The sequence below is a fragment of the Tachyglossus aculeatus genome, chromosome 22, assembly GCF_015852505.1.
Source record: "Tachyglossus aculeatus isolate mTacAcu1 chromosome 22, mTacAcu1.pri, whole genome shotgun sequence".
In the NCBI taxonomy this organism is placed as follows: Eukaryota; Metazoa; Chordata; class Mammalia; order Monotremata; family Tachyglossidae; genus Tachyglossus; species Tachyglossus aculeatus.
The window spans coordinates 29,545,727-29,606,733 of NC_052087.1; the positions used below are offsets into that span (position 1 = coordinate 29,545,727).

The 61,007-nt window shown below is 48.9% G+C and overlaps 2 protein-coding genes across 2 annotated transcripts; one reads left to right on the forward strand and one right to left on the reverse strand.

The window, feature by feature from the left end:
• The first annotated feature begins 27,657 nt into the window (after positions 1-27,657).
• On the forward strand, positions 27,658-41,623 carry DDB2 (damage specific DNA binding protein 2). Its single transcript, XM_038764083.1, has 11 exons — positions 27,658-27,822; positions 31,646-31,873; positions 33,707-33,819; positions 35,816-36,007; positions 37,927-38,072; positions 39,333-39,432; positions 39,508-39,685; positions 39,995-40,137; positions 40,237-40,401; positions 40,823-40,868; positions 41,199-41,623. The coding sequence occupies exons 1-11, from the start codon at positions 27,672-27,674 to the stop codon at positions 41,402-41,404; spliced, it is 1,668 nt and encodes a 555-aa protein (XP_038620011.1). The 5' UTR covers positions 27,658-27,671; the 3' UTR covers positions 41,405-41,623.
• Positions 41,624-41,709: 86 nt separating this feature from the next.
• On the reverse strand, positions 41,710-59,495 carry ACP2 (acid phosphatase 2, lysosomal). Its single transcript, XM_038765221.1, has 11 exons — positions 59,397-59,495; positions 56,303-56,398; positions 53,004-53,090; positions 50,961-51,113; positions 50,759-50,857; positions 50,559-50,648; positions 49,983-50,115; positions 43,244-43,332; positions 42,949-43,055; positions 42,618-42,793; positions 41,710-42,530 (listed from the first exon to the last, which is right to left on the reverse strand). Exons 1-11 carry the CDS (start codon positions 59,493-59,495, stop codon positions 42,397-42,399), a joined length of 1,263 nt encoding a protein of 420 aa, XP_038621149.1. The 3' UTR covers positions 41,710-42,396.
• Between the last annotated feature and the right edge of the window lie 1,512 nt (positions 59,496-61,007).

Genomic DNA, 61,007 nt, shown 5'->3' on the forward strand with positions numbered 1-61,007 from the left:
GTGGGACCCTCCCCCGGGGAAAGCCCGGCCCCCCGGACACGCCCCGCCCCCAGTCCCCGCCCCACCGGACCCTCATCGCCCGGGGCTCCCTTAATGAGAACAATAACAATCATAATAATGGCATTTATTAAGCGCTTACTATGTGCCAAGCACTGTTCTAAGCGCTGGGGAGGTTACAAGGTGATCAGGTTGTCCCACGGGGGGCTCACAGTCTTCATTCCCATTTGACAGATGAGGGAACTGAGCCCTAGAGAATAATCATAATAATTGTGGTATTTGTTAAGCGCTTACTATGGGACAAGCACTGTTCTAAGCGCTGGGGGAGATACAAGATAAAATGGTATACTAGAAAATAATAATAATAATTGTGGTATGTGCTAAATGCTTACTGTGTGACAAGCACTGTTCTAAGCGCTGGGGGAGATACAAGGTGATCAGGTTGTCCCACAGGGGGTTCACAGTCTTCATCCCCATTTTACAGATGAGGGAACTGAGACCTAAAGAATAATTATAATAATTGTGGTATTTGTTAAGCGCTTACTATGTGACAAGGTGATCAGGTTGTCCCACATGGGGTTCACAGTCTTCATTCCCATTTTACAGATGAGGGAACTGATGCAAGGTGATCAGGGTGTCCCACATGGGGTTCACAGTCTTCATCCCCATTTTACAGATGAGGGAACTGAGACCTAGAGAATAATCATAATAATTGCGGTATTTGTTAAGCGCTTACTATGGGACAAGCACTGTTCTAAGCACTGGGGGAGATACAAGATAAAAAGGTATACTAGAAAATAATAATAATAATTGTGGTATGTGTTAGGTGCTTACTGTGTGACAAGCACTGTCCTAAGCGCTGGGGGAGATACAAGGTGATCAGGTTGTCCCACATGGGGTTCACAGTCTTCATCCCCATTTTACAGATGAGGGAACTGAGAGAAGTGAAGTGACTGGCCCAAGGTCACACAGCATAATAATAACAGTATTTGGTAGTAATAATAATAATGACGATATCTGTTAAGCGCTGACTAGGCGCCGAGCACTGCTCTAAGCGCTGGGGGAGATACAAGATAAAATGGTATACTAGAAAATAATAATAATAATTGTGGCATGTGTTAAGTGCTTACTATGTGACAAGCACTGTTCTAAGCGCTGGGGGAGATACAAGGTGATCAGGTTGTCCCACAGGGGGTTCACAGTCTTCATCCCCATTTTACAGATGAGGGAACTGAGACCTAGAGAATAATCAGAATAATTGTGGTATTTGTTAAGCGCTTACTATGTGACAAGCACTGTTCTAAGCGCTGGGGGAGATACAAGATAAAAAGGTATACTAGAAAATAATAATAATAATTGTGGTATTTGTTAAGTGCTTGTTATGTGACAAGCACTGTTCTAAGCGCTGGGGGAGATACAAGGTGATCAGGTTGTCCCACAGGGGGTTCACAGTCTTCATCCCCATTTTACAGATGAGGGAACTGAGACCTAGAGAATAATCAGAATAATTGTGGTATTTGTTAAGCGCTTACTATGGGACAAGCACTGTTCTAAGCGCTGGGGGAGATACAAGATAAAATGGTATACTAGAAAATAATAATAATAATTGTGGTATTTGTTAAGCGCTTACCATGTGACAAGCACTGTTCTAAGCTCTGGGGGAGATACAAGATAAAAAGGTATACTAGAAAATAATAATAATAATTGTGGTATTTGTTAAGTGCTTGCTATGTGACAAGCACTGTTCTAAGCGCTGGGGGAGATACAAGGTGATCAGGTTGTCCCACATGGGGTTTACAGTCTTCATCCCCATTTTACAGATGAGGGAACTGAGGCCTAGAGAATAATCATAATAATAATTGTGGTATTTGTTAAGTGCTTACAACGTGCCAAGCATTGTTCTAAGTGCTCGGATCGATACAATATAATCAGGCTGTCCCTCGTGGGGCTCACAGTCTTCATCCCCGTTTTTCAGATAATAATAATAACAATAACGATGGTATTTTTTAAGCGCTTACTATGTGCAAAGCACTGTTCTAAGCGGTGGGGGGAAACAGGGTGATCAGGTTGGCCCACGGCGGGCTCACAGTCTTCATCCCCATTTTCCAGATGAGGGAACTGAGGCCCAGAGAAGCGAAGTGACTTGCCCAGGGTCACACAGAGACAAGTGACAGAGGCGGGATTAGAACCCACGACCTACTGACCCACGACCTACTGACTCCCGAGCCCGTGCCCTCTTTTTTCTTTCTCTCTCTGCCACCCCCCGACCTTGACAAATTGAGAATATGGGCCCTGAGGGCCACCCTACTTTATCTCTGCTGTGGGGAATCCAGCACCAAGTAAATAATAATTAACAATAATTACACTTGTAAAATTTGCTAAATATTAGCAAGTAAAATGGGTGGCTTGGTGGAAAAGAGCCCGGGCTTTGGAGTCAGAGGTCATGGGTTCAAATCCCGGCTCCGCCAATTGTCAGCTGGGTGACTTTGGGCAAGTCACTTAATAATAATAATAATGATGGTAATAATAATAATGGTATTTTATTACTCTATTTATTTCTTTATTTTATTTGTACATATCTATTCTATTTATTTTATTTTGTTAGTATGTTTGGTTTTGTTCTCTGTCTCCCCCTTTTAGACTGTGAGCCCACTGTTGGGTAGGGACTGTCTCTATATGTTGCCAATTTGTACTTCCCAAGCGCTTAGTACAGTGCTCTGCACATAGTAAGCGCTCAATAAATACGATTGATGATGATGATGATGATTTATTAAGCGCTTACTATGTGCCAAGCACTGTTCTAAGCGCGGGGGAGGTTACAAGGTGATCAGGTTGTCCCACAGGGGGCTCACAGTCTTAATCCCCATTTTACAGATAATAATAATGATGGCATTTATTAAGCGCTTACTATGTGCAAAGCAGTGTTCTAAGCGCTGGGGAGGTTACAAGGTGATCAGGTTGTCCCACGGGGGGCTCACAGTCTTAATCCCCATTTTACAGATATAATACTGATGGCATTTATTAAGCACTTACTATGTGCAAAGCACCGTTCTAAGCGCTGGGGAGGTTACAAGGTATTTGTTAAGCGTTTACTATGTGTAAAGCACTGTTGTAAGCACTGGGGGGATACAAGGTGATCAGGTTGTCCCACGTGGGGCTCACAATCTTAAACCCCTTTTTTAGATGAGGTAACTGAGGCACAGAGAAGTGAAGTGACTTGCCCCAAGTCACACAGCTGACAATTGACGGAGCCGGGATTTGAACCCATGACCTCTGACTCCAAAGCCCGGGCTCTTTCTGCTGAGCCATGCTGCTTCTCTACTTCTCTGGGCCTCGGTTCCCTCATCTGTAAAATGGGGATTAAGATGTGAGCCCCCAGTGGGACAACCTGATCACTTGTAACCTCCCCAGCGCTTTGAACAGTGCTTTGCACACAGTAAGCACTTAATAAATGCCATCATTATTATCTGTAAAATGGGGATTAAGACTGTGAGCCCGCCGTGGGACAACCGGATCACCTTGTAACCTCCCCAGCGCTTACAACAGTGCTTTGCACATAGTAAGTGCTTAATAAATGCCATCAAAAAAAAAGCATTGTGCTGAGCCCCAGACTGAGCCCCCTTCTTCCTCTCCCCCTCCTCCCCCTCTCCATCCCCCCCGCCTTCCCTCCTTCCCTTCTCCACAGCACCTGTATATATGGATATGTTTGGACATATTTATTACTCTATTTATTTTACTTGCACATATCTATTCTATTTTATTTTGTTAATATGTTTTGTTTTATTGTCTGTCTCTCCCTTCTAGACTGTGAGCCCGCTGTTGGGTAGGGACCGTCTCTCTATGTTGCCAACTTGGACTTCCCAAGCGCTTGGTCCAGTGCTCTGCACACAGTAAGCGCTCAATAAATACGATTGATTGATTGATTTGATTTTGTTGATATGTTTTGTTCTGTTCTCTGTCTCCCCTTCCTAGACTGTGAGCCCGCTGTTGGGTAGGGACCGTCTCTCTATGTTGCCAACTTGGACTTCCCAAGCGCTTAGTCCAGTACTCTGCACACAGTAAGCGCTCAATAAATACGACTGATTGATTGATTTTATTTTGTTAATATGTTTTGTTCTGTTCTCTGTCTCCCCCTTCTAGACTGTGAGCCCGCTGTTGGGTAGGGACCGTCTCTCTATGTTGCCAACTTGGACTTCCCAAGCGCTTGGTCCAGTGCTCTGCACACAGTAAGCGCTCAATAAATACGACTGATTGATTGATTTGATTTTGTTAATATGTTTTGTTCTGTTCTCTGTCTCCCCCTTCTAGACTGTGAGCCCGCTGTTGGGTAGGGACCGTCTCTCTATGTTGCCAACTTGGACTTCCCAAGCGCTTAGTCCAGTGCTCTGCACACAGTAAGCGCTCAATAAATACGATTGATTGGTTGATTTTATTTTGTTAATATGTTTTGTTTTGTTGTCCGTCTCCCCCTTCTAGACTGTGAGCCCGCTGTTGGGTAGGGACCGTCTCTCTATGTTGCCAACTTGGACTTCCCAAGCGCTTGGTCCAGTGCTCTGCACACAGTAAGCGCTCAATAAATACGACTGATTGATTGATTTGATTTTGTTAATATGTTTTGTTCTGTTCTCTGTCTCCCCCTTCTAGACTGTGAGCCCGCTGTTGGGTAGGGACCGTCTCTCTATGTTGCCAACTTGGACTTCCCAAGCGCTTAGTCCAGTGCTCTGCACACAGTAAGCGCTCAATAAATACGATTGATTGGTTGATTTTATTTTGTTAATATGTTTTGTTTTGTTGTCCGTCTCCCCCTTCTAGACTGTGAGCCCGCTGTTGGGTAGGGACCGTCTCTCTATGTTGCCAACTTGGACTTCCCAAGCGCTTAGTCCAGTGCTCTGCACACAGTGGGCTCAATCATTTTGTTTAGCTTACATGGTCCACATCTTCCACCCCCACCCTGGCACCTCTCATCCTCCGGGATGGGTTTCGCAGAGCCGCTCCTCCTCCTATTTATAGTCACTGAGGCTGTCCGGGAATATTTTGAGGCTGAGATAATCTCCACCTGCTTTCGGTCTCCCTCCCCGAGGGTGGCCCTGGCTGGATCACCCCCGTCCTGAGCCCGTGTGCCTGCCCTGGACATGCTCCGGTCCCAGGGGGGACGTGCTGTTCTCCTCTAGGCTTAAACTCCCACTAGACTGCTCTGCACACAGTAAGCGCTCAATAAATACGACTGATTGATTGATTGATTGATTGACTGAAAGCTCACTGTGGGCAGGGAGCCTGTCTACCAACTCTGTTACTACCAACCCCTTCTTTCCTCTCCCCCTCGTCCCCCTCTCCATCCCCCCGTCTTACCTCCTTCCCTTCCCCACAGCACCTGTATATATGTATATATGGTTGTACATATTTATTACTCTATTTATTTATTTATTTAGTTATTTTACTTGTACATTTCTATCCTACTTATTTTATTTTGTTGGTATGTTTGGTTCTGTTCTCTGTCTCCCCCTTTTAGACTGTGAGCCCACTGTTGGGTAGGGACTGTCTCTATGTGATGCCAATTTGTACTTCCCAAGCGCTTAGTACAGTGCTCTGCACATAGTAAGCGCTCAATAAATACGATTGATGGATTGATTGATTGATTGTTAGACTGTGAGCCCACTGTTGGGTAGGGACCGTCTCTATAGGTTGCCAACTTGTACTTCCCAAGCGCTTAGTCCAGTGCTCTGCTCACAGTAAGCGCTCAATAAATACGATTGAATGAATGGTGATGATGATGATGATGGCATTTGTTAAGCGTTTACTATGTGCAAAGCGCTGTTCTAAGCGCTGGGGGGATACACGTGGGGCTCACAGGCTCGATTCCCATTTTACAGTTGAGAGAAGTGAAGTGATTTGCCCAAGGTCACACAGCAGACATGTGGCAGAGCCAGGATTCGAACCCATGACCCCTGACTCCAAAGCCCGGGCTCTTTCCACTGATGTACTCTCCCAAGCGCTTAGTACAGTGCTCTGCACACAGTAAGTGCTCAATAAATACGACTGATTGATTGATTGATTGACTGAAAGCTCACTGTGGGCAGGGAGCCTGTCTACCAACTCTGTTATGATGATGATGATGATGATGATGATGATGATGATGGCATTTGTTAAGCGCTTACTATGTGCAAAGCACTGTTCTAAGCGCTGGGGGGATACACGTGGGGCTCACAGTCTCAATTCCCATTTTACAGTTGAGAGAAGTGAAGTGATTTGCCCAAGGTCACACAGCAGACATGTGGCAGAGCCGGGATTCGAACCCATGACCTCTGACTCCAAAGCCCGGGATCTTTCCACTGATGTACTCTCCCAAGTGCTTAGAACAGTGCTCTGCACTCAATCAGCGTGGCTCAGTGGAAAGAGCCCGGGCTTGGGAGTCAGAGGTCATGGGTTCAGATCCCGGCTCTGCCGCTTGTCAGCTGTGTGACTTTGGGCAAGTCATTTAACTTCTCTGGGCCTCAGTTCCCTCATCTGTAAAATGGGGATTGACTGTGAGCCCCACATGGGACAACCTGATCACCTTGTATCCTCCCCAGCCCTTAGAACAGTGCTTTGCACATAGTAAGCGCTTAAATACCAAAATTATTATCATTATTATTATTATTAACTTCTCTGTGCCTCAGTTACCCCATCTGTAAAATGGGGACTAAGACTGTGAGCCCCAAGTGGGACAACCTGATCACCTTGTAACCTCCCCAGTGCTTAGAACAGTGCTTTGCACATAGTAAGCGCTTAACAAATACCAAAATTATTATTATTTTTTAACTTCTCTGTGCCTCAGTTACCTCATCTGTAAAGCGGGGATTAAGACTGTGAGCCCCCTGTGGGACAACCTGATCACCTGGTAACCTCCCCAGCGCTTAGAACAGTGCTTTGCACATAGTAAGCGCTTAACAAATACCAAAATTATTATCATTATTATTTTTAACTTCTCTGTGCCTCAGTTACCTCATCTGTAAAGCGGGGATTAAGATTGTGAGCCCCCCGTGGGACAACCTGATCACCTGGTACCCTCCCCAGTGCTTAGAACAGGGCTTTGCACATAGTAAGCGCTTAACAAATACCATTATCATTATTATATCAATAATATAATATATCAATAATATTATATCAATAATATCATTATTATTAACTTCTCTGTGCCTCAGTTACCTCATCTGTAAAACAGGGATTAAGACTGTGAGCCCCCCGTGGGACAACCTGATCACCTGGTAACCTCCCCAGTGCTTAGAACAGTGCTTTGAACGTAGTAAGCGCTTAATAAATGCCATTATTATTATAAGCGCTCAATAAATACGATTGATTGATTGATTGATTGATTGATTAATAAGTGCTCAATAAATACCACTGATTCCCCGTCCCATCCCCCCTCCATGGTTTCAAGAGGTTTTAGAGGGGTTGCAGCAACCCAGGCCCAGGTGCTATAGCACCCAACACCTTAAAAGACTGTGAGCCCCCCGTGGGACAACCTGATTACCTTGTATCTATCCCAGTGCTTAGAACAGTGCTTGGCACATAGTAAGCGCTTAACAAATACCAACATTATTATTATTATTAATAAATATCGGATACCAACATTATTATTATTAATAAATATCAAAGCACCCAACACCTTAAAAGACTGTGAGCCCCCCGTGGGACAACCTGATTACCTTGTATCTATCCCAGTGCTTAGAACAGTGCTTGGCACATAGTAAGCGCTTAACAAATACCAACATTATTATTATTAATAATAAATATCGGATACCAACATTATTATTATTAATAAATATCAAAGCACCCAACACCTTAAATATTAAAGCAGTGTGGCTCAGTGGAAAGAGCCCGGGCTCGAGAGCCAGAGGTCCCGGGTTCTAATCCCGACCACGCAGCTTTGGGCAAGTCGCTTCACTCCTCCGTGCCTCAGTGACCTCATCGGTCAAAATGGGGATTAAAACGGTGAGCCCCCCCGTGGGACAACCTGATCACCTTGCATCCTCCCCAGCGCTTAGAACAGTGCTTCGCACAGAGTAAGCGCTTAACAAATGCCATCATCATCATCATCAAAGCACCCAACACCGACAAGAGATTATCTTCAGGGAGTTTGGGCCCCCAAATTGGGGAAGGGGCAAAGAGTAACAGGGTTGGAAAAGAAAGGAAAAGAAAACAGACGGGTTCCGGCATTATATCTAAGAACCAAAACGGTTTATTTAGTTCCAACGGCGGGTAGGGTGACTTCTGACTGCCATCACTGTCATCTGTCATTACTGCCATCACAGTCTTCTAGACTGTGAGCCCACTGTTGGTTGGGACCGTCTCTATATGTTGCCAACTTGGACTTCCCAAGCGCTTAGTACAGTGCCCTGCACACAGTAAGCGCTCAATAAATACGATTGATTGATTACTGTCACTGGGGGAGGATGACTGTTCAAGGAACACCCAAAGGACGAGTGAATTAAGGACCCTCTTGCAACCTCCTAAAACCATAGTTTCCAGCTCTAATTCCGTTACAAGGGTTCTGAGGGCTGATTCCCCTGGATGGGGAGTTATTTTTTTTTTGTACATATTTTTGTACTTATTTTATTTGTACATATCTATTCTATTGATTTTATTTTGTTAGTATGTTTGGTTTTGTTCTCTGTCTCCCCCTTTTAGACTGTGAGCCCACTGTTGGGTAGGGACTGTCTCTATATGTTGCCAATTTGTACTTCCCAAGCGCTTAGTACAGTGCTCTGCACATAGTAAGCGCTCAATAAATACGATTGATGATGATGACGGGAATTCTCCACCTGGTAGGAATATCAGTCTTTTAGTGGGAGGGAATAGGGTCTCCCAACTCTGTTGCATTGTACTCCCCCAAATGCTTAGTACGGCGCTCCGCACCCAGCTAAGTGCTTAATAAATACCACTGATTGAGTGAACATTATTGAACAATGTATACGTGCTTAATAAATACCACTGATTGAACATTATTGAACAATATTTAACAGGTACAGAACAGAAAACTGCAGTTCGATAGAAGTCAGTCGGAGATGAGGAAAGAAGGGGACAAGAGAAACGTGCACCTTCTCTGTCAAGTATGTATGGATTTAAAAATGGCAGCCTTAAAAATAACTGGATGATGTGTGTCTAAATACTTGAGTAAAGACTAACGCACGCTTTAGGTAGTGCTGCTCAGATGTTTCTACCCATAACAACAACAACAACAAAAAGAGCAGGCGAGGGATGGAAGATATTTGCTAATGATAGAGCGCTACTAAGATTTTACTCAGTAAGTGTGGACTTTAAGCTTGTCGTGGGCAGGGAACATTCCTTCCAATTCACCAGCTCTTAGTACAGTGCCCTGCATACACTGTGTGCTCAAAAAATACCACTGTTTGACTGATCGAAGTGCTGAGTCCTAGGAACGGACTGAAAACTCTCGGTCTGGAAAGACTGAGGACCACCCCACGGCTAGGTTGCAGGAAGCAACCTTTTTCTACATTAGGACTCCTTCAAAATATGGCAAATTTTCCCTTTCCTAGGGGATTCCTTGGCTCTGTCCAAGCTGCAGTCTTCCTCCCTTCAAAGCCCTACTGAAAGTTCATCTCCAAGAGGCCTCCCCAGACTAAGCCTCTCTTTTCCTCTGCTCCTCCTCCCCATCAACCCCCTCCCCACTCCATTATATATATTATATTGTTATTATAATAATTATATTACATAGTATATTATTTTATTATTTTATTATTTATTAATAATAAATAAAACCTGTATTAGTTTATTATATTATTATTTATTAAAAATTAAAACCTGTATATATGGTTTTACAGCTTTCAGTAAGTGCTTAATAAATCCCACTGATTGGTTGAACATCATTGAACAATATTTAACAGGCACAGTACGGAAAACTGAAGTTCAACCAGAGTCAACTGGCGATTAGGAAAGAAGGGGACAAGAGAAACATGCATTCTCTCTTTCCTCTCTGTCAAGTATGTACGGATGAATCATTTGAGCAGCACTACCTAAAGCATGAGTTAGTCTTTACTCAAGTATTTAGATACATATAATCCAGTTATTTTTAAGGCTGCCATTTTAAGGCTGCCCATTATATATATATATATATATATATATATATATGTAATTCTATTTATTTATATTGATGCCCGTTTCCTTGTTTTGATATCTGTCTTCTCCCATCTAGACTGTAAACCTGGTGTGGTAAGGGATTGTCTTTCTTGATTGAGGAATTGTACTTTCCAAGCACTTAGGACAGTGCTCTGCACACAGTAAGCACTTAATAAATATGATTGAATGAGATGGCACTACCATCGTTCCCACTCACAAGCCCGCAACCTTGGTGTCATCCTCGACTCCGCCCTCTCATTCACCCCGCACATCCAATCCGTCACCAAAACCTGCCGGTCTCATCTCCACGACATCGCCAAGATCCGCCCTTTCCTCGCCATCCAAACCACTACCTTGCTGGTTCAATCTCTCATCCTATCCCGACTGGATTACTGCATCAGCCTCCTCTCTGATCTCGCATCCTCCTGTCTCTCCCCGCTTCAGTCTACACTTCACTCTGCTGCCCGGATTATCTCTGTACAGAAACGCTCTGGGCATGTCACTCCCCTCCTCAAAAATCTCCAGTGGTTGCCTGTCAACCTACGAATGAAGCAAAAACTCCTCACCCTGGGCTTCAAGGCTGTCCATCTCCTGCCCCCTCCTACCTCACCTCCCTTCTGTCCTTCTCCAGCCCAGCCCGCACCCTCCGCTCCTCTGCAGCTAACCTCCTCATTGGGCCTCGTTCTCGCCCGTCCCGCCATCGACCCCCGGCCCACATCCTTCCCCTGGCCTGGAATGCCCTCCCTCCACAAATCCGCCAAGCTGGCTCTCTTCCTCCCTTCAAAGCCCTACTGAGAGCTCACCTCCTCCAGGAGGCCTTCCCAGACTGAACCCCCTTTTTCCTTTCCTCCTCCCCACCCCCCGCCCTACCTCCTTCCCCTCCCCACAGCACTTGTATATATTTGTACAGATTTATCACTCTATTCTACTTGCACATATTTACTATTCTATTTATTTTGTTAATGATGTGCATATAATTCTCTTTGTTCTGTTTGTTCTGACGATTTTGACACCTGCCTACATGTTTTGTTTTGTTGTAGGTCTCCCCCTTTTAGACAGTGAGCCCACTGTTGGGTAGGGACTGTCTCTATATGTTGCCAATTTGTACTTCCCAAGCACTTAGTACAGTGCTCTGCACATAGTAAGCGCTCAATAAATATGATTGATGATGATGATGATGATGATTGAATGAATGAATAAATGAATACAGGCTAGGTAAGAAAACAGAATGGCGTTGGCCTAGAGGAGAGAGCACATGCTGGAAGTCAAAAGGACCTGGGTTCTGATCCTAGCTCTGCCAGTTGCTTGCTGTGAGACTTTGGGAAGTCACTTAACTTCTCTCTGACTCAATTTCCTCAGCTGTAAAATGGGGGTTCAATAGCTGGTCACCCTCCTACTTAGATTGTGAGCCCCATGCGGAGCAGGAACAGTGCCCGACCTAATTAACTTGTACTGCCCCAAAGCTTAGAACGGTGTTTGGCACATGGTAAGCACATAACAATCAATCAATCAATCAATCAATTGTATTTATTGAGCCCTTACTGTGTGCAGAGCACTGTACTAAGCGCTTGGGAAGTACAAGTTGGCAACATATAGAGACAGTCCCTACCCAACAGTGGGCTCACAGTCTAAAAGAAATACCATAAAAAAATTAAAATAAAAATGGTCCCAGTAGAAGTTTTTGGTTTTACAACTTTCAGTACTCCTTGGAGAACTTATAACAAACCTCTTTTCTTTGTGCCTCAGTTTCTCCACTGACCTCCCACAGGTCTTTGTGGTTTTGCTAATTAGTGATAGTAAAACTGCTAGAATGGAAAGCGGTGAAGTGTTACTATTAAAGGTTAAAGTTTGTTTTTTAAAAAAATTTTTACAATGCACCCAATTACCTCAGGGCCTTGGGGCACCTGAATAGAATATATATAAAAATACAAAAATGCAATTAGGAGAGCAGCCCAGCTCCCCATTAAAATATCCTTGAGCAAGCCAAGAGAGCTTGTCCTTCCTATCGAGGGACAACAGGTCCAACAGGGAGGTCCCTGAAATTCATCAGGGAATCAGGACTTTGGAAGACCAGAAAGAGGACCCTGTGTGGAAAATACATTCCCTCCTTGGGATTTAGATCTGGGGTTCAGGCACAGAGATGTTCCTGCTGATCTTAATTGCTCTGGAGATGTATGGGGAGAGAGGTAATGAGGGCCCAAAGCACCCAGAGCTGCTACAAGGGTGGAAGTCAACAAGTAGAAATGCACCCAGGAAGGAAAGTTACGCTCGGGCTAGTTCTGGCAACAGAGTCCAGGACTTCTGTGCTTTGTGGACAGGCAGCTGCTGTATTTAGCAATGAGCTAAAGCAGATAGGCTCAAAGAGACTGTGTGGCAACAGTCTAAGCCGGAGCCGCTCGGGTTGATTCATTGTGGTCAGGTCGCTGGGAAAGAAAGGAATCACAGAGGCACTGCTGCTCCACAGACTGAATTCTAATCCCAACTCTGCTACCACTCGCTTCAATTTTCCCCTCTGAGATGAGGTGGGGGAGTAACCTCCGGCCCTCGCCCTCCTTTTCCTAGGTTGCGCCAGCATAAAAATGAATACCTTCGTTTTCCCTCGGGGGCTAAACTTCGAAGACCACCAGTCACACCCGGTGGAAACAATCGCTGAAGCAGGTTAGCCTCGGTGGAACGAGTCTGGCTGTGGGTTAGAACGGATAGAAGAACATCAGATGGATGACATTAGAGAGGAAATTGGGAGCAGGTTTCTGAATGCTGCTTATGGGGACTATTTGTCTTGGGCTAGGAATGTGCCTGAAGGGAGTCATTTGGAAGGTCTGGCAGAGAGAGCTAGTTGAGACCTCATTGGCTTTGACTGCTCTCTCGCTCTCTCTCTATATGTACATATATATATTCACACACACATATATATATATATAATGGCATTTATTAAGCACTTGCTACGTGCCAACCACTATACCAAGCGCTAGGGTAGATACAAGCTAATCAGGTTGGACACAGTCCCTGTCCCACATGGGGCTTACAGTCTTAATCTTCATTTTACAGATGAGGAAACTGAGGCACAGAGAAGCTAAGTGACTTGCCCAGAGTCACACAGCAGACAAGTAACAGAGCTGGGACTAGAACCCAGGTCCTCTTGACTCCCAGCCCTGTGCTCTAGCCACTAGGCCACACCGCTTCTCTATTTTATGGGCACCGGGAGAGCTGGCTGTGGCTGCATTCAAAGCCCCCAAGGATTGGGTGCAAAGGCAGCTGGAACCCGGGATCTTCCCTGTTTTGCTGGTCCTTGTTTGAGAAATTCCCATAAAGCAAGCACTGATTCTCCAGGGACTATTTAGAGTGGAGAGGAAGCACAACTAACTCTTGATGGGTTGGCGTCTCCATTTGTTGTCACCAGACGTTATTCGTAGATTCCCAGACGCCTTCGGAGTCAGAACCACTCCGCCCTGCTGTCCTATGTGTCTCGATCCTAAAAAAGGGAGCTCAGGAGGCGGATGTGAAACTTGATGTGAGGAGAAATTAGCCCTAGTGATTCTGAGCCATCAAAAGCAGCAGGGACAGTGGCAACGTCTGTTGTTTCTGAGAGCCTGAAGAACAGATTTAGTCTTCAACATTTTTCTGCCCTGCAATTACAAGCGGCATCTCGGTCATCTCCTTGGTACAATATCACAAATCTGGCCCTCTGCTTACTAGTGTGTTGGCTGTGATTTTTTTTATCTACAGTATTTCATTCATTCATTCATTCAATTGTATTTATTGAGCGCTTACCGTGTGCAGAGCACTGTACTAAGCGCTTGGGAAGTACAAGTTGGCAACACATAGAGACGGTCCCTACCCACCAGTGGGCTCACAGTCTAGAAGTATTTCATTCAATTATATTTATGGAGCACTTACTGTGTGCAGGACACTGTACTAAGTACTTGGGAGACTGCAATATGACAACAAACATACATTCCCTGCCCACAGTGAGCTCACAGTCTAGAGGGGGAAGCTATTTATTAAGTGCTTCTGTGCCAGGCACTGTACTAAGCGCTGGGGTAGATACAACCTACCCTGATGACCTCCAGGCCTATGGTCTAGCCACCAGACCACCCTGCTTTCCTACGACAGAGATTTGACAACAGAGACTTATTTGATCTAGTCTGGCCAAGAAGCCTGATCAGGACCTGATGGCAGACTGCCAGGGATCATCCAACCACAGAGATGACTGCGGGAGATAATAATAATAATAATAATAATAATAATAATGGCATTTATTAAGCGCTTACTATGTGCCAAGCACTGCTCTCTTTTCTCTCACCACACGTGAGGCGTTTGGAAAGTGTTTCTGATGGTTCTTCTCCTCGATATGGGAAAAACACAAGCCCAGAGGGAACTCACTGATTTCTATTGCAGGCAGGAGCTTGGCGGCATTCCCTTGGACTGATTTTGGTCACATGCTGCTGGAGTCATGGTGTCACCTCTCGGATACCAAGGAGAGCAAGGCAGTGGAAAGAGGAGAGGGAGATGGGAATGCAGGGAAGTGTGTGCTCAGGGACCTCCCAGTTCTCAGCAAGATCCCCATTACCCAGGTGCACGCAAATGTTTTAACAGAACCACGGCCCGCATTCGCATTGTAAGCCGACGTCAGGTGCCACTGAAGAGATTTTTACAACCCACCGGAGACCCAAGAAACCTGGCAGACGGTGGAAAACCTCCCCAGTCCCTTAATCCCTTTGGCGGAAGCACATCCTCCTTTCCAGGAGATCCGGATACTGGCAGCCACTCTGTAAATCTAATTTTTCCCCCCAAAGTGTCCTGGCTTGGCCAGGCTGCCGAATTCCATGGCTAACTTCAATCAATCAATCAATCAATTGTATTTATTGAGCGCTTACTGTGTGCAGAGCACTGTACTAAGCAAAAGTTGGCAACATATAGAGACAGTCCCTACCCAACAGTGGGCTCACAGTCTAAAAGGGGGAGAACTTCTTCGGTTTTTAGACTGTTTTTTTGTTAGTATGTTTGGTTTTGTTCTCTGTCTCCCCCTTTTAGACTGTGAGCCCACTGTTGGGTAGGGACTGTCTCTATATGTTGCCAATTTGTACTTCCCAAGCGCTTAGTACAGTGCTCTGCACATAGTAAGCGCTCAATAAATACGATTGATGATGATGATGATTTAAGGGGGATAGCACCTCATTCTCCTCACAAAGGACACCAGAGTTTGAGCTTCTCCCCCATTAGTCAGGCTTACACAACTGTTGACAGCTCACGCTGTCTGCTATTACTTATTTGGGAAAGGGAGCTTCCAAAGGGCAGGGGGGTGTGTCTGTTTGGGTTTTATTCTTTAAAATGCTGAGTCTTGTGCCCTCCCATTCACACTTCTAATAATCATTATTCCCTACAGATTCGAATGCACTGTGGGACCTAATCCCCAGCTCCTTGTGGGCTGTAATCATGCCTTTATCCCTCCTTTAGCAGTAGCAGTCTCAGGGCGGTAAGACTGAAAACATTACATCCAACTCAGAGTATAAACTCTGTGTGTGCAAGAGTAACTTTTCTGTCTTTTGAACTTTCACAAGTGCTCTGTGGGACCTAATCCCCAGACTCTCATGGCAGGATAGCTTTCTAATCCTATGGGAAGCTTTTCCATCTCAACACTTTGCCAGTCTCCCTAAAACCTTCCTTCAGGAACCACCTGAAGGCTATTGACTGTGCACCGGCGAGACTGTGAGCCCGTTGTTGGGTAGGGACCGTCTCCATACGTTGCCGACTTGTACTTCCCAAGCGCTTAGTACAGTGCTCTGCACGCAGTAGGCGCTCAATAAATACGATTGAATGAATAAATGAATGACGTTCACTCAAGGAGACAGGCAGTGGATTAGGGGTGGCTCTGCGGAGTAAGCAGAGCGGACCATTATGGGCCGCAAATCGCTCTGACGAAGAGCGTAGTCAAGTATCAACCTGCCCCAGACAAATTCCCCCCTCAGCCAAAAATATCTTCCCATGCAGGCTAGAGCTGAAAAACCAAGTCCTGATTTCTGCTGCTTTAGCAGTATTCCGTAAGAGCAGGATTTACAGGTGAGGAGACTACACCAAGAAAACAACCTCCTTTTGGAGGAATTTGGCGTGCTCTAGGATTTCATCTGCTCAGGGGTGCTCCCTAATTATCCTCTCCCCCTTTTAGACTGTGAGCCCGCTGTCGGGTAGGGACTGTCTCTATATGTTGCCAACTTGGACTTCCCAGGCGCTTAGTACAGTGCTCTGCACACAGTAAGCGCTCAATAAATACGATTGATTGATTGATTCCACTTTTAGGAGTCTGGTTTTATTAACTGCGAGCGTCAGGTTATCCCTCTGGACAGAGAAACAGTGTGGCTTTGCAGAAGGAGCCCAGGCCGAGAGTCAGACGACCTGATTTCTAGTCTGGCTCTGCCATTTGCCTGCTGTATGACCCTGGACAAGTCGTTTCATTTCTCTGTGCCTCAATTTCCCTAACAGTAAAAATGAGGAAATGTTCTCCCTTCTCCCTTAGACTGGGAGCCCCATGTGACACAGAGATTGGGTCAAATTACTTAACTCTATTTTAAATATAGTGTTTGTTAAGCATTTACAATTTTTCAGGCACTGTATTAAGCACTAGGTTAATACAATTAGGTTGGACACAGTCCCTGTCCCACATAGGGCTCACGATCTTAATCCCCATTTTACGGATGAGGTAACTGAGGCGCAGAAAAGTGACGTGACTTGCCCAAGGTCATACAGCAGACAGGTGGTGGAAACAGGATTTGAACCCAGGGCCTCTGAGTCCTAGGGCCGGGCTCTTTCCACTAGGCACACTGCTTCTCATATTGCATCTGTGTATGTATCTCATATTGTAGCTTGTCATATTGTATCACATTGTACCAGGGAAGCAGCGTGGCTCAGTGGAAAGAGCCCGGGCTTTGGAGTCAGAGGTCATGGGTTCAAATCCCGGCTCCTCCACTTGTCAGCTGTGTGGCTTTGGGCAAGTCACTTCACTTCTCTGGGCCTCAGTTCCCTCATCTGTAAAATGGGGATTAAGACTGTGAGCCCCACGTGGGACAACCTGATCACTATAAAAAAAACTCCCCAGTGCTTAGAATCAATCAATCATATTTATTGAGCGCTTACTGTGTGCAGAGCACTGTACTAAGCGCTTGGGAAGTACAAGTTGGCAACATATAGAGACAGTCCCTACCCAACAGTGGGCTCACAGTCCACTGTCCACAGTCTATCATCATCATCATCAATCGTATTTATTGAGCGCTTACTATGTGCAGAGCACTGTACTAAGCGCTTGGGAAGTACAAATTGGCGACATATAGAGACAGTCCCTACCCAACACTGGGCTCACAGTCTAAAAGGGGGAGACGGAGAACAAAACCAAACATACTAACAAAAAAAACAGTCTAAAAACAGTGCTTTGCACATAGTAAGCGCTAAATAAATGCCATTATGATTATTACCTCATACTGTATCATTTCATATTGTAGCATATTGTGTCTCTAGATTGTAAGCTCACTGCAGGCAGGCAATGGGTCTGTTTATTGTTATATTGTACTCTCCCAAGCACTTAGTACCGTTCGCTGCACACAGTAAGCACTCAATAAATACGATTGAATGACTACCTAGTGTATCCAAACTGCTTGCATTGTGTCTATCCCACTGCCTGACACAACAAATTATTATTATTATAATAACTATTATTACTCGAAGTATATCAACCCACCGGAGGGGCAAGAAACTATGACTGCCGGGTGAGTGTTTTTTGTGATACTTCCATGCCAGGCGTCTTATCACACGGCAGGACCAGAGGTCCAATAAAGTTTTCCAGGGAAGAGTCCCCCCGAGTGCTTGCTGTGAACCCACACGGTGCAACTAAGCAGTATCAGCCTCAGCGCGGCATCAGCAGCGAGGAAGAAACTTAATTAAACTCCCTCATAATAATAATAATAATGATGATGGCATTTATTAAGCGCTTACTATGTGCAAAGCACTGTTCTAAGCGCTGGGGGGTTACAAAGTGATCAGGTTGCCCCCCGCGAGTGCCTGGAACCCCGAGGCTCACGGGGATAGGAATGGTGATAACGTTGCCACCCCAGCAGCTGTCGAGAGATGAAGACAAAGCTCATTGGAAAGAGCTCGGGCTTTGGAGTCAGAGGTCATGGGTTCGAATCCCGGCTCCGCCACATGTCTGCTGTGTGACCTTGGGCAAGTCACTTAACTTCTCTGAGCCTCAGTTCCCTCATCTGTAAAATGGGGATTAAGACTGTGAGCCCCCCGTGGGACAACTTGATCACCTTGTATCCCCCCAGCGCTTAGAACAGTGCTCTGCACATAGTAAGCGCTTAACAAATGCCATCATTATTATTATTATTATTATTATTATGAAGAGAGGTAAAAAATGCAAGGCAGATGAGAGTCTATTACTCTATTTATTTATTTATTACTCTATTTATTTATTTTACTTGTACCTTTCTATTCTATTTATTTTATTTTGTTAGTACGTTTGGTTTTGTTGTCTGTCTCCCCCTTCTAGACTGTGAGCCCGCCGTTGGGTAGGGGCCGTCTCTAGATGTTGCCAGCTTGTACTTCCCAAGCGCTTAGTACAGTGCTCTGCACACAATAAGCGCTCAATAAATACGATTGATTGATTGATTGATTGATTGAGTCAATGCAGCAAGCCCAGAATGCGAACGAAAGCAACGCAGCAGCATTTCAAATGCAGGGGGATGACGGTTATAGGCAGAAGAGAGCCCAAGCTCAAGGCTTAGGGGCAGGGAAGCCAGAGGGCCTGGGTTCTAATCCTGACTCTGCCACTTGCCCGCTGTGTGACCTTGGGCAAGTCACTTAACTTCTCCGTGCCTCAGTTTCCTCAACCGCAAAGCGTGAATTGAAAAGCCGTTCTCCTGCCTTACGTAGACTGTGAGCCCTATGAAGGACAGGGACTGAGTCCAACCTGATTAACTTGTACCCCAGCATTTAGTACAGTGTTTGACACACCATAAGCACTTAACAAATACCCTAAATAAATAAAGGATCGGGCCTTTCAGGTAGAGACTGTGTTTAGCCCTAAATGTCAGGAAGGGTGCAAGTTAGCCGAGAAGAACCTCATCTCCCGCTTTGACCAAGGGGGCAATAACATTTCTAGGCAACCAGGGCACGATAATCATATAATCAGAGAAGCAGCGTGGCTCAGTGGGAAATTTGTACTTCCCAAGCGCTTAGTACAGTGCTCTGCACACAGTAAGCGCTCAATAAATACGACTGATGATGAAAGAGCCCGGGCTTTGGAGTCAGAGGCCATGGGTTCAAATCCCGGCTCCGCCAATTGTCAGCTGTGTGACTTTGGGCAGGTCACTTCTCTGGGCCTCAGTTCCCTCAGCTGGAAAATGGGGGTGAAGGCTGTGAGCCCCCCTTGGGACAACCTGATCACCTTCTAACCTCCCCAGCACTTAGAACGGTGCTTTGCACATAGTAAGCGCTTAATAAATGCTATCATTATTATTATTATTATTATATAGGTGTGCGTGATTTACAAACCCACGGCTTGGCAAATCTCCGTTCAGCAGTTAACTGAAAACAGCAACCCGAGCCTGTAACCCCGGGGTTCATTGATTCAATCGTATTTATTGCGCGCTTACTGTGTGCAGAGCACTGTACTAAGCGCTTGGGAAGGATAAGCTGGCAACATATAGAGACGGTCCCTACCCAACAGTGGGCTTACAGTCTAGAAGCTCCTTCACTCTTAGCTAGCTCATCTTTTATGTGGTATTCCAGAACTCCATCCCCAATTAAATCTGCCAGACTACAATTGCCCCTTCTTTGAAGTCCTCCTAAATCCCATCTCCTTCCAGAAGTCTTAACGGGATGATTCACACCACCCTAGTCTCATCAGCCTGACACACGCCTTTAACACGTATGTTCTTTCTTCCTACTTTTAGGTCGCCTGTATGTGTGTGTATGTCTGTAGCTCGACCTACCTATCTGTCTCATCTATCGCCTGTTATGTATTTTGATTTATTTCTCTGTGTATTATAATTATTGATTATGATTATGTAATTATATTAATTATATAATATTATATAATTATCGATAATAATGATGGTTTTCATCCCAATGCGTCTGTGTTGCTTCCTGCTTTCATCTTGTTTGTCCTCCAACTTTCGATAGCCATAAATCGTTTTTACCTGCCTCCCCCATTAAATTGTAAGTTCCTTGAATAATAATGATAGCATTTGTTAAGCGCCTACTGTGTGCAAAGAACTGTTCTAAGCGCTGGGGAAGTTACAAGGTGATCAGGTTGTCCCACGGGGGGCTCACAGTCTTCATCCCCATTTTACAGACGAGGTAACCGGGGCACAGAGAAGTTAAGTGACTTGCCCAAAGTCACACAGCTGGCAATTGGCGGAGCCGGGATGTGAACTCACGATCTCTGACTCCGAAGCCCGTGCTCTTCCCACTGAGCCATGCTGCTTCTCTTCTTCATCATCATCATCGTCAATCGTATTTATTGAGCGCTTACTATGTGCAGAGCACTGTACTAGGCGCTTGGGAAGTACAAATTGGCAACATATAGAGACAGTGCCTACCCAACAGTGGGCTCACAGTCTAAAAGGGGGAGACAGAGAACAAAACCAAACATACTAACAAAATAAAATAAATAGAATAGATATGTACAAGTAAAATAAATAAATAAATAAATAGAGTAATAAATATGTATAAACCTATATACATATATACAGGTGGATATATAAAATATATGATATATATATTTTATATATACAGGTGGATATATAATAAAATAAATAGAATATATATGTACAAGTAAAATTAATAAATGGAGTAATAAATACGTACAAACATATATGCAGGTGCTGTGGGGAAGGGAAGGAGGTAAGGCGAGGGGGGGATGGAGAAGGGGAGGAGGGAATAAGCCATCACCGCAGGCTGAGCCTGAGAATCAGCTTCGAAATACTGGGCGTACGTAATTAAAACAATACGGATAACGTAAAAAAAAAAACCCTTATGTCGACCTACATCTATATGTCCATATCTATTCTATTTATTGTGGGGTCCCCGCCCCACAACAGCCAGCCATGTTCTGACACTGGAGTCAGTATATATGTATACTGACCACCTGTATATATGTCTATCACCTGTATATATGTATATATGTTTATACGTATTTATTACTCTATTTTATTTGTACATATTTATTCTATTTATTTTATTTTGTTAATATGTTTTGTTTTGTTCTCTGTCTCCCCCTTCCAGACTGTGAGCCCACTGTTGGGTAGGGCCCGTCTCCATAAGCTGCCAACAGGAAATGTGTCTTGCTACTGTTGTACTCTCCCAAGCACTTAGTAATAGTGTCTAAATATTCAGTAGGTGCTCAATAAACACCTCTGATTGTTTAGTCCAACAGTATTAGTCCCATAAGAACTGCATGAGAGTCGGAAGATCTGGGTTCTAATTCCAGCTCTGCCACTTGTCTGCTGGGTGATCTTGGGCTGGTCACTTTACTTCTCTGTGCCTCAGTTACCTCATCTGTAAAATGATGATTAAGACCGTGAGCCCTATGTGGGAAAGGGACTGCGTCCCACCTGATTATTTCGTATCTACTGCTTAGTACAGTGCCTGGCACATAGTAAGAACTTAACAAATACCATATAAAAAACAAAAAAATTAAAGCAGCAGTTGATTCAGGCCAGGAAATTTCTTCTTGGAGAAGCACAGGCTTCACTAGCAGCGTGAAAAGAAGCAGCATAGCTCAGTGGAAAGATCCCGGGCTTTGGAGTCAGAGGTCATGGGTTCGAATCCCGCCTCTGCCATGTGTCTGCTGTGTGACCTTGGGCAAGTCACTTAACTTCTCTGAGCCTCAGTTACCTCATCTGTAAAATGGGGATTAAGACTGTGAGCCCCACGTGGGACAACTTGATCACCTTGTATCCCCCCCAGTACTTAGAACAGTGCTCTGTACATAGTAAGTGCTTAACAAATGCCATCATTATTATTATTATTCACTATTGGATCCTCTTCTCACCTGACCCTGCTTTGTTACCTCGCTGATGATCCCTCACTGCCACGGTTTCTTGCCAGCTTCACTTTCCTGCCTACTCGACATGCCTTTACTTTGGGTCTTTTAAAACACGGTTGAAGATGATGAGACTCACTCATCACTGAGTGTTTTATCAAGCCCCAACTTCACACTTATCCTCCCTGGTGATTAAGCAAGGGGGCTTGATCCCATTTTACAAAGGGGGAAACTGAAGCGCAGAGTGGTGATAGGAGTTGCCCAAAGGTTCTCTTTCTTTTTTTTTAATATAGTTTTTATTAAGCACGTACTATGTGCCAGGCACTGTACTAAGCACTGGGGTAGATTCAAGTTTATCGGGTTGGAACCAGTCTCTGTCCCACATAGGGTTCACAGTCTTAATCCTCATGTTACAGGTGAGGTAACTGAGGCAAAGAGAAGTGAAATGACTTGCCCAGGGTCCCACAGCAGACAAATGGAGGAGGCAGGATTAGAACCCAGGTCCTTCTGACTCCAACGCCCATACTCTATGCAGTAGGCCACGCTGCTTCCATATTTAGTCTGCTCTAAATACCGCTAGTTCTTATTCTACAGTCTTACATGGATCTGCCTCTTCTTCTTCCCCCTCACCGTCACCACTCTGTTTCAAGCCTTCATCATCATCAATCGTATTTATTGAGTGCTTACTATGTGCAGAGCACTGTACTAAGCGCTTGGGAAGTACAAATCGGCAACATACAGAGACAGTCCCTACCCAACAGTGGGCTCACAGTCTAGAAGACTTCATCACTTATCAGCTGGCCTGCTTTAACAGGGCTCTTGCGGTACTTCCAGCCTCAATTCTCTCCCCTCATTCATCTGGGCTATATATATAATAATAATAATTAAAAAAATATAATAATGGCATTTATTAAGCACTTACTATGTGCAAAGCACTGTTCTAAGCGCTGGGGAAGTTACAAGGTGATCAGGCTGTCCCACGTGGGGCTCACAGTCTTAATCCTCATTTTACAGATGAGGTAACTGAGGCACAGAGAAGTGAAGTGACTTGCCCGAAGTCACACAGCTGACAAGTGGTGGAGCCGGGATTTGAACCCCTGACCTCTGTCTTCAAGGCCCGGGCTCTTTCCACTGAGCCACGCTGCTTCCCATCCATCTGATGTATCCGAATATATTCTCTTTTAAAAATATTGTTTGGGACGAACCAGCTCTCTTCCCAAAACCTACCATGAGTGTTCTATTTTTTCCTGCATGGAACGAAAACTCCCGACTACTGGCTTCAAAATTCTCCACCAGCCGACTCCCGTTTTCCGTCAGCTCTCTTCAACGGCTCCCCCTCCACCAGGGAGGCTAAGTGTGAAGTTGGGGCTTGATAAAACACTCAGACGTTATTTTAAAAAACTCAGTGATGAATGGGTCTCATCAACTTCAACCATGTTTTAAAAGACCCAAAGTAAATGCATGTCGAGTAGGCAGGAAAGTGAAGCTGGCAAGAAACCGTGGCAGTGAGGGATCATCAGGGAGGTAACGAAGCAGGGTCAGGTGAGAAGAGGATCCAATAGTGAAGCCTGTGCTTCTCCGAGAAGAAATTTCCTGGCCTGAATCAACCGCCGCTTTTATTTTTTTTGTTTTTTATATGGTATTTGTTAAGTTCTTACTATGTGCCAGGCACTGTACTCATCCTTATTTTAAAGCTACCTCCTGTTTTCTTGCTAATGACTCCCATCCCTGGGAGGCCAGAGACCTGCATGGGGTCTGTATGAATCTCCTTCCTCTCCGCCAAATAGCATCCCTCCGTCCTCCACAAGGCATTCCCCAACTAATCCCCTCCTTCCCGATTACGCTACTCCAAATGCCAACTTAACACTTGATGGTACCCCTATTTATGTTATTTAATTGTGTATTATGCTTTTACATTGGTATTTATTCTATGGCTTTTGTATATATGTCCCAAACTGAGCCTCGCATCTTTCATCATGAACCCTCTTCTCCCAACTTGCCCATTTTTGGATCCTCCCTCTCACTGAAGCCCACAACCTTGGCTCATTCGCGACTCCTCTGCTCTCATAACCAATCTCCTGCTGAGTCCTGGCAATTTTTCCACAAAAACAGTTATTAGATCCAGCTCTGCCTCTCCAGCCCCACAATCCTGGTTCAAACACTCACAATCTCACAATTGGACTATTGTATCAGCCTTCCTCCTGACCCCGCTGCCTCCAGCCTCTCTCCCCTTCAGTCCATACTCTGAGGTACTGCCTCGAGTACCTTCCTGAAACATCACCCAGTCCACAACTCCTCTTTCCTCTCAACCCTCCAATTCAAAGCTTCCATAATAATAATAATAATAATAATAATAATAATAATAATAATAATAATAATAATGGCATTTATTAAGCGCTTACTACGTGCAAGGCACTGTCCTAAGCACTGGGGAGGTTACAAGGTGAGCAGTTTGTCCCACTTGGGGCTCACAGTCTTAGTCCCCGATTGGATGAATGAATGAACAGTCAGCGCTCAATCAATACAATTGAAGGAATGAATGAACAGTAAGCGCTCAATCAACACGATTGAAGGAATGAATGAACAGTAAGCGCTCAATAAATACGATTGCATGAATGAATGAACAGTCAGCGCTCAATAAATATGACTGAATGAGTGAATGAACAGTCAGCGCTCAATAAATATGATTGAATGAGTGAATGAATAGTCAGCGCTCAATAAATACGATTGAATGAATGAATGAACAGTTAGCGCTCAATAAATACATTGAATGAATGAATGAACAGTAAGCACTCAACAAATACGATTGAATGAATGAATGAACAGTCAGCACTCAATCAATATGATTGAATGAATGAATGAACGAACAGTAAGTGCTCAATCAATACGACTGAATGAATGAACAGTCAGTGCTCAATCAACACAATTGAAGGAAAGAATGAACAGTAAGCGCTCAATCAACACGATTGAAGGAATGAATGAACAGTAAGCGCTCAATAAATACGATTGCATGAATGAATGAACAGTCAGCGCTCAATAAATATGACTGAATGAGTGAATGAACAGTCAGCGCTCAACAAATACAATTGAATGAATGAATGAACAGTCAGCACTCAATCAATATGATTGAATGAATGAATGAACGAACAGTAAGTGCTCAATCAATACGATTGAATGAATGAACAGTCAGTGCTCAATCAACACAATTGAAGGAAAGAATGAACAGTAAGCGCTCAATCAATACGATTGAAGGAATGAATGAACAGTAAGCGCTCAACAAATACGATTGAAGGAATGAATGAACAGTCAGTGCTCAGTAAATACAATTGAATGAATGAACAGTAAGCACTCAATCAATACGATTGAATGAATGAATGAACAGTAAGCGTTCAATCAATACGACTGAATGAATGAATGAACAGTCAGCGCTCAATACGATTGAATGGATGAATGAGCAGTCAGTGCTCAAATACGATTGAATGAATGAATGAACAGTCAGTGCTCAATAAATACAATTGAATGAATGAACAGTAAGCGCTCAATCAATACGATTGAATGAACAGTCAGTGCTCAATAAATACAATTGAATGAATGAATGAACAGTCAGCGCTCAATAAATATGAGTGAATGAATTAATGAGCAGTCAGCACTCAAATACGATTGAATGAATGAACAGTCAGTGCTCAATAAAAACGATTGAATGAATGAACAGTCAGCGCTCAATCAATACGATTGAATGAATGAATGAAGTCAGCGCTCAATCAATACGATTGAATGGATGAATGAACAGTCAGCGCTCAAATACGATTGAATGAATGAACAGTCAGTGCTCAATCAATACGACTGAATGAATGAACAGTAAGTGCTCAATCAATACGATTGAATGAACAGTCAGTGCTCAATAAATACGATAGAATGAATGAACAGTCAGCACTCAATACGATTGAATGAATTAATGAGCAGTCAGTGCTCAAATACGATTGAATGAATGAACAGTCAGTGCTCAATAAATACAATTGAATGAATGAACAGTAAGCGCTCAATCAATACGATTGAATGGATGAATGAACAGTCAGCGCTCAATCAATACGACTGAATGGATGAATGAACAGTCAGCGCTCAAATACGATTGAATGAATGAAGTCAGCGCTCAATCAATACGACTGAATGAGTGAACAGTAAGTGCTCAATCAATACGATTGAATGAACAGTCAGTGCTCAATAAAATATGATTAAATGAATGAACTGTCAGCACTCAATAAATACGATTGAATGAATTAATGAGCAGTCAGCACTCAAATACGATTGAATGAACAGTCAGTGCTCAATAAATATGATTGAATGAATGAACAGTCAGTGCTCAATAAATACGATAGAATGAATGAAGTCAGCGCTCAATAAATACGATTGAATGAATTAATGAGCAGTCAGCGCTCAAATACGATTGAATGAATGAACAGTCAGCGCTCAATCAATACGATTGAATGAATGAACAGTCAGCGCTCAATCAATACGATTGAATGGATGAATGAACAGTCAGCGCTCAAATACGATTGAATGAATGAAGTCAGCGCTCAATCAATACGATTGAATGAACAGTAAGTGCTCAATCAATACGACTGAATGAACAGTCAGCGCTCAATAAATACGATTGAATGAATGAATGAACAGTCAGCACTCAATAAATACGATTGAATGAATTAATGAGCAGTCAGCGCTCAAATACGATTGAATGAATGAACAGTCAGCGCTCAATCAATACGATTGAATGAATGAATGAAGTCAGCGCTCAATCAATACGATTGAATGGATGAATGAACACTCAGCGCTCAATCAATACGATTGAATGGATGAACAGTCAGCGCTCAATCAATACGATTGAATGGATGAAGTCAGCACTCAATCAATACGATTGAATGAATGAACAGTAAGTGCTCAATCAATACGATTGAATGAATGAACAGTCGGCACTCAATAAATACGATTGAATGAATTAATGAGCAGTCAGCGCTCAAATACGATTGAATGAATGAACAGTCAGCGCTCAATCAATACGATTGAATGAATGAACAGTCAGCGCTCAATCAATACGACTGAATGAATGAACAGTCAGCGCTCAATCAAAACGATTGAATGAATGAATGAACAGTCAGCGCTCAATCAATACGATTGATTGATTGATTGAATGAATGAATGAAAGAAAGGCCAACCGTCCGACGAGCATGGCCGATTACCTCAGGAACGGCCAACTAGCCGCGAGGCACGCGCTGCCGAGAGGGCGGGGGCGGAGGGGGGAGGGGCGGCAGCCCTCTGATTGGTCGCGCTCTTTTGGCGGGACGACGGCGCGCGCCCGGCGGCCATTTTGATGGCTGCTCCTCCCGCCCCCCTGTTGCCTCAGCTCCGCCGCGCATGCGTAGTCTCCCGGGTCATCCCACCCCCACCCCCCCCCATTCCCGGGAAAGCCAGTCAGGCGGCCCGGATACTGCGGACGTGTCCTTGGACACTGTCCCTCCCCTTCCCAATGAGGAGGCCCCAGTGCGGGGGGAGGGTCAGGTGTTTTCCTCCTTCCGGGAAGAGCTTAGGTTTCCGGGGCTGGAGCGGGAAGTTAGTTGGAGCCGCGCGTGCGCGCGCCAGTTACGACCGGAGCGAAGCGGTTCGAGGGCCCGTCGGAGGTGAGATGGGGCCCCCGGCCTGGGCCTTTCCCCACTCTGACCTTTGACCCCCTCAGAAGCACGTCGCCATTCCCCAGCCCTATTTTAAAGGCTTTTCCGCCGCCTTTCCTCAATAATAATAACATTTATTAAGCGCTTACCATGTGCCAAGCACTGTCCTAAGCGCTGGGGAGGATACAAGGTGATGAGGTTGGCCCACGGGGGGCTCACAGGCCCCAGTTTTACAGACGATGGGGAAAGCGGTTTTAACCCCCATTTTACAGAGGAGGTAACTGAGGCACAGAGAATAATAATCATAATGGCATTTAAGTGCTTACTATGTGGAAAGCACTGTTTTAAACACTGGGGAGGATCCAAGGTGATGAGGTGGTCCCACTGGGGGTTCACAGGCCCCAGTTTTACAGACGATGGGGAAAGCGGTTTTAACCCCCATTTTACAGAGGAGGTAACTGAGGCACAGAGAATAATAATAATAATGGCATTTAAGTGCTTACTATGTGGAAAGCACTGTTTTAAGCACTGGGGAGGATCCAAGGTGATGAGGTTGTCCCACGGGGGGCTCACAGGCCCCAGTTTTACAGACGATGGGGAAAGCGGTTTTAACCCCCATTTTACAGAGGAGGTAACTGAGGCACAGAGAATAATAATAATCATAATGGCATTTAAGTGCTTACTATGTGGAAAGCACTGTTTTAAGCACTGGGGAGGATACAAGGTGATGAGGTTGTCCCACTGGGGGCTCACAGGCCCCAGTTTTACAGACGATGGGGAAAGCAGTTTTAACCCCCATATTACAGAGGAGGTAACTGAGGCACAGAGAATAATAATAATAATGGCATTTAAGTGCTTACTATGTGGAAAGCACTGTTTTAAGCACTGGGGTGGATACAAGGTGATGAGGTTGTCCCACGGGGGGCTCACAGGCCCCAGTTTTACAGGCGATGGGGCTCACAGTTTTAACCCCCGTTTTACAGAGGAGGTAACTGAGGCACAGAGAATAATAATCATAGTGGCATTTAAGTGCTTACTATGTGGAAAGCACTGTTTTAAGCACTGGGGAGGATACAAGGTGATGAGGTTGTCCCACGGGGGGCTCACAGGCCCCAGTTTTACAGGCGATGGGGAAAGCAGTTTTAACCCCCATTTTACAGAGGAGGTAACTGAGGCACAGAGAATAATAATCATAATGGCATTTAAGTGCTTATTATGTGGAAAGCACTGTTCTAAGCACTGGGGAGGATACAAGGTGATGAGGTTGTCCCACGGGGGGCTCACAGGCCCCAGTTTTACAGACGATGGGGCTCACAGTTTTAATCCCCATTTTACAGAGGAGGTAACTGAGGCACAGAGAATAATAATAATAATGGCATTTGTTAAGTGCTTACTGTGTGGAAAGCACTGTTTTAAGCACTGGGGAGGATACAAGGTGATCAGGTTGTCCCACTGGGGGCTCACAGGCCCCAGTTTTACAGACGATGGGGAAAGCGGTTTTAACCCCCATTTTACAGAGGAGGTAACTGAGGCACAGAGAATAATAATAATAATGGCATTTAAGTGCTTACTATGTGGAAAGCACTGTTTTAAGCACTGGGGAGGATCCAAGGTGATGAGGTTGTCCCACTGGGGGCTCACAGGCCCCAGTTTTACAGACGATGGGGAAAGTGGTTTTAACCCCCATTTTACAGAGGAGGTAACTGAGGCACAGAGAATAATAATAATCATAATGGCATTTAAGTGCTTACTATGTGGAAAGCACTGTTTTAAGCACTGGGGAGGATACAAGGTGATGAGGTTGTCCCACTGGGCGCTCACAGGCCTCAGTTTTACAGACGATGGGGCTCACAGTTTTAATCCCCATTTTACAGAGGAGGTAACTGAGGCACAGAGAAAAATAATAATAATGGCATTTGTTAAGTGCTTACTGTGTGGAAAGCACTGTTGTAAGCACTGGGGAGGATCCAAGGTGATGAGGTTGCCTCACGTGGGGCCCACAGGCTTAATCCCCATTTTACAGATGAGGTAACTGAGGCCCAGAGAAGTGAAGTGACTTGCCCAAAGTCACACAGCTGACAGTTGGCCAAGCCGGGATCTGAACCCATGACCAGAAGCGGTTAAGAATAATAATAATAATAATAATAATAATAAGAATAATGGCATTTATTACACTTAACATGTGTAAAGCACTGTTCTAAGCGCTGGGGAGGTTACAAGGTGATCAGGTTGCCTCACGTGGGGCTCACAGGCTTAATCCCCATTGTACAGATGAGGTAACTGAGGCCCAGAGAAGTGAAGTGACTTGCCCAAAGTCACACAGCCGACAGTTGGCCGAGCCGGGATCTGAACCCATGACCAGAAGCGGTTAAGTGACTAAGAGATGTTAAGCGGTTAAGAGAAGTTAAAAGTGACTTGCCCAAGGTCACACAGCCGATAAGCGGTGGAGCGGAATTAGAACTCACGACCTCTGACTCTCAAGCCCGTGCTCTTTCCCCTGAGCCACGCTGCTTCTCTGATGATGTCGAAAGTGTCCATGAGAAGAATTCCATGACACGTCTTTTTCTATCGCTTTAAGTCAGCGCTTAGAACAGTGCTTTGCACATAGTAAGCGCTTAACAAATGCCATTATTATTATTATGAGGTAACTGCGGCACAGAGAAGTTAAGCGACTTGCCCAAGGTCACACAGCCGATAAGCGGTGGAGCTGGGATTAGAACTCACGACCTCTGACTCCCAAGACCCTGCTCTTTCTACTGAGCCACGCTGCTTCCCTGATGATGTCAAAAGTGTCAATGATACATGCCTTTATTGCTTTTTTAAGTCAGTGCTTAGAACAGTGCTTTGCACATAGTAAGCGCTTACCAAATGCCATCATTATTATTATTATGAGGTAACTGAGGCACAGAGAAGTTATGACTTGGCCAAAGTCGCTCAGCTGACAATTGGCAGAGCCAGGATTTGAACCCATGACCTTTCATTCATTCATTCATTCAATCGTATTTATTGAGCGCTTACTGTGTGCAGAGCACTGTACTAAGCACTTGGGAAGTACAAGTTGGCAACATATAGAGACGGTCCCCACCCAGCAGCGGGCTTACAGTCTAGAAGAAGCAGCATGGCTCAGTGGAAAGAGCGCGGGCTTTGGAATCAGAGGTCATGGGTTCAAATCCCGGCTCCGTCACTTGTCAGCTGTGTGACTTTGGGCAAGTCACTTCACTTCTCTGGGCCTCAGTTCCCTCATCTGTAAAATGGGGCTTAAGACTGTGAGCCCTCCGTGGGACAACCAGATCACTTTGTAACCCCCCCAGCGCTTAGAACAGTGCTTTGCACATAGTAAGCCTTAATAAATTCCATCATCATTATTATTAGAAGGGGGAGACAGACAACAAAACAAAACATATTAACAAAATAAAATAGAATAAATATGTACAAGTAAAATAAATAGAGTAATAAGTACATACAAACGTATATACATATATACAGGTGCTGTGGGGAGGGGAAGGAGGTAAGGCGGGGGGGGAGGAGGGGGCTCAGTCTGGGAAGGCCTCCTGGAGGAGGTGAGCTCTCAGTAGGGCTTTGAAGGGACTTCTGACTCCAAAGTCGCGGGTTCGAATCCCGTCTCCGCCACATGTCGGCCGTGTGACCTCGGGCAAGTCACTTAACTTCTCGGAGCCTCAGTTCCCTCATCTGTAAAACGGGGGGATGACCGTGAGCCCCACGCGGGACAACCTGATCACCTTGTAGTCCCCCAGCGCTTAGAACAGTGCTTTGCACATAGCGCTTAACCAATGCCATTATTATTATTCTCATAAAGCCATCTCTTCTCCAGCCCCTAGCCCAGGTACCCTCCTCCTCCGCTGCTCGGGGCTCCAGTCCGGGCCCGGCGGGATGGCCCCCACCAAGAGGCCCACGACCTCCAAGTCCCACGAGGGGAAGGCGCCGCCGGACAAGAGGCCTCCGAACAAGAAGAACAGCCGCCACGGCCCCCAGGAGCCGGAGCCGGAGCCCAAAAGACAGCGTGTGACGAGCCCCTGCCGGCCAGCGGGGACAGGCAGGGGTATCGTCCCCCTTACCTTGTAGTTCTGATTTTGGAGATCCCTAGTGCCCGTCCTCCAAGATAGTGTGTGTTCAACAGAAAAACAACAAAAACCCCTTACCACAGACCCTAGAGAGTGCTAACAGGGGTGACCCCCCCCCCACAACCAGCCTTAGGGTCCAAATTGTGCGGCCTGAGAGCGGATAGAGCACGGGCTTGGGAGTTCTCGAAAGACCTGGGTTCCAATCCTGTCTATTCCACTCGTCTGCCGTGTGACCTTGGACAAGTCACTTCATTTCCCGTGCCTCAGTTACCTCATCTGAAAAACGAGGCTTAAGACTGTGAGCGCCATGAGGGACGTGGGCAGTGTCCAGCCTGATTAGCCTGGCACAAACTAAGCGCTTAAGTACCATTAAAAAAAACCCCTTCCAACCCCCTTATTCATTCATTCATTCAGTCGTATTTATTGAGCACTTACTGTGTGTAGAGCGCTGTACTAAGCGCTTGGGAAGTACAAGTCGGCAACATACAGAGACGGTCCCTGTTGCCAACGTGTACCACATGTTGCCAATGTGTAGCGCTCAATAAATACGATTGAATGAATGAACGGGCTCACAGTCGACAAGGGGGCTCACAGTCTGGATTGCCCCCAAAGGCCTCCATAGACCATTAGGTGGCTGGGATGGTGAAACTACACGCTTGACCTCAGCACCTTTTCATAAGTGATAAGATTTATTCCCCGTCCAGGTTTATATCTGCTCTATATTAGTGATCCGATGCTTTGTCATCTAATCGTTCACTGATGTGGTTTGCTTTGGCTCACAACCGGTACCGTGTGGGAGAAGGGAAGAGTGTGTTGGATCTTTGAGTGTCCCCGTAGTACAGGTGGACTCTTACCTGTCTCTGTACAAACTTCGGGACTCCAAGAGTACTCTGTGATAGTTCCTCTGTCTAAGAGGAACGATATGTAAAAAGAGGGAAGAGGAAGAAGGGAGGCAAATGACTCGTGACCTCATCCCTTCTCCCTATCTGGAAGCTGTCCTATTTGGAGCCAACCCTGAGGACGCAAAAAGGATCTGCTCTAATCTAGAGCATCTCTAGAAGGTCTTGGGTCATCTCCAGTTTGAAGGACTCCAGGAAGACTAAGCCAGCAAGTTTTGGACTTGTCCTGGAGTCTGTTTTGACCCGTAGTCTACTGGACTTACCCTAGACTGGGTTCAAGGCCTCAGGGAGGCCCCAGGATTGACTGACCCCAAATCCTCTGATCAGAGGTAATCTGGGATAGGGCTGGGTATCCCAGGGGTTAGCCAGAACTGGAATAACAGCTGGGGTGGAAGAACAGATAAATTGTCTTCCAATCTGGACTACTCTTGGTGAAGTGGTCAGTACCACTTGGTCCCTTTCAGGATTCTGTATCATGAAAACTCAAACCCCTCTCAATGGGGAGTTTCCCAACTCAGTGTGTTCGATCACTGAGGCCCGCTAGTCTGTTCCCTTCATCTCACAGGAAGGTGGTCACAAGCAGATTATGATTCTGTTTCAGTGCCGAGTGTGCTTTCTTAGATGGAGGGTTCCTGCTTTCAGCAACTGTTTCCCTTTGTGCTGGAATGAGGCCAAGCAAGGGCCAGAGAGACCTTGAGAGATGGCTGCGAAGGTAGAAAGGTTGGCCGGGCCGCCTGCCGCTTCTCGTTGACCGGAGTACCTGGCGTCATCTCTCTTGGGCCCCCTGGCCTCTCACGCTTCAGCTAAGCCACCTACCTTTCCCATCCCACATGGGAATGATGGGGATTGGGAGGGGGGAGGCACTCAAGGGTGGTGGGTGAGAGCAGGTTTTTCCATTCTGCTCCTTGTCAGGCTCGGTCCGGAGCTCTCTTGGGCTGGCTAGTCAGAGGGATCAGCCGTGCCCCATCGTCCAGGCCATCCACCGGCACATCCTGGGCAGGGCTTCCCGGGCACCTCTGTGGCAGGTGAGCTCTCTCCATCAAGGATGGGCTCCACAGGGCTGCTTCTACGGGGTGGGGCTGGGCACCCCATGATGACGACTACTGCTTCCTCAGTCCTATTTTTGCAAAGCACTGAGCGCATATAGAATTGAATTGAGAAATAATGCCAGTGTTAGTCCAAGTTTGGAAGTGAGGCAAACCAGTGGTTTTAAAAGACAAGCCATGAGAGTGAGTTTTTGAACCATTTTGGAATTGATTATTTATAAGCAGCCTTAAAAGTCCCAGGCACAATCTCAGAGTGGCCATACAGGCAGGGTGACTGAGCCTCTGGACCCTCTTAGCTGCTGCTCCTTCTGCTGCCACGACCAGTCACTATCGCCATCTCTCTCACCTGAGTCCAGTCGGAATGAAGGAATCGGGGAGCTCGTGCATATTCGTTCCCCCCAAAATCTGGATTGGACCGGCTTTAAGCCGCTGGGGACAATTGGATATTTTCTAGTCCTTGACTAAATGGACAGTTGAGCTGAACAAATGACTTGAGAGTCCCAAAGGAAGTCACTGGGTGAGAAGAGCTGGTGCTCTGGGTGAAAGGCAGGGAGGAAAAGGAGAACTGATCCCAGCAGGAATAAGCTGTGCTGCCTCCCAACGCCATGCTGAGAGCATAACTGTAGCTGGTTTTAGCAGGTGTTCACTTGTGAGGACCTGGGGTCAAATGCTCTGATCCTAGTTATTTAGAGAGGAGAAGAGAAAGCCTGCTAGGTATCAATCAATCAATCGTATTTGAGCGCTTCCTGTGTGCAGAGCACTGTACTAAGCGCTTGGGAAGTCCAAGTTGGCAACACATAGAGACAGTCCCTACCCAACAGTGTGCTCACAGTCTACAAGGGGGAGACAGAACAAAACCAAACATACTAACAAAATAAAATAAATAGCATAGATATGTACAAGTAAAATAAATAGAGTAATAAATATGTACATACATATATACAGGTAGAGTTTCTTGGTTTAAGTAGAGCTCTGTGATGACCGGTCCGGGTCCAACTTCGATCCAAGTAGAATCAGGAGGAAACCCTGGCCCAACACCACCCAAGAAACGCAGCCGTGGCCCAGTTGTCACGTGCCCGGGCTTCCTTGCCTCCAAACATGAGGGGCTGGCGACCAAAGGACCCACTGAGTCCTGCCTGGACTTATCCGGGGCCCCCGGCTGACTCAAATCTCCGTGCCTCCGAGGTTGGGAGTGTATATGCGTGGGCTGGTGGGGAACGGGTCCTTGCAGCCAGCATCACCTCTTCCCTCCACCCCCTCTCTCCATGCACCTTACCATCTAGCAATTTAGCCCAGGTAGGGGAAGAAAAAGTGCTATTAACTGGTCCAGTCACTGCCATCAGGCAGTAGGCTAGAAGCAGGGATAGTTAGGAAATGCAGCGGAAGGAGCTATTCACAGCGCAAAAGCAACCAGGCAGTGTTCTACTGACAACATATTTTTATTTTTTGGAGTACATACATTAGCCAAACTGGTTGTAAACTTTGGGGGTCGATGGAGCCTTCCGGGTTATGAGACGGGGCACCCGCTCTGGACCGGGGGGACGTGGCAGACTGCTTAGCTGTTGTCAAGCCACAGAGGGAGAGTCTTGGCCTTTGCGGTGTGGAGCGTTTGTAGGGAACTGTGTGTTGTTGTAGCAGTAGAGATGACAGTATGGCAGTTACTGAACCCTTGGTGGGGGGAGAAGAGGGGATAATCACGGTGCCCACGTTTCCGCCCCTCGTTAGCGAAGCTTTCTCTACAGTCCCCTCTCCTGTCACTGTCCTTACTCACCTGAGTGGAGAACCAGAGTCCGGAAAGTAGGAAAAATAGTTTACTACTTTCATGCTTGCAACCCCTTCTTCTCTCTCTGCAGCTGCCTAAGAAGTATCGGGGCTAGGCTGTGCACGCGGGGCCTTGGCCCGGGTGAAGGGCCGAGGCTCGGCCCCGGTTGGGAGATGGAGTCTAACCTTGGTGTCCATATTCTGTCTGCACCAGCATCTCCAACGGTCATTCGAGGGTTCTCTGGCCTCGTATCGGCTCTTCCGAACCAGCAGCCCCTTTGATAGGAGGGCCACCTGCCTGGAGTGGCACCCAACACATCCCAGCACTTTGACTGTGGGCTCCAAGGGGGGAGACATCATCCTCTGGGATTATGAGGTGCTGGACAAAACCTGCTTCATTAAAGGGGTGAGTTCTGGTACCCCGTGACCTTGAACAATCCCCCAAACCCACCTGCCCGTCACTCCTATGACTTGGACAATACATTTGGGGGGCTCCGGTTGACGTCGTCATTATGGCATTTGCTAAGCACTTACTGTGTGTCGAGCGCGGTTCTAAACGCCCGGGTAGACACTTAATCGGGTTGGACACAGTCCCTGTCCCACATGGGGCTCACCGTCTTAATCGCCATTTTACAGAGGAGGATACAGAGGCATAGAGAAGTTAAATGACTCGCCCAAGGTCACCCAGCAGACAAGTGGCAGAGACGGGATTAGAACCCAGGTCCTCTAATCCCCGGGCCCGTGCTCATTCCAGTAGGCCACCGTGCCCAAGACAGAAATGCGCTTCGTGCTAGCCACGCACCTGCTCGGGGCCCGCTCGGGGCCCCAACTCTGCCCAGTGGGAGAGGATGAGGCCTTCTCCCTTGTTAGTGGAGGATGGCAGCACCCTCTGTCATTATCCTCATTATTAGAGAAGCAGCGTGGCTCAGTGGAAAGAGCCCGGGCTTTGGAGTCAGAGGTCACGGGTTCAAATTCCGGCTCCTCCAGTTGCCAGCTGTGTGACTTTGGGCAAGTCACTTCACTTCCCTGGGCCTCAGTTCCCTCATCTGTAAAATGGGGGATTAAGACGGCGAGCCCCCAGTGGGACAACCTGATCACCTTGGAACTTCCCCAGTGCTTAGAACAGTGCTTTGCACATAGTAAGTGCTTAATAAATGCCATCATAAAAGGAGCAGCGTGGCTCAGTGGAGAAGAGCCCGGGCTTTGGAGTCAGAGGTCATGGGTTCGAATCCAGGCCCCACCACATGCCTGCTGTGTGACCTCGGGCTAGTCACTTCTCTGAGCCTCAGTTCCCTCATCTGCAAAATGGGGATGAAGACTGAGCCCCACGTGGGACAACTGGATCACCTTGTATCCACCCCCAGCGCTTAGAACAGTGCTCTGCACATAGTAAGCGCTTAACAAATGCCATCACTATTATGATGATGATTATTATTATTATTATCCCTTCAGGGTGCGAGGGATCGTCTCCAGGCGGGTCTTGTTCCTCTCCTGAGCACCCAAATTGAATTCCTTTCAGAATGAAAGCTAGCGCCTGCCGTGTGGGTTGGTCCTAGGCTAGCGGAGAATCCTTTGGGTTGGGCCGTTATGGTCTAGGTCGGAATTCCAGTGCCTGACAGCCAGTCTCGCCGTGGCTGCCGGGATGAGGGTCCGGCGGAGATCCGGGGAGCACTGGAGACTCCTGGGTTCTCCCGGGCAGGATCGGGCACGACGGGAGAATTGTAGGAGCCGCGGGCTTGGGCAGTAACCGTTTAAATGTCGGCGCGCTAGAGCATCTCTAAAGCCCCCTGTCACTCATTCTTCCAGCCCCCATCTCCCTCACCCAAACGGAGATCGTTCCCTCCCAAGCATTTAGTACAGTGCTCTGCACACAGTAAGCACCGCTGGATCCTGACCGCCCCAGCTGAGGATTGCTAGAAGCCTGGCTTGTTAGATCCTTGGCTGTCCTGTTGGCTGTTGAAGCAGCGTGGCTCAGTGGAAAGAGCTTGGGCTTTGGAGTCAGAGGTCGTGGGTGCAAATCCCGGCTCCCCAAACTGTCAGCTGTGTGACTTTGGGCAAGTAACTTAACTTCTCTGGGCTTCAGTGACCTCATCTGTAAAATGGGGATTAAGACTGTGAGCCCCCCGTGGGGCAACCTGATCACGTTGTAACCTCCCCAGCGCTTAGAGCAGTGCAAAGCACATAGTAAGCGCTTAATAAATGCCATCATTATTATTATCCTCAGGTTGCTGAACCTCTGTTCCCCCTCCGTGCCCTTATCCCCGCCCCACCACCCGCCCCCCAGCCTTGTTTCCTTACCTCACGCAGTGGCTTTTCTCCTTATAGATCGGAGCTGGAGGGAGCATCACTGGAATGAAGTTTAACCCTCTCAACCCCAACCAGCTGTACACCTCCTCCATGACGGGCACCACCAGCCTGCAGGACTTTACCGGCAACACCTTCCAGGTTTTCACCAAGGCGGACACCTGGGAGTAAGCAGCCTGGCCAAGACGGTGGTTTCCAGAGTCTCAGGGTGGTCGGGGAAAACACCGCGGGGCGGGGGAAAGAGAGAAGAGGGGCGATGCACTCTGCTACCCTCCCTCAGCCCGCCGGCCCCTCTGCTTCCCGTCTTGCGGATTGCAACGAGAAAGGGATCTGACTTTCTGAGTTGATGGGTTGGAGGGAGGTGGGAGAAGCAGGTTTCCGTCTTCTTTCCCTAACTCCCTTTCCGCGGCTGGGGCCTCGCCCCTTTCAGTAAGGAAAGAGCCAGGCGGCGTCTCGAGCCCCGGGCCGGGTTCAGTTCTTAGCGCACCACTGCGAAGTCACTGGCCTCAACGTCTCCCTGTCATTTGGGGTGATCTCGGTCTGCCTCTCGGTAGGCCTGAGGACCAAGATTATGCTCGAGAAGAACTCTGAGCTTCCCCGGGAGGAAGCAGGCCGAGAAATGAAAACGTAGTTGCTGTCTGACGGTCGCCATCCCTCGCGCCCCGCCCCCTCCCGCCCCGGTTGAAGCCGCGGGAACTAGGTAAGGGGTAGGCTGTTAAGCGCTTAGTACAGTGCTCTGCACGTAGTAAGCGCTCAAGAAATACGATTGGTGATGAAGTAGGGCCTGGTTACCGGAGGAGCTTCTGGAACCCCAGAGCGTGTGGCTACTGGCGCTCTCGGACCCCGAGAGGAGGTCGGGGACGGCGCGGCGCCCGGGACCTCCCACGGCCTCGGGCGGTTGGTTCTAGAGGCGGCCTTCGTGATCCCCGGGCTTGGCATGCAGTGGCGGGCTGGGCTTTGCGGGGCAGTCCGGGGCTATTGACCGGCTGGCCCGAATTCCCGACTGTCAGCCCCTTCCAACGGGAAGGTTTGCGGTGGTCAATCCGGCGTCCCTCCCAGGGACTTGAGGACAAGGGGGAGTTAGGCGGGGCTTGAGAGATTCAGGAGCAGAGGAGGGAGCTAAAGTGCCTCACTAAGGCCCCTGGGTTTGGCGGGCTCAGGGACTTAATGATCCGACCCCGGGCGGGGGGAGCAACAGCCGAGGGAACTCTCCAGTCGGTGGTGACGCTCTCTCGCGGATCAGTGGGCCGTTGGAGTGACTCTCCAGCCCGAGGGCGAGGGGTGGAGGGGCTCGACCAGGCGGCCGCCTCAAACTAAACCGACTAAAAAGTCCTCTCGGGGTCTTGGGTGGCACCCAGGGCTGTGCGGGTGTCCCCCCGTCAGAGAGCACCCATGGCCAGTCACCCGATTCCTTCTACCCCCTCCAGCAACTGGTACTGCGGGGTGGATGTGTCCCCCGACGGCCGGATGGTAGTGACAGGGGACAACATGGGCAACGTGGTCCTGCTGAGCACCGACGGTGACATGGTGAGTGGCCTCTCCTCCCAGGCCTCCCCGTCTCCCCCCTCCCGACTTGCACCGAGTTAACCCCCTCTGCCGCAGATCTGGAACTGGAAGCTGCACAAGAAGAAAGTGACCCACGTGGCCCTGAACCCGCACTGCGACTGGCTGCTGGCCACGGCCTCCGTGGACCAGACAGTGAAAATCTGGGACGTGCGCCAAGTCAAGGGGAAGTCCGGCTTCCTCCACAACCTGCCTCACGCCCGGGCCGTCAACGCAGGTGCAGCGCGGAGGGCTGGATCGGGGCTGGCCTGTGTCCATCCAAGCAGAGTAGAAATTTCCGCTCGGGTCCCCGATTAGCAACTTGCCAGAGGTCGTCGTCACCTTTTTCCCCGCTCTCTGGCCCGTTCAAGAACAGTCACGTCGGGAAAGCTCCTTTTCGTTCGCGTTCCCCAACTTGCGGGAGAGGCGAGGTGGGTGGAACGGGAGGGAGAGCGTGTGAGAGCGACAGGAGAGAAGGCTGGGGGAGGACAAGGCAGCGGGAGCACCCGGGAGCCCAGGTTCCCTCTCGATCCCTCTATTTCCGCAGCGTATTTCAGTCCAGATGGAGCCCGACTTCTGACCACGGATCAGCACAGCGAGATCCGCGTGTACTCGGCCTCTAACTGGACCTGCCCCCAGCAGATCATCCGCCACCCCCACCGCCATTTCCAACACCTCACGCCCATCAAGGTGAGGGGAGGCCCCGTCGGGGAAGGGACGGGCGAGGCGGCCCTCGGCCCTGGCCTTTCGGCAGCCCCGGGACTCCCCCACGCTCTCTTTCTTCCACAGGCAACTTGGCACCCTCGTTACGACCTTATCGTGGTTGGCCGTTACCCGGACCCCAAGTTCGAAGGCTTCACCCCCTTTGAGCTCAGAACGATCGACGCGTTTGACGGGAGCTCAGGGAAGATGGTCTGTCAGCTCTATGACCCCAACTCATCCGGCATCATCTCGGTGAGACCTGGACCGAATGGCGGGGGGAGAAGGGAGGGGAGATAGGCTAGTCCCGGGCAGCTTGGCCCCTCTACCTTGGGAGCGAGGTTTCTTGAGGTTGTGCTCTCCCAAGTGCCAAGAACACACAATAAGCGCTTAATAAATACGATTTGACGGAATGATGTGGGAGCCTTCTAAGGGCTGCCGGGTCCCTGGTGAAAAAGAGGTGAATTAATAAAAGCCAGAGGAAGTGAGGCTGCCAGGGCGAAAAGCACGCCAACACATGCGCGCTGCGCCTCCTCCCACCCCCTCACCTACCTACCTTACGTCACCCTGAATTATTTCCTGAGCGGATTCACGAGGGATCCTCTCTGACCTTTTCTCTGGAGCCTCGTTCCCCGAGCCCTTTCTTGATCAATCTCCGTGTTTGTCTTTTTTTTAGCTGAATGCGTTTAACCCCATGGGAGATACACTGGCCTCCACAATGGGTAAGCGGCACAGCCTCTGCCTGACTAAAGGGTGACTGACTTTCGTGGGGTTGGGGGGCCTGCCCTGTGGGCTGAACCCCTGCTGTCCCTGAAGCTCTGGCCCGAAGGAAGCAAGAAGCTCACGTTTCTTCCTCCCTCCCAGGCTGCGGTGGTTCCCTTCATTGGGCCGGTTTGGTCGGATGCTGTTGGACCCATGGGAGTCGAGCCAGGGTCTTCTCTTTCTCTCTGTCGCCCACCCTCCCCACCCCACCGAGATTTGCCGGAGCAGTCTCCGCCCTGAGCCCGTGAGGCAGGGCGGGCTCGAGCTAGACCCCGTTCTTCTCTCCCCAGGGTATAACATTCTCGTCTGGAGCCGACAGGAAGCTGTGGCGAGGAAGCAGGAGAAGCTGTTGAAAGTAATAACTGAGCAGCGACTGGGCGGAGGGTACTCGGTCCGGTGGGAGACACCCAACAGGCCAGAGTCAGGACCCGGTCAGCTGAGAAAGAAGCAGCATTCTCTGGAAGGGAAGAAAACAAAGACCAAAAGGAAAGACTAAGGAGTCAGGGTGGGTGTTCAGTATATCTCCGCTTCCTCGTTTTAGTGTGGATAGAGGCCAGGGGCTGGGCAGGTGGGCCTGTAGCAGCAGCAGCAGCCGCAGCAGTTACGCATCTGGACTTAAGCTGCCTTTCCTCCCCTTAGGGGAGGAGCAGGGCTAGATTGGTGTTCACCCTTTTTTTCTGACTTTTCTCACGTTCAATAAAATTGGGCCTCGTGAGCTTCTCAGTGTGGGCTTTTGCGGCGCCAGCCGGGCCGGAGCAGAAGCCTCTCGCTCCCCCCGAAGAAAAGGCACAAGAAACAAGGGAAGTTCCAACTCTTTCATTCCCCTTAAGGCTGAGCCAGCCCCACTCTGGGTCCCGGGTCACAGGTGTCCGGTTTGCCCGAGGTCCCTGGCCGCTCCAACCCAGCTCGGGGGGCGATGGAGATGCCAGCTCCTCGAGTCGTGTCTGACCCCAGTTTCTCCAGCCCACCCTTCAAGAGGGTGGAAGCCACACGAGGGCCCAGCCCAAGACTTCAACGGAAAGGCCGGCGTCCGGTGACGCTCAGCTGACGGCTTCGCAGGGGAGTAGGAATCCAGGCCTGGACCGGCTTGCTGACTGCAGTCCAACCCCCAGATGCTCGGGCCCACTTCCTCAACGGCCGAAGGCGTTTCCACCTTCTAAAAGAGGCACTGGGAGGTGAGAGGGTCTCCCCCCCCCGCCGCCGGGGCCTCCGGGCCAGTAGAGGGGATGGAGACCCTTCCACTTGGAGAGCGGAGTACGTCCGAGTCGGCGTTTCCGTCTAAGCGTCCCTGCAGACCGTGGGGGAAACGGGCCCGGCCCGTGCGGTTCGGTTCAGCGCGCGCCAGGGCTGAGGCGAACGGTTGGCACCAGGCCGGGCCCCAGCTGCTCCAAGCCGGGACTCTCAGTGGGAGGCCCAGCCCGCGGGTCGGGGAAGGGGTGGCAGCAGCAGCAGGATGCGGGAGGCGGCGGGAAGGGGGCTGGGAGGCGGTCAGGCGTGGTCCTCCCCGTCGGCAACGTGGCGATAGCCCGGAGGCTGAGCCTGCATGCGGAAGAGGACGGTGAGGAGCAGCACGATGAGCAGGAAGAGGATGGAGCCGCACACGGCCAAGGCCACGACCACTTCTGCGGCGGAGGGAGAGAAGAGCTGGTCAGCAGAGCCACGGGGCTCAGACGCGTGCGGAGGGAGGGAGGGAGGGGAGGGTGGCTCACCTGTGTCTGGGGCGGTGTTCACCAGCTGGCATTCCCGTGCCCAATCCTCTGGTACCACCGGGGCCGTGAGGCGCAGGAATTCTGGCAGGGGACAGCGCTGAGGGCATCCGGGCAAAGCCAGGGGCCAGGGGGCTTGGTCGCTCCGGTTGCGGAAGTACATCTCCACGGAGAAGTTACTGAGGAATAGCGGGAGGCAGGACGTGGGCCGCCGGCCTCCCTCCCCCGGCCGGATTTAGACCTCTGCCTGCTGAGGCAGCCTGCGCTGGTGACTTTCCGGGAAAACCCACCCCTCCCTGAGATGCCCCGGGGATTCGAAAAGCCGCCCGCTCACCCGTCGTCCTCCTGGTAGAGCTCAAACATGTGGCAAGAGGCGTACGGGGCCTGCTGTCCATTGTAGATGTCCAGCGCCATGTGCAGTGCCAACAAGGTTGTGTCGTGCTGTAGAGGAGGAGGAGGAGGAGTGCTCCAGCCACAACCCCCCCGCTTCCCTACGGTCCTCCGGCCTGGCCGCGGCGCCCCGGCTACCCTCACGAGCGGGAGTGGGGGGCGGGAGAGGAAACCGGTGGGAATCCGGCCCCGGACGAACCCGAGAGGGCGACGGGGCCGGCGTGCCTGAGCAAACTTACAGCAGAGTAGACCAGCAGCTTAGGGTGCTGGGGCGCGGCTGGGCTGGCCGCCGAGGTCAGGTTCTCCCGGATCTGAGCCAGCAGGACGCCTGCGGGATGGGGAAGGTTTCCGTGAGCGACTGTCTCTAGACCGTGAGCCCACTGTTGGGTAGGGACCGTCTCTATATGTTGCCAGCTTGTACTTCCCAAGCGCTCAGTACAGTGCTCTGCACACAATAAGCGCTCAATACGATTGATTGATTGACTGGCCCAGCTGCCACCCGGCAGGCCCGAGACGGAGCCGGAGGGGAAGGCTTGGAGCGGGCCCCGTGGGACTCGGCCTCGGGGCCGGTGGTCTTAAAGCCCGCACGCTGCCCTGGGCTAGGATGGTCTCTCTCATCCCCGCTGCCGCTGATTAGCTCCCAGTAAGCATCTGCAAAACGCTCCCAAGCGCACACAGGTAGGGCTCAATAAGTACCACTGACTGAGTACTAAATGTCAGGGAGGATGAGGAGGAAGCCCCAGTCCTTACCCTTTAATTCAGGGCAAGGAGAAGCAGCGTGGGCTACTGAAGAGACACGGGCCTGACAGAAGGACCCGGGTTCTAATCAATCAATCGTATTTATTGAGCGCTTACTGTGGGCCGAGCACTGTGCTAAGCGCTTGGGAAGTACAAGTTGGCAACATATACAGTCCCTACCCAACAGTGGGCTCACAGTCTAGAAGGGGGAGACAGAGAACAAAACCAAACATGTTAACAAAATAAAATAAATACGATAGGTATGTACAAGTAAAATAAATAGAGTAATAAATATGTCCAAACATATATACAGGTGCTGTGGGGAAGGGAATCGTGACTCCGCTGCTTGTCTGCTTCTGGGACCTTGGGGAAGTCACTTCACTTCTCTGTGCCCCAGTTACAAGTAAAATAAATAAATAGAGTAATAAATATGTACAAACATATACAGGTGCTGTGGGGAAGGGAATCGTGACTCCGCTGCTTGTCTGCTTCTCTGACCTTGGGGAAGTCACTTCACTTCTCTGTGCCCCAGTTACAAGTAAAATAAATAAATAAAGAGTAATAAATATGTGCAAACATATATACAGGTGCTGTGGGGAAGGGAATCGTGACTCCGCTGCTTGTCTGCTTCTGTGACCTTGGGGAAGTCACTTCACTTCTCTGTGCCCCAGTTACAAGTAAAATAGATAAATGGAGTAATAAATATGTACAAACATATATACAGGTGCTGTGGGGAAGGGAATCGTGACTCCGCTGCTTGTCTGCTTCTGTGACCTTGGGGAAGTCACTTCACTTCTCTGTGCCCCAGTTACCCGTAAAGCAGGGATTAAGACTGTGAGCCACATCAATAACTACCACTTGATGGACTGACCAACTGATTCCCTCAGAGAATCCTTCAGTGGGACCGTAAGGATGGGCAGGGAACAGGTCTGCCACTTTGGTTTTATTGTCAGTTTCCACATTAATAAAAATAAATAATAATAGTGGCATTTATTAAGCGCTTACTATGTGCAAAGCACTGTTCTAAGCGCTGGGGAGGTTACAAGGGGATTAAGACTGTGGGCCACAACAATAACTACCACTGATGGACTGACTGACTGATTCCCTCAAAGAATCCTTCAGTGGGACCGTAAGGATGGGCAAGGAACAGGTCTGCCACTTTTGTTTTATTGTCAGTTTCCACATTAATAATAATAAAGAATAATAATGGCATTTATTAAGCGCTTACTACGTGCAAAGCACTGTTCTAAGCGCTGGGGAGGTGACAAGGGGATTAAGACTGTGATCCACATCAGTAGCTACCAATGATGGACTGACTGATTCCCTCAGAGAATCCTTCAGTGGGACCGTAAGGATGGGCAGGGAACAGGTCTGCCACTTTTATTTTATTGTCAGTCAGTTTCCACATTAACAATAATAAAGAATAATAATGGCATTTATTAAGCGCTTACTACGTGCAAAGCACTGTTCTAAGCGCTGGGGAGGTGACAAGGGGATTAAGACTGAGCCACATCAATAACTACCACTGATGGACTGACCAACTGATTCCCTCAGAGAATCCTTCAGTGGGACCGTAAGGATGGGCAGGGAACAGGTCTGCCACTTTTATGTTATTGTCAGTTTCCACATTAATAATAATAAATAATAATAATGGCATTTATTAAGCGCTAACTATGTGCAAAGCACTGTTCTAAGCGCGGGGGAGGTTACCAGGGCATTAAGACTGTGAGCCACATCAATAACTACCACTGATGGACTGACCGACTGATTCCCTCAGAGAATCCTTCAGTGGGACCGTAAGGATGGGCAGGGAACAGGTCTGCCACTTTTATTGTCAGTTTCCACATTAATAATAATAAATAATAATAATGGCATTTATTAAGCGCTTACTATGTGCAAAGCACTGTTCTAAGCGCTGGGGAGGTGACAAGGGGATTAAGACTGTGATCCACATCAGTAACTACCAATGATGGACTGACTGATTCCCTCAGAGAATCCTTCAGTGGGACCATAAGGATGGGCAGGGAACAGGTCTGCCACTTTGGTTTTATTGTCAGTTTCCACATTAACAATAATAAAGAATAATAATGGCATTTATTAAGCACTTACTATGTGCAAAGCACTGTTCTAAGCGCTGGGGAGGTGACAAGGTGATCAAGTTGTCCCACGGGGGGCTCACAGTCTTAGTCCCTGTTTTCCAGATGAGGGAACTGAGGCCCAGAGAAGTGAAGTGACTTGCCCGAAGTCACCCAGCTGACAATTGGCGGAGCCGGCATTTGAACCCATGACCTCTGACTCCAAAGCCCGGGCTCTTTCCACTGAGCCACGCTGCTTCTTAGCTCACATTAGTGAGTTCTTGCTAGGTGCAGAGCACCGTTCTTAACACCCATGACTGCATCGATCTAACCGTATTTAGGGCCATTCATTCAGTCGTATTTATTGATCGCTTATAGCGTGCGGAGCACTGTACTAAGTACTTGGGAGAATGCGACATGACAATAAACGGTCATGTTCCCTGTACTCTTCCCATCACTTAGTACAGGGCTCCACACAGAGTGAACGGTCAGTAAATATCACTGAATGAGTGATCGGTTCATGTGAGACAGGATGTTCCCCAACTCTTGAGCTCTCCTCCATTTGGGATGTAACTCCCACTGGAGTTTGTTTTGTTGTCTGTCTCCCCCTTCTAGACTGTAAGCCCGCTGTCGGGTAGGGACCGTCCCTAGATGTTGCCAACTTGGCCTTCCCAAGCGCTTAGTCCAGTGCTCTGCACACAGTAAGCGCTCAATCAACACGACTGAATGAATGAATGGATGTGGGACAGACCCTGTGACCAACCTGATTCGCTTCAAGCTACCCCAGCACTTAGTACAGTGCCTGGCACGTGGTAAGCGCTTACCAAATATCAGTATTATTATTATTTAAAATTACAATCAGGACAAAAGCGACCAATCTGGATCCCAACTGTCGCTGTCTGACCGGATTCGGGGTAAGGAGGAGAACACAGGTTGATGGGAAGGGGTTAGCTAGACTGCAGCGACGTGGGGCTGAGTCTGACCGCTTTTCAAAGTGGTCACTATTACTCTGTTTATTTTATTTGTACATATTTATTCTAATTATTTTATTTTGTGAATATGTTTTGTTTTAAAGTGGTCACTATTACTCTAGTTATTTATTTTATTTGTACATATTTATTCTAATTATTTTATTTTGTGAATATGTTTTGTTTTAAAGTGGTCACTATTACTCCATTTATTTTATTTGTACATATTTATTCTAATTATTTTATTTTAATATGTTTTGTTTTAAAGTGGTCACTATTACTCTATTTTATTTGTACATATTTATTCTAATTTATTTTGTGAATATGTTTTGTTTTAAAGTGGTCACTATTACTCTATTTATTTATTTTATTTTTACAAATTTATTCTAAATATTTTATTTTGTGAATGTTTTGTTTTAAAGTGGTCACTATTACTCTATTTATTTATTTATTTATTTGTACATATTTATTCTAATTATTTTATTTTGTTACTATGTTTTGTTTTGTTCTCTGTCTCCCCCTTCTAGACTGTGAGCCCACTGCTGGGTAGGGACCGTCTCTAGATGTTGCCGACTTTTGGACTTCCCAAGCGCTTAGTCCAGCGCTCTGCACACAGTAAGCGCTCAATAAATACGATTGAATGAATGAATGAAAAGGAGGTGGTGGAAACCCGAGCAGAACTGAAAGAGGTGGAACTCGACTGGGGCAGGTGTCTTAAGAAGCAGCGTGGCTCAATGGAAAGAGCCCGGGCTTTGGAGTCAGAGGTCATGGGTTCAAATCCCGGCTCCGCCAACTGTCAGCTGAGTGACTTTGGGCAAGTCGCTTCACTTCTCTGGGCCTCAGTTCCCTCATCTGTAAAATGGGGATTAAGGCTGTGAGCCCCCCGTGGGACAACCTGATCACCTTGTAACCTCCCCAGCGCTTAGAGCAGTGCTTTGCACATAGTAAGCGCTTAATAAATGCCATTATAATTAATAATTAATGACTAAGAAGCCTGGCCAAGGGCTTCCACAAATTCATTCAATCGTATTGATTGAGCGCTTACTGTGTGCGGAGCACTGTACTAAGCGCTTGGGAAGTACAAATATGGATTGGGCTGGGCTACAGGAACTACCCACTGGGTAGCCCACTGGGACAATGGCACATGCGTGAAAAGAGCTTGCAACCACGTGAGTGTCAGCCTGGAAGAGACACTTCATTCAATTCAATCATATTTATTGAGCGCTTACTGTGTGCAGGGCGCTGGGCCACTTCAGGCAGAATAGTAATAATGAAAATAATAATTAACCACCACCGTTAGGGTATCTGTTAAGCAGTAGAGTCCTAAGCACTGGGGTAAATACAAGTGAATCACGTTGGACACGGTCCCTGTTCCAGTTGGAGCGCAAAGTCTAAGTAGGAGGGAATAGAATTTAATCCCCCTTTTACAGTTGAGGAAACAGGTGCAGAAAAGTCAAGTGACTCGCCCAAGGGCACACGGCAAGAACTGGGATTAGAACCCAGGTCTTCTGACTCCCGGGCCCATCCAGGCCTTTTTCACTAGGCAATGCCGTTTCTGGATTTTGTTTTGTTGCCTGTCTCCCCCTTCTAGACTGTGAGCCCGCTGTTGGGTAGGGACCGTCTCTAGATGTTGCCGACTTGGACTTCCCAAGCGCTTAGTACAGTGCTGTGCACACAGTAAGCGCTCAATAAAAATGAATGAATGAATGAACTGGGATTAGAACCCAGGTCTTCTGACTCCCCGGGCCCATCCATGCCTTTTTCACTAGGCAATGCCGTTTCTGGATTTTGTTTTGTTGTCTGTCTCCCCCTTCTAGACTGAAAGCCCGCTGTTGGGTAGGGACCGTCTCTAGATGTTGCCGACTTGGACTTCCCAAGCGCTTAGTACAGTGCTCTGCACACGGTAAGCGCTCAATAAATACGATTGAATGAATGAATGAATGAATGAACTGGGATTAGAACCCAGGTCTTCTGACTCCTGGGCCCATCCATGCCTTTTGCACTAGGCAATCAATCAATCAATCAATCGTATTTACTGAGCGCTTACTGTGTGCAGAGCACTGGACTAAGCGCGTGGGAAGTACAAGTCGGCAACATCTAGAGACGGTCCCTACCCAACAGTGGGCTCACAGTGTAGAAGGGGGAGACAGACAACAAAACAACGTGGCTCAGTGGAAAGAGCCTGGGCTTTGGAGTCAGAGGTCATGGGTTCAAATCCCGGCACTGCTAATTTTCAGCTGTGTGACTTTGGGCAAGTCACTTCACTTCTCTGTGTCCCAGTTCCCTCATCTGTAAAATGGGGAGTAAGATTGTGAGCCCTACGTGGGACAACCTGATCCCCCTGTAAAATGGGGATGAAGACTGTGAGCCCCACGTGGGACAACCTGATCACCTTGTATCCCCCCAGCGCTTAGAACAGTGCTTTGCACATAGTACGCGCTTAACAAGTACCATCATTATTATTATTATTATATTAACAAAATAAAAGAAATAGAATAGATATGTACAGGATATGTGTACAAGATATGACAGATTGTTGTCTGTCTCCCCCTTCTAGACTGTGAGCCCGCTGTTGGGTAGGGACCGTCTCTAGATGTTGCCGACTTGGACTTCCCAAGCGCTTAGTACAGTGCCCTGCACACAGTAAGCGCTCAATAAATACGACTGAATGAATGGATAGCAGGCCCACACAGGAATGGGAGCTGACCAGGAAACGGTGGGGTGTCTCACTCTATTTCCCATCCTTTACTATATATTGTCTGTCTCCCCTCGTAGACTCTGCGCTTCTTGCGGGAGGGGAATCACGTCTACCAACATCGTAATCTCCCACGCTGAGAAGCAGCCCGGGCTTTGGAGTCAGAGGTCATGGGTTCGAATCCCAGCCCCGCCGCATGTCTGCTGTGTGACCTTAGGCAAGTCACTTCACTTCTCTGAGCCTCAGTGACCTCATCTGTAAAATGGGGATTAAGACTGCGAGCCCCACGTGGGACAACCTGATCACTCGGTATCCCCCCGCCAAGCGCTTAGAACAGTGCTTTGCACATAGTAAGCGCTTAACAAATGCCAACATTATTATTAGAATATCTAGTGAAGGACAGGGGAAATAGAGAGCGTAAGGCCCTCCAGTCGTGACTCAAGAGCCGATGTGAGGGGCGGAGAGGAAGAGTAAAGCGTTATTATCGCGGCCCATCGCTCACCCCCTTGGAGCCGGGCCTTCTCTGCCTGCTGGTGGATCCCGAAGAGGAAGCGGAAGCCGAAGTCCTTGAGCTGGCGCAGGCGCTGCATGGTTTCGGGGGAGGCCCACGGGGGCAGGACCAGGCCGTGCGTTTGCTGCGAGATACGGGGCAGGTCAGAGGCCGGAGGGCCCCGGTCCAAGCCTCTGTTCCAACCCCAGGACTCCCCAAACGAGGCCCTAGGGCAGCCCGGAGCGTTGTTGGGAATAGGGGAAGGGAAAACAGTAGGGCCTGGAAGACCGTGGTGCCTCGGGAGGAGCGACAGCTATTCCGTCTGACTCAGCGTCTCGAAACGAGCCGTATGGGAACTGCTGATGGTTTGCAAAGCAGTTCCCATTCGGAGGTTCTGCTTCTGCTTGCTGGGAAAGCGGGGAGGGTGTTGCTGTTTCCCAAGAGGGGAGTTTCTCCTCTGAGCCCCCTCGGTATGACCTCTCGGGGAGGGAAGCGCAGAACTGGCACCCTGGGGTCGAGCGGGGAACTCGTGAGGAGCTGTGAGCCGCGTGGCGGGGCGGGGGGGGGGGGGGTCAAAGAGGCGCTCACCTCACAGAACAGGGTGTCATAGACGCTCCAGGCGGTCTCCAGGGACAAGTCTGTGAGGCCGGTTTCGTTGGCCAACATGTCCAGGAAGGGCTGCAGAAAGATAGCGGGGGGCGTCAGCAGACTCCCCCGAAAAGCTGCTGGGGAGTTGTGGGGGACCTTTTCTCCCCCTCCCCCATCACCCTCTCCCCGTTCCTCCTCACAGCATTCTGCTGGGACTCGTTTTGGTACTCGGGCGTCCGGCGGGTCTCATCCTGCAACTGCTCGAAGCGGGGACACGGGCCCAGTGGGAACTTCAGCAGCTGAAGCCAGAGAAGGAGCAGATGGGGACGGGGGTCGGAAGCCGGCGGGACCCCGGGGAGAGGGTTTCCCCGGCCCCTAGGGCTAACGGGCAACCGGTCTCACCTTGTCCTGGGCCTCAGGCACTGTGTGGACAGGGATGGGCTGCCACGTGATGTTGGGGTTGAAGAGCTGCGACCCGTTCGGGGGGAAGAGCCCGGCTAAGTTGGCTTCGGCGCTCATCAGGGTGCGGTCGAAATCGGTGCTGCGAACGTAAACCTGCCAGGGATAGGAGGGCTCACCAGGAATAGGCTTCAGACCCTACCATCATTCAATCGTATTGATTGAGCGCTTACTGTGTGCAGAGCACTGTACTGAGCGCTTGGGAAGTACAGGTCGGCAACATATAGAGACGGTCCCCACCCAACAGTGGGCTCACAGTCTAGAAGGGGGAAGGGCCCCATAGCACAGAGAACCCCTGACGACGCAGCGGGGAAACGGTGGTCCTGAGTAGGGGGATTTCACTAGTAGTGGCCCTGGGAGGATGGAGTCACTCAGCTGCAAACTGGAGAGGCTTTGGGACTTGTACATATCTACTCTATTTATTTTATTTTGTTAATATGTTTTGTTCTCTGTCTCCCCCTTCTAGACTGTGAGCCCGTTGTCAGGTAGGGACCGTCTCTATATGTTGCCAACTTGTAGTTCCCAAGCGCTTAGCACGGTGCTCTGCACACAGTAAGCGCTCAATAAATACGACTGATTGATTGATTGACCCAGACGAGATGGGACAAGGGAGGGGGCCGCAGTGGGGAGCGGCCAAACCAGGAGACGGCCAGTCCGGGCCGTCAGCGGCAACATCGGGGGTCTCGGAGCCGAAACCGTGACGGTCACCGCTGGGCTTCGTCTAACTTGTCCATTCCCGGCGAAGTGGAGGAGCATCGTAGACAAAGCACAGCCCGGCCTTTAGCCAATCTTCCAAGGGATTAAGCAGTTTGGCCAGATCTCCTCCTGGGAACCAGACTGAGTTTTGCAAAAACTGCCGTTTCATTAGGGAAACCACAATCTTTGCAGGTCCGAAGGACAAAAGGGCCTCCTGCTGGATAGTTGTCCACACTCACGCTACCCTGCAGTTGTCTGAAGATCATCATCATCATCATCAATTGTATTTATTGAGCGCTTACTATGTGCAGAGCACTGTACTAAGCGCTTGGGAAGTACAAATTGGCAACATATAGAGACAGTCCCTACCCAACAGGGGGCTCACAGTCTAAAAGGGGGAGACAGAGAACAAAACCAAACATACTAACAAAATAAAATAAATAGAACAGATATGTACAAGTAAAATAGAGTAATAAATATGTACAAAAATATATACATATATACAGGTGCTGTGGGGAAGGGAAGGAGGTAAGATGAGGGGGATGGAGAGGGGGACGAAGGGGAGAGGAAGGAAGGGGCTCAGTGTGGGAAGGCCTCCTGGAGGAGGTGAGCTCTCAGTGGGGCCTTGAAGGGAGGAAGAGAGCGAGCTTGGCGGATGGGCAGAGGGATTGGGGGCATTCCAGGCCCGGGGGATGATGTGGGCCGGGGGTCGATGGCGGGACAGGCGAGAGCGAGGTACGGTGAGGAGATTAGCGGCGGAGGAGCGGAGGGTGCGGGGTGGGCTGCAGAAGGAGAGAAGGGAGGTGAGGTAGGAGGGGGCGAGGGGATGGACAGCCTTGAAGCCCAGGGTGAGGAGTTTCTGCCTGATGCGCAGATTGATTGGTAGCCACTGGAGATTTTTGAGGAGGGGAGTAACATGCCCAGAGCGTTTCTGGACAAAGATAATCCGGGCAGCGGCATGAAGTATGGATTGAAGTGGAGAGAGACACGAGGATGGGAGATCAGAGAGAAGGCTGATGCAGTGGTCCAGACGGGATAGGATGAGAGCTTGAATGAGCAGGGTAGCGGTTGGGATGGAGAGGAAAGGGCGGATCATGGCAATGTTGCGGAGCTGAGACCGGCAGGTTTTGGTGACAGCTTGGATGTGAGGGGTGAATGAGAGAGCGGAGTCGAGGATGAGCCCGACTGGAGATTTCCCCCCCAGGGCCCCAGCCCTCAGAAACGGCGTTGGGCGGGCAGATGTTAGATCCCAAAAAGGCTGGACTGGGCAGGACCCAGCCCCATTCTCACCTCTTGACGGTGGTAGGAAGCACTGAGGAAGCCCTTGTAGCGTTGCCGCAGAGCCCAGCCCAGCTGCCAGTGCTGAAGCATCCCTTCCTGCGGACCAGACCGAGGTGACAATGTGACTCCGGGGACCCCTCGGGCTGACGGGAGGGCAGCCGCCAAGGGGAAGACATAATCAATCAGTCAATCAATCAATCGTATTTATTGAGCGCTTACTGTGTGCAGAGCACTGTACTAAGTGCTTGGGAAGTACAAGTTGGCAACATACGGAGACAGTCCCTACCCAACAGTGGGCTCACAGTCTAGAACGGGGAGACAGAGAACAAAACCAAACGTATTAACAAAACAAAATAAATAGAATAGATATGTACAAGTAAAATAAATAATCAATGAATCAATCAATCAATTGTATTTATTTAGCGCTTACTGTGTGCAGAGCTCTGTACTAAGCGCTTGGGAGGTACAAGTTGGCAACATACAGAGACAGTCCCTACCCAACAGTGGGCTCACAGCCTAGAATGGGGAGACAGACAGAGAACAAAACCAAACCTATTAACATAATAAAATAAATAGAATAGATATGTACAAGTAAAATAAATAATCAATCAATCAATCGTATTTATTGAGCGCTTACTGTGTGCAGAGCTCTGTACTAAGCGCTTGGGAAGTACAAGTTGGCAACATATAGAGACAGTCCCTACCCAACAGTGGGGTCACAGTCTAAAAGGGGGAGACAGAGAACAAAACCAAACATACTAACAAAATAAAATGAATAGAATAGATATGTACAAGTAAAATAAATAGAGTAATAAATATGTACAAACATATACATATATACAGGTGCTGTGGGGAAGGGAAGGAGGTAAGATGGGGGGGGTGGAGAGGGGAACGAGGGGGAGAGGAAGGAGGGGGCTCAGTGTGGGAAGGCCTCCTGGAGGAGGTGAGCTCTCAGTAGGGCCTTGAAGGGAGGAAGAGAGCGAGCTTGGCGGATGGGCAGAGGGAGGCCATTCCGGGCCCGGGGAATGACGTGGGCCGGGGGTCGACGGCGGGACGGGTGAGAGCGAGGCCCGGTGAGGAGATTAGCGGCGGCAGAGGAGCGGAGGGTGCGGGCTGGGCTGGAGAAGGACAGAAGGGAGGGGAGGTAGGAGGGGGCCAGGGGATGGGGAGCCTGGAAGCTCCCCGACTGGATGAAGAAAGTGCTGGGAGGACCGCCTGTATTTAACTGTCACTCATTCATTCATTCATTCAATCGTATTTATTGAGCGCTTACTATGTGCAGAGCACTGTACTAAGCGTGGGTTCGAATCCCTGCTCTGCTACATGTCTGCTGTGTGACCTTGGGCAAGTCACTTAACTTCTCAGAGCCTCAGTTACCTCATCTGTAAAGTGGGGATGATGACTGAGCCCCACGCAGAACAACCTGATCACTTTGTATCCCCCCCAGCAATTAGAACAATGCTTTGCACATAGTAAGCGCTTAACAAATACCATTATTATCATTATTATTAGAAGTTGGCAACACATAGAGACGGTCCCTACCCAACAGTGGGCTCACAGTCTAGAAGGGGGAGAAAGAGAACAAAACAAACCATATTAACAAAATAAAATAAATAGGTACAAATAAAATAAATAAATAAAGAGCAATAAATACGTACATACATATATACAGGTGCTGTGGGGAAGGGAAGGAGGTAAGGCGGGGAGGAGGGGGAGAGGAAGGAGGGGGCTCAGTCTGGGAAGGCCTCCTGGAGGAGGTGAGCTCTCAGTAGGGCCTGTCTCCAGGGAGGGATCAAAATGTTCATTTTGCCGTTATGAAAATTATTTAAACCCTTGAGTACTTTCTCCCCACCCCCAACCCGCTCCCGTGGCGTTCATTCAGTCAGTCGTATTTACTGAGCGCTTACTGTGTGCGGAGCACTGTACTAAGCACTTGGGAAGTACAATTTGAAGCAACGTGGCTCAGTGGAAAGAGCCCGGGCTTGGGAGTCAGAGGTCATGGGTTCTAATCCGACTCCCCCCCAACGTCTGCTGTGTGACCTTGGGCAAGTCACTTAACTTCTCTGAGCCTCATCATCATCAATCGTATTTATTGAGTGCTTACTGTGTGCAGAGCACTGTACTAAGCGCTTGGGAAGTCCAAGTTGGCAACATATAGAGACAGTCCCTACCCAACAGTGGGCTCACAGTCTAAAAGCCTCAGTTACCTCATCTGTAAAATGGGGATTAAGGGTGTGAGCCCCACATGGGACGTGATCACCTTGTATCGTCCAGCGCTTACAACAGTGCTTTGCACATAGTAAGTACTTAACTAGTACGTACATAGTAACTACTAGTAACTAGTACGTACATAGTAAGTACTTAACAAATACATTATTATTATTAATTATTATTACAATTCAGCAACAGAGAGAGACAATCCCTATCCAAAAATGGGCTCATCCTTTAGAAGTGGGGAGACAGACATCAAAACAAGCAACTGTAGCTACTTATGCATATTATCTTTATACTCTTATTGCTTTCTCCTGCCTGGACTTGAGTTTCGGGTGTGTTCCCACCACTAGATTGTAAACTCCTGGAGGGCGGGGGTCACGACTACTCATTCTACTACACTCCCCCACCCGCTTAGCACAGCGTCCCGCACCCAGCAGACACTCAATACGCGCTATTAATTGCCCGCCATCACAACTGATCTGAACATAAAGGACCCACTTACGCTTCACACCACGCAAGGTTAAATCAAACAGATCTTAGAACAGTGCTTTGCCCACAGTCGGCGCTTAACAAATAGCACCATCATTATTATCCGACCAAACGACTAACTGATCCATCAGCATCATCAATCGTATTTATTGAGCGCTTACTATGCGCAGAGCACTGTACTAAGCGCTTGGGAAGTACAAATTGGCAACATATAGAGACGGTCCCTACCCAACAGTGGAAACCGGGGGTTGGTGTGAGCGGGCCGCTGGGGTTGGAAAACTTATTCTGAAAAACGCTGCCTCTGGACTTCCGCGGGTTGTGGACGGGGAGTGTGTCTGTTATGTCGTTGTGTTGTAGTCTCCCGAGCGTTCAGTACAGCGCTCTGCACATAGTAAGCGCTCAATAAATACGATTGATGATGCTGATGGATCAGTTAGTCGTTTGGTCGGATAAATAATGATGGTGCTATTTATTAAGCGCCGACTGTGGGCAAAGCACTGTTGTAAGATCTGTTTGATTTAACCTTGCGTGGTGTGTAGGCACCCGAGAACTTCGACTGAGCGATGGATGGGTTTCCCAGGGTTGCCCCGGCCGGCGGTACACACCTTGGTGAGCTGACCAAAGCCTTGGGGCCATTCCCGCTCCTGATAAGGATCCTTGGGGTACGCTTTCACCGGGGAGCGGTCTCCATGGCGATACAGCTGAGGGAACAAACAGGGATTCCTCCATCACTCCCTCCCTCTTGGATCCCGCAGCCCCCCTCCATCCCTTGGGGGCGAAGACCACCTTTTCGGGGAGGCTTCGCCCCTGACCCCAAGCCTCCGCCCTCTTGGCCAGCGACCCTCCTGCCCCTGACTGCCTCCTTCCCCGGGACTGACCTTCTCCCTCTCCCCAACCTGGGGTCTCTCGAGTCTGCAGGGTCGAGAGAGACCCCAGAGACCCAAGAGAGAGACCCTGGAGACCCCAGAGATCCCAGAGTGAGACCCCAGAGAGTGTGACTCAAGAGAGAGACCTTGGAGACCCCAGAGATCACAGAGAGACTCCAGAGACCCCAGAGACCCCAAAGAGAGAGACCCCAGAGATCCTAGAGTGAGACCCCAGAGAGAGACCCGAGACCCCAGAGAGAGATCCCAGAGAGACTCCAGAGATCCCAGAGAGAGACCCCGGAAACCCCAAAGAGTGAAATCCCAGAGTGAGACCCCAGAGAGAGACCCCAAAAGGAGACACTCCAGGGAGAGACCTCGGAGACCCCAGAGAGACTCCGGAGACCCCAAAGAGAGAGACCCCAGAGATCCCACAGACAGACCGTGGAGACCCCAGAGAGAGATCACAGAGAGGATCCAGAGACCCTGGAAACCCCAAAGAGAGAGATCCCAGAGTGAGACCCCAGAGACCCCAGAGAGAGATCACAGAGAGACTCCAGAGACCCCGGAAACCCCAAAGAGAGAGACCCCAGAGATCCTAGAGTGAGACCCCAGAGAGAGACCTGAGACCCCAGAGAGAGATCCCAGAGAGACTCCAGAGATCCCAGAGAGAGACCCCGGAGACCCCAAAGAGTGAAATCCCAGAGTGAGACCCCAGAGACCCCAAAGAGAGAGACCCCAGAGATCCTAGAGTGAGACCCCAGAGAGAGACCCGAGACCCCAGAGAGAGATCCCAGAGAGACTCCAGAGATCCCAGAGAGAGACCCCGGAAACCCCAAAGAGTGAAATCCCAGAGTGAGACCCCAGAGAGAGACCCCAAAAGGAGACACTCCAGGGAGAGACCTCGGAGACCCCAGAGAGACTCCGGAGACCCCAAAGAGAGAGACCCCAGAGATCCCACAGACAGACCGTGGAGACCCCAGAGAGAGATCACAGAGAGGATCCAGAGACCCTGGAAACCCCAAAGAGAGAGATCCCAGAGTGAGACCCCAGAGACCCCAGAGAGAGATCACAGAGAGACTCCAGAGACCCCGGAAACCCCAAAGAGAGAGACCCCAGAGATCCTAGAGTGAGACCCCAGAGAGAGACCTGAGACCCCAGAGAGAGATCCCAGAGAGACTCCAGAGATCCCAGAGAGAGACCCCGGAGACCCCAAAGAGTGAAATCCCAGAGTGAGACCCCAGAGAGAGACCCCAAAAGGAGACACTCCAGGGAGAGACCTCGGAGACCCCAGAGAGACTCCGGAGACCCCAAAGAGAGAGACCCCAGAGATCCCACAGACAGACCGTGGAGACCCCAGAGAGAGATCACAGAGAGGATCCAGAGACCCTGGAAACCCCAAAGAGAGAGATCCCAGAGTGAGACCCCAGAGACCCCAGAGAGAGATCACAGAGAGACTCCAGAGACCCCGGAGACCCCAAAGAGAGAGACCCCAGAGATCCTAGAGTGAGACCCCAGAGAGAGACCCGAGACCCCAGAGAGAGATCCCAGAGAGACTCCAGAGATCCCAGAGAGAGACCCCGGAGACCCCAAAGAGTGAAATCCCAGAGTGAGACCCCAGAGAGAGACCCCAAAAGGAGACACTCCAGGGAGAGACCTCGGAGACCCCAGAGAGGCTCCGGAGACCCCAAAGAGAGCGACCCCAGAGATCCCAGGGACAGACCTTGGAGACCCCAGGGAGAGATCACAGAGACCCAGAGACAGACCCCAGAGACAGACCTCGGAGACCCCAGAGAGAGATCACAGAGAGACTCCAGAGACCCTGGAGACCCCAAAGAGAGAGACCCCAAAGAGAGAGATCCCAGAGTGAGACCCCAGAGAGAGCTCACAGAGAGGCTCCAGAGACCCCAGGGAGATCCCAGAGTGAGACCCCAGAGAGATCCCAGAGTGAGACCCCAGAGAGAGTCCCCAGAGAGAGACCCGAGACCCCAAAGATACAGACTCCAGAGAGAAACCCCGGAGACCCCAAAGAGAGAGATCCCAGAGAGAGGCCCCAGAGTGAGACCTCGGGGACCCCAGAGAAAGATGGCAGAAAGACTCCAGAGACCCCAGAGGGAGACCCCAGAGACCCCAAAGAGAGAGATCCCAGAGAGAGAGGAGAGACCCCAGGGACCCCCAAAGAGAGAGATCCCAGAGAGGGCCCCCAGAGTGAGACCTCGGAGACCCCAGAGAAAGAGATTGCAGAGAGACTCCAGAGACCCCAGAGGGAGACCCCAGGGACCCCAAAGAGAGAGATCCCAGAGACAGACCCCAGAGACCCCAGAGGCAGACCCCAGAGACCCCAAAGAGAGGGATCCCAGAGAGAGACCCAGAGAAAGATCGCAGAAAGACTCCAGAGGGAGACCCCAGAGACCCCAAAAAGAGACCCCAGAAAGAGAAGGGAGACCCCAAAGAGAGAGATCCCAAAGAGAGAGATCCCAGAGAGAGACCCCAGAGAAAGATCGCAGAAAGACCCCAGAGACCCCAAAGAGAGACCCCAGAGAGAGAAGGGAGACCCCAAAGAGAGAGATCCCAAAGAGAGACCCCCGGGGAGGAGACCCCCAAAGAGAGAGATCCCAGAGAAGGATCGCAGAAAGACTCCAGAGAGAGAGAGAGAGATCCTAGAGATCCCAAAGAGAGACCCCCCAAAAAGAGACCACGAAGCCCCCCAGAGACCCCCAAGAGAGAGCCCCCGGGCTGAAGGCCTGCCCCCCAAGGCAAGCGGGGTCGGGTCCCTTCCCTTCCCTTCCCTTCCCTTCCCGTCCCTGTCCCATCAGGTGGGAGGGGATGGTGTCACCAAGGTGACGAAGCGGAGGGTCCGGCCGTGGCCGTGGGCGTGCGGGCCGCCCAGGAGGCCCAGCAGGCCCAGCAGGCCGAGGAGCAGCGGGCGCGCCATGGCCCCCGGAACCCGCCAGCCGCAGCCCCGGGGCCCGCCCGGACGCCCGCTCGGGGCGCACACCGGAAGTCGCTCGCCCCGCGCGCCGCGAGGGGGCGCCCGACGGACAGCGGAAGGACGGAAGCGCCTGACCGGCGCCCGCGTGACCGCCAGGGGGCGGAAACGAGCGCAGCCACGTGCGGGCCCGAAGGCCCGGCACCGCCCCCGGCGACCTCAATTCAATCCTATTTATGGATACGATTATTGAATTATTGACTTATCATACGTATTACTTATTCTATCCTCCCCCCCCTTTTAGACTGTGAGCCCACTGTTGGGTAGGGACCTCTCCCCCTCGTCCCCCTCTCCATCCCCCCATCTTACCTCCTTCCCTTCCCCACAGCACCTGTATATATGTATATATGGTTGTACATATTTATTACTCTATTTATTTATTTATTTATTTATTTTACTTGTACATTTCTATCCTACTTATTTTATTTTGTTGGTATGTTTGGTTCTGTTCTCTGTCTCCCCCTTTTAGACTGTGAGCCCACTGTTGGGTAGGGACTGTCTCTATGTGATGCCAATTTGTACTTCCCAAGCGCTTAGTACAGTGCTCTGCACATAGTAAGCGCTCAATAAATACGATTGATTGATTGACCATCTCTAGATGCTGCCATCTTGTACTTCCCAAGCACTTAGTCCAGTACTCTGCACACAGTAAGCACTCAATAGATACGATTGATTGATTGATTCTATTATCATTCTAGACTCCCCATCCCCCCCATCTTACCTCCTTCCCTTCCCCACAGCTCCTGTATATATGGATATATGTTTGTACATATTTATTACTCTATTTATTTATTTTACTTGTACATATCTATTCTATTCATTTTATTTTCTTAGTATGTTTGGTTTTTTTTTTTTCTCTGTCTCCCCCTTTTAGACTGTGAGCCCACTGTTGGGTAGGGACCGTCTCTAGATGTTGCCATCTTGTACTTCCCAAGCGCTTAGTCCAGTGTTCTGCACACAGTAAGCACTCAATAAATACGATTGATTGATTGATTCTATTATTCTATTATCATTCTAGACTCCCCATCCCCATTCCCCCTCCCCATCCCCCCCATCTTACCTCCTTCCCTTCCCCACAGCTCCTGTATATATGTATAGATGTTTGTACATATTTATTACTCTATTTATTTTACTTGTACATATCTATTCTATTTATTTTATTTTGTTAGTATGTTTGGTTTTTTTTTTTCTCTGTCTCCCCCTTTTAGACTGTGAGCCCAATGTTGGGTAGGGACCGTCTCTATATGTTGCCAATTTGTACTTCCCAAGCGCTTAGTACAGTGCTCTGCACATAGTTAGCGCTCAATAAATATGATTGATTGATTGATTGATAGACTGTGAGCCCACTGTTGGGTAGGGACTGTCTCTATATGCTGCCATCTTGTACTTCCCAAGCACTTAGTCCAGTGTTCTGCATACAGTAAGCGCTCAATAAATACGATTGATTGATTCTATTAT

Coding starts and splice junctions, on each gene's coding strand:
- DDB2 (XM_038764083.1), top strand. CDS start 27,672: ATGAGGAGGCCCCAGTGCGGGGGGAGGGTCAGGTGTTTTCCTCCTTCC. Junction 27,823..31,645: donor GGTTCGAGGGCCCGTCGGAG/GTGAGATGGGGC, acceptor TCTCTTCTCCAG/CCCCTAGCCCAGGTACCCTC. Junction 33,820..35,815: donor CCCGGGCACCTCTGTGGCAG/GTGAGCTCTCTC, acceptor TGTCTGCACCAG/CATCTCCAACGGTCATTCGA.
- ACP2 (XM_038765221.1), bottom strand. CDS start 59,495: ATGGCGCGCCCGCTGCTCCTCGGCCTGCTGGGCCTGCTGGGCCTCCTG. Junction 56,399..59,396: donor CCCTCCGCTTCGTCACCTTG/GTGACACCATCC, acceptor TTGTTCCCTCAG/CTGTATCGCCATGGAGACCG. Junction 43,056..43,243: donor AGCTGCTGGTCTACTCTGCT/GTAAGTTTGCTC, acceptor CCTCCTCTACAG/CACGACACAACCTTGTTGGC.